Here is a 60948-nt window from a genome sequence, read left to right as displayed (position 1 = left end):
GACATCTACGGACCACCCCAAGTTGCACTAACTTGATTTGCAAAGTTTTTATTCATCATCATGGTTAGGAAGGTCGGTGTGGCACTGGGCTGTCCCGGAGAGCAAGCAGAGGGACCAGGGGTGGGCAGCACGTTCTCTGGTGACTATGTCCTATCTCTGAGCACTTGGGGTGAGAGGACCCCACTGGGAGACACCCATCAACCATCTGGGCCAACTGCTCAAAGTCAGGAGCACCATTGTACTCACATCATCTGGGCAGATTTCACTGCGCTGGTGGGTCCCTCTCTGGTTTGTCCCACCTGTTAGTCATGGAAGGACCCACTCTGCCCATTTTCAAAGCCCTGCTCCCCCCCTCCACTTGACCAAAGAGATAGTTGAGAAGCTAAAAAAAGACTTCCATCAAGCGGGGTTCCGGGGTATCTCCAATCCTTACACCTGCCATAGCAGCCCCGATGTGTTGGGGTGTGGTGTGTGCTCAAGAGTGGCCCAGAGACATCCACACTCTCGTCCCCACACCTGTGCTTATGTTCCTGTACAAGGCAAAGGGGCCTTTGCAGGTGGGATTAAGTTAAGGATCTTGAAATGGGGAGATTATCCTGGATTATCTGGTGGACCCAATGTCATCACCAGAGACCTATCAAAGCGAGATGGAGGGTCAGAAGCAGGTGACACCTCTGCCTTTGGAGCTAGAGGCAGGTGCTATGGGGTAAGGACTGGGGGCAAGGGCTAGGGGTTTCATACCTCTAAAAGCTGGAGGAGGCAATGAAATGAATTCTCCCCCAGTGCATCCAGAAGGAATGTAGCCTGCTGACCTATTTTAGAATTTGTGACCTCCAGGACTGCAACAGAATGAAGTGTGTGTGTGTGTGTGTGTGTGTGTGTGTGTGTACACATTAAAATTAATTTGTGTGTTTTCACCACTTTGTTGTGCTGATTTGTTATAGCAGCAACAGGAAACTAATACCTGGGGTGGGGTGGACACCAAGCAGCAGTTTCCTGGTTTTGATCTGGCAGATGGGTTCTCATCCCGTTTTTGTGAATATTCTACTTTCTGTTCATGTGGATATAGCCGAAGAGTGATTGAAGTAGAAAAGGGAAAAATGGAAAATTGACGAATAAGAACTTATAAAATAAAGTGGATAGATCCTTTTGGTGTGTGTGTGGTGGGTCTTTAATTCCTGGAAATTAGAGTCACGGTTCTCATTTGCCTCCAAGCCACGTGGCAGACACACGTTACAGGGCGGCATCTGCAGCTGAGCCTGCAGGGTCATAGACCCGCAGGTGGCCGTCACAAACGTGAGAGCGATGGCAGTCTTCCTGGAACGTGAAAGTGCGTGTCGTGCTTCTACAAGTCACAGTAGGCGAGACCGAGAGCCCTTCAAATCACAGCGTTGCGCGGCCTCTGAACGAGTGTCACCTCCTCGCGTGAAGCTGCACAAATGTGATGGTGGCCCTCAGTTGCCCAGGATCCAGTTCCTCCAGTTAAACGCGGAGTTGGAGCTGTGGGTCAGCGTCTTCACGGGAGGGGCCACCAACTCCCACTTTCCCTCCTCTTTGTTCTCCTCGCAGAAGCACATTCCCAGAGAAGGGATCTAGAACAAAGGTAAATCACTCACTTATTAATATTTTATACCAGGATGCATGCTAAAGCCAACTGACAGGTATGCCGTGGATGCTGGCATGATGTGTCCAGACCGGCATTGCTTGCTTGACCCCTGACACTGCAGTTCTCAGTGGGGAATGACCCCAGGACATGGGAAATGCCTGCACATGTTATCTTTTGCCACAACTGGGGATGCTCTCCAGCGGGGAGAACCCAGGGGTGCTGCTAACATCCCGCCATGCACGGGATGCCCCCAAACACAGAGGTATCCTGCTCACATGTCTGCAGTGCCAAGGCGGAGAGCCCTGTCTTACTGTCTGAAGAGGGGTTACGTTTTCAAAGTTAGCATCACACAAAGATACAGGTGTTGAGTTTTCAGATCTTTGTTTTTAAGGCCTTTTCTGTTTATGTGTTTGGCTTTCCTTTTCTTCCTCTTTTTAATGTCCAGAAATTCCTTGGTCAGAAAAAAACTGGCAAAAATTCCACCACGGGGTGGGGGGTGGGGAGGAAGGATGTGGAGGCTAGTGTTGACTCAGGGATGCTGCCCTCCTTCTGCTTAGAGCAGCGGCTCTCAACCTGTGGGTCGTGACCTTTTTGAGGGTCGAACGACCCTTTCGCAGGGGTCGCCTAAGACCATCGAAAAACACATATATAATTACATATTGTTTTTGTGATTAATCACTGTGCTTAAGTTATGGTTGGGGGTCACCACAGCAGGAGGAACTGTATTAAAGGGTCGCGGCATGAGGAAGGTTGAGAACCACTGGCTTAGAGAGACTGGGGGAGGGTGTGATGGGGCGGGCAAGTGGGGGCGTGAATGGTCTGTTCCCAGGGGCCCTGTCTGGGAGGCCGGTGGTTGGGCAGAGCCCCCTGATGAGTTTTTGACATGCAGGGGCAGGTGCAGCCTATTTAGGGGTGGGGTGGGTGGACACCAACTCATCCGCATAGGAAAGTTGAGGGAGTTTGGAAATTCAAGGCTGGCATGCGGAGAGGGGAGGCCACAGGTCAGGGGTGTGGGTGGGAATTCGGTTACAGAAACGAATGGGTTTTTAGAACAGCAAGCACAGGCCATGCTCAGTCAGCACCAGCGTGTGTGGGGGCGGGGACTGAGGGACGGGGTGCAGGACACACGCGGGCAGCAGAGGCGCGCACGGAGGAGGACAGGGATGTTTGCAGGAGCCAGAGCCACACCCAGGGAGCAGGAGGCACTGTGGCCGGCCAGGAGAACCCCAAGAAAAGTCCATAGAGAAGTCTCCCAGTGTGGCCTGAGGGGTCTTGAGCCATGTTTTGGACAGTGGTCAGCTGGTGGCCCTGGAACCTGGAGGGCATGGGCATATCTGGGTTATAACTGGGACACGCCCGCTGGAGACACTTTGGAGGGGACAAGTTTCTACTCAGGTCCAGAGGAAACTGGAACAGAAGACAGAGGGCACACGTGGCACCTGGTGGTCTAGCATCTCACATGCAGGAACTCTCTCATTCTCTCCAGCAAGGAGGGAGCATGCTCCTTCTGGCAGGGCAGGAAGGGACTCAGAAAGCCAAGGGACTTGCATGGGCCCAGAGCCAACATTGGCTGGACTTTTCTGCAGCCCCCAGACCCCTCAGGGGCTGGGCGGCACCTTGCTGCCCATACCTGCAGCAAACAAGCTGTGGCTGGCGGTGGCCATCTTGTGTGATGGGACCGTGTTGAGGACCTATCTCCTATCACAGGTATTGTCTATAACATCGGTCAATTAACTGGTCAATTTGATAAAAAGACAAGGGTAGAGGGCACGTCCAGCCCTGAGCAGACTTTCTGGGCCGGGGCAGGAGGTGGGTCTCAGTTTCTGAGTCTGCCTGCCTCCATTCATCACACTGACTAGATAAAAGCAACCTCAGCTTTGCCGGTAACATTCCACAAGTTGGCCCAAGTACCCATTATCCTTCTCGACACGTCTGTCACCTGTTTGTTTTTCCCGTGCTTACACAGCCGGGCCCAGCACCGAGCACTCTGGCAGCTACAACAAACTCTTGTGTGTTGCCCGGCTGGATGGGTGGGAGTTCCTTTCTTTCCCCAGAGCAAGCCAGCCCAGCCCAGCCATTGTCCTTTCTCTTTTTATCCAAACCATTGACTCCTTACCGGACCATCTGCTCAACTCCTGGAGTTGCAAGGAATTATCACGTGACCTGATCTTTAAAAAGTTCTGTGTCTTGTTTTTTATATTATCTTGGCAGCACATGGCCCAGACGGCTCTTTGCAGGAGAGCAGGGGGCACATTCTCAAGGACAGGTGGGTCCTTGCTGCCCCGGGCTGTCAGGACTCTTGTTTTGGTTCTGAGAAGGCAGTGTGATGGCCCCGCGTCCTTGGGCTGCCTGATTCTGTCATCCAAAGAGGAAAGGGCAGGCACGTACCTTTCGTACCAGCTGGGCGAAGTCTGCGCAGTCCCGGGGCGGCAGCCCCAGGAGCGGGCGAGTGCAGGAGTCCAGCGCTGAGCCATGGCCCACGATCAGGATGACGCCTGCTATAGAACAGAGAACAGCTCAGGGCCCAAGCAGACACAGGGAGCATCTTTTATTAGACTGGGGGGGTCCCCCAAATTCTTGGGGTGAAACTACCTCACGGTGCTTGGTCGTTTCTCAGTCATGCTCATAGTCCCGCCTCTCACTGTATTTGGTTGGTTCTTCAGAGCGCATAACACCCTTGGCAGGGTCTGTGGTGGCAGCTCCCGCCCGTGAGCCTCAGGGATGGGACCTTGCCTTGATCCGAGCCACCAGCTGTGATCTGAGCCGACACCTCTCATGGGATGAAGTGATGGCTGCCACCCAGGCCTGATCTGATTAGCATGGGAATTATCAGCTGGTTGATCACAATGAGCTTGCTGATGACTCACTTTGGATAAGGACTTCCAGAGTCCACTGGCTGAGTGAGTCTCCCTCCCGTGACAGGACATGGGAGCCAAAGCCAGGACAAAGCAGAGCTGGGGAGGTTCGAGGGCGGGGGAGTCAGGGAGAAGTCTTGGCCAGACTCACTGGCTCCACCTAGAGGATGAAGTCAGACCGAGCTTTTCCTTGGAAGGCCAGGCTGACACAGAGCAGTCTGTTCATGTCACCTATTAATGTGACCGTGAGACTTTCAATGTGACACCTAGGTGGAAGCTCCTGTGATGTTTCCTGTTAATTTCACACTCATATCTTTGGTCTCCAAACTCGGGTTGTCAGAATGCTGTTCTGGGAGGTGGAGACCCAGGTTTAACTCCTGGCCTGTGCTCTCTGGCCGTCTGGGTGATATGGGCACCCAAGCCTCTCAGCCCCTCTGAGCTTCAAAGTCACACAGTATAAATGGAGGGGGTATTTCAGACTCTACAGGAAGGCGAGGAGTTAACAGGTAATGTCCATGAAGGGCGCACCAGAGCCAGGGGATCGCTAGGTATTAGCTTTTACCCTCTGGCCCAGAGGGACTTTTGCTGCTCTGCCCACTGCTGCACACCCCTCTCACCCTTTGGCCTTGCCCACATGCTTCTCCTTCTCCTCTGGGGCACATGTGCCTCCAATCCTCCTTGTTCTGCTACTTGGTGCTGCGTCCTCAGAGCCTTGGCCACTTGCCACAAGCTTGGACGGATGAGCTGGGCTCCCTGCACACACACGGTGGTCAGTAGACACCAGGGTTGACAGAGCAATGCTTCTGCATCTATGTTTCCAAAGGGCTGCTGGGGCTCCTTGAAGGGAGGATCATCCCTACTCTGACCTTCAGCTGGTGGTGGAGGCTTGAAATGGGACAACCAGAGAGGGATGGGCCATGGAGGGGCCCCAGAAAGCTCAGTGGAAGGCTCAGATGTCACTTTCCCTCCTCTGATGTCCTGTGGCAATGGCTGTAACAACAGGTGTTTGAGAATCAGTCCAATGTCACTGAGGCAAGGTTTCCGAAAACATGTTCCCAGGTTCAGATCAGTCAAAACCAGCAATGTAATCATCCTCAGGGCCAGGTGTGTTTGGGCGGCTGGATTCCGCAAGGTCTGGGGTCTCTTCCTATAGGGTGTTTCAGTGCATGCACCCCACGTGCACTGAGGACTCGCCAGGAGGGGGTCAGGCGCTCAGCTCCTTCCTGTGTTCCTTGTCCATAGAGTTCTTCATCCTTGGAGGGAGCATGTTTGGGACGAGGGACAGGGAGGGAAAGAGCACAGGTGGGAAAGCAGGCTGGGTGGTCTCTTCCTGACTGTCTGAGACTCTTCTTCTTGGTGTGATTAATATTCCTGATGTTTCAGATGTTTGTGCCCCTTTCCCCAGCAATATTCGAATTCCTTGAGAGTGCATCTCCTTCACTGAGACTCCCCATGAGTTTTGTTTAATGTCCGATACATTGCCGGTGTTCAATACACAGCTGCTGACTTAAGGTTTTACAAAACTGACTTCTAACTTTTTACTATGGACACGTCCAATATCACCAAAGAAGGGTCTGATGACCCTCTGCACACCCATCACGGCGCTCCAGCAGTTGTCCACATTTAGCCCATTTTGTATCATCTGTTCTCTGCCCCTCGTATTATTTTAGAGCATATTGCGAACGTCACGCCATCCCACAGAGTACACCCCAGTTTGCGCCTCCCAATGAGGACTTCGCATTCGTACACCACCACCCCCACTGTCATCACACCTAACAAAACCGACAAAATGTCTTTAATAGTTCCATATTCCAATTCCATATTCGAATTTCTCTAATGACCTCAAAATCTACTGTACTTATACAGATGCCTCTTTTCCATTGTCATTCAAACATGTCCTGACATTTGTGGTTTTGGCTGCTGCTCTCTTTGTTTCCGAAGAATCCGGCCCAGGTGGTTTGGGCTGGCCCTGCTGTCCCGGGGCCCCTGAGCTCTCAGTCCCAGAACTGGGGTCCCAGGGTCTGAGTGGCGGGGAGTATGTGTCTGTGGGCTCGGTTCCTGCAGAGGCAGCGATGGAACACTGTTGCTGGGGCGTGGGGAGGAAGAGGGTGGGGAATTATTAAGTTCAAAAAGTGGTCCAGTTTCTATCCCAGAGGTAAGAGTGCAACCCCCAGGGGCTGCTCACACTGAGCACTGTGGGGGAACTCACCGTCCTGTGGGCAGCTGCTGACCATGCAGTCCACGCTCACCGCGCACCTGTGCACGTACTCGGCGTAGCTCTCAGCGGGCAGGAGGGAGGCGAAGGGGAACGCAGGCCTAAGGGGGACGAGGGAGAGGGACCTAAATGGCCTGCCTGGTGGGGATCAGACTGCACTGTGGCCAGGATGAATGCTCTCCAGGATGGCTCTACCTGAGGCAGGGAGCACTGTCGGCAACAAGGCTCCAGTTTTGTGCTCAAAACTGGCCGAGGGCTGCTGTTCAGTCCCGCTGGGGTCTGTGATGGCCAAGAGTCAGACACCGGCCCAGAACGACAAAGATGCTCGCTTTGGCCAAACTCTAGTCAGGCTCTTCTGAGCCCTCGTCTCAATAGGCCTAATCTTTGGGCTTCAGTGCTTGTCCTTGTAGAGTCCATTTTAGCAAGAATCCTGCTAAGTCAGTTTAGTAAGGATCCCCCACCCTGGATATCTGATTCCTTTTCCTGATATCTGAGCAAACTCTGCCCCCCACGCCCCACGTCTGATCATCCTGGTCTGCCTTTAGCAAGAATCCTGTTAGGTCAGTTTAATAAGAATCACACTACCCTTAGAAATCTTTTCCATCTGCCCACCCCACACCCTGCCCCTCAGCGGCCAATCCCTCCTTGTCCTTATGACATTCAGAGCTGAGTCCAATCTCTCTCCCATGGGCAGCTTCCCACTGCAGTGGTCCCTCCTTACTGCCTTTAATAAGAACTGGAAACCCCAGCCACAGACGCTGTGAGAACAGCCTACCTGTACTCGGTGCTGACATTGAAATTCGCCTCTTTCAGCTCTTCCAGGGTCATGGGGGTTGGGGCAGTTTTGCCGGCCTCCCACTTGGTCCACTCAAAGATGCCGGGCTCCACTCTTATCTTCATTTTTTTCTCCAGTTTGAGCTCTGTGTTGAACAAAATACAAATATTTATCATCTTCATGTTTCCATTTAGGCTTTATGTAAATAAGTCTCTTCCTAGGTCTAAATAATACCTTTCAAAAATGTGATTTTTTTTTTTTTTTTTGGTATGGCCAATATTGCTTTGTGACCACATTTGGCTGTGCCATTTCTGAGACAAAACCCACAAGAGTTGGAAGGTCTCAGAGGAGCGATGACCCTCTGTCCACGAGGCAAGGACAGTCTCCCGGTCTCCCTGCACCACCAGCAGGAGGCCCAGGCCAGTGCTCGTCTTGGTTGGCCAATGCAACGCTACAGACAGACCAGCGCCAGGCCTCGCCCGTGGGTCAAGGATGAGAGTGCCAACAAGGACTCGGCCAAGCCAACGATTCATGCAGAGGATGCAACTGATCTTGGAGGGTGTCAGCCACATGGGGTGCCACTCTGACAAACACACCATCTTCTGGAACATTCTGATTCCTCCCAACTCACCCTGCCCTAGTATTTTTTTACCTTGACCCAAAGACCTATAAAGCAAGGCCGTTTCTCTCTCTCTTTTTTTAAGGCCATCTCTTTTTGTGTGGAAGAAAAACAGACCTTAATGTTTTTATTTGCAATGGAGAAAATGGCATTAAACTTAAAAGTTGGCAATAAAATCAGTTCTCAAATGTGTCCCTGGTCCATGAAATGGGGTCCTTTGCAAGTATGTTTAGAAAAGAGTGAAGCAAGGCTAACGGGGCTCCTGAGCAGTCCCCAGCCTGTGGAGTGCTCATGGCCACTGTGAATACATCACACAGAGGAATAGTTTAAAGTTTGCCATATGGGGCTGGCCACTCTTCCTCTTGAGGACATCATAGGCCACAGTTCTGTGGTCACACTTGGGGAAACGGTCCATGTGGCCGTTCACTGACATGGTATTGAAATCAAGTTCAGCATGTAGTGTTTCAGATGTCAGTTGAAAACCGAGTTGGCCATGTGTGAAGACCCATGAAGAAGGCTCAGTACCCTCGTTTTTCTGAATTAATATAGGATATCAACTTGTGCCCTTTAACAGGCATATCAATAATAATGATAATAGTTATCTACATATAGAGTAAGTCAGTGATGGGTCATGTTAAAGACATTGACATTATCATTGTCAGAAAACCCTTTTGAGAAATTTTTATTTTAGATGCAAGAGACCCAAATCATAGAAAAATATTCACAGAAATTGGAACAAAAATGTCAATAACCAAGAACCATAAATGATGACATAAAGGGGTAAAGTTATGAAAAATACTTTTGAAGTTCTCAGTCCTTCTCTCAATAGGGAGCCTGGTCAAAAAAATATCCTTATCCTCTTATTCAGATGTTGTCACCATGGTGAGAGGTTGGATAGGGAAATGAAGATTAAGATCATCCTGGAAAAGGACCCTAAGATTCAAGAGGAAACTATTGTAGTGACGTCAGCAGGTGACCTGACTGACCCTCTGTGTCTCTGAGAAAGTAGAGGCGAGCCCCTCCTCCACATTGGCCCGTCTGTATCCACACACTATCCTTATGTGCCATCACTGTGGGTGGCGGCCCGCGCTCCTACATCATGGTCTTCTGCCCCACACAAGGAGGGCAGGGAGGGTCCAGAGGGAAGAGCAGTACCGAGGCCCCCAGGCCAGGCTGCCTACTTCCCTGGCAGGTACATTCTTCCTCCTGCAATGGAAGCCCCAGAAGCTCTCAGCCAGTGGCTTCTGAAACACACCAGCCTTCGATGGAGCTGGACAGCTCCCGGGAGCTGATTCCTTTGCCCTGGGGGTCATGCATTTTGGACTTCAAAGGACCACAGCAGTTCTCAGCTCTCTGGCTTTCTGAATGCCCCTCCCCAGAATTAAAAACAAACAAACAAACAAACACATAGCAGAAGTCGCTGAAGGTGGGCAGTGCGATGACGGGCCCCAGCACTCAGTTACAACCCTGCCTGCTAACGGTTCTGAGAGGGCGGTCCCTAACTGTCTACGACTCATAGGGCCGTCCATTGCCAGTCCTCTGGTTCTCACCTTCTCTCACTTCCCTCTCCCCTCGGACAACAACTATGAGGTCAAGGCCACCTGAGCAGCTCACTGCGTTCTCACTGACCTTCCAGGATGTGTTTGGCTGTCTGCATACAGCGGAGGGCTGGGGAGGTGTAGACGGAGGTGATTTGGATGCCGCTGTCCAGTAGTGCTTCTCCTGAAAAAAAGCAGGTGGAGAATGCCTCTGTTTAATCGCAGCCTCCTGTGGTGGCAGCTCTGATGGGGGGCTTGCCACCTGAGGTGGGCAGGACCTTACGTGGCTTCAAAATTCCCACACCCTGCTGTACACATGCTGTGCAATCCCCTGGGGTGTGTGGAACCTGCGAATAGGGTGAGGTGGCACTCTTGGGACTGTGTTATGTTCTATGGAGGAGAGAGATCACCACAGGGGGCCTGACCCATTCAGGCCAGCCCGGTAAAAGCAGAGATTTTCTCCAGCTGTTACAGAACTCAGAGAGTCAAAGGCAGAGGGATTCAACATGTAATAAACTTGACTGCTGGGTTTCAAGATGGAGGAGCCATGTAGCAAGAAATGTGGGTGGTCTCTTGTAATGAAGTATGACCCGTGCTGACAGTGGCAAGAGAAGGAGGACTTCAGTCCAACAGCCACAAGGAACTGACTTCTTCCACCGCCTGATGAGACAGAAGCTGCTTCCAGGAGCCTTGAGATGGGAACTCAGCGCAGCAACACCTTGATCTCAGGCTTCAAGGCCCTGAACAGAGAACCCATCCATGCTGTGTCTGCGTTTCTGATCTGCAGACTGTGAGCCAACTGGTGGGTGCTGCGTTATGTTCCCGGGAGTTTGTTCCCAAGTGACAGAGAGCTCGAAACTGCCCGAGGCTCATGGCTGCACAAGCCCGGGAACCATGCTTCTTCTGGCAACACTAGAGGACCTCATCTTTGGTAAAAAAGGGGACATCTTCAGTGGAACAACTACAGCACCACAGTCAGGAGGTTTTAGTGGATGCTGTCACGGGCTGCATTGTGTCCCCCCCCAATTCATATGTTGGAGTCCTAACCCCTAGTGCCTCAGACTGCGACTTGCTTTGGAGATGGGGTCTTTGGAGGTAAGCAAGTGAGATGAAGTTATGAGGTGGCTCTAATTCAACCTGATGGCTGCCCTTATAAAAAGGGGAAAATTGGACACAGAGACAGACACCGAGAGGAGGGAGACAATGTGAAGACACAGGGAGAGGACAGCCGCCTACAAGCCAAGAAGAGAGGCCTGGAGCAGAGCCTTCCCTCGCAGCCTCAGGAAAAACAACCGTGCCCACATCTGCATCTCCCCAGAGCTGCCAGACCATACATTTTTGTCAGTTAAGCCACTCGATCTGTGGTACTCCATTGTGGCTGTCCCAGGAAACTAATAACAAGGGTGACAATTACTCACATATACACCCATTCACAGAAGCTCCCAACCACACATGTGGAGGTCATGCAAACATCCAGGTGAGGATTTAGGCACGAAACACACAACTGCATGGGTACTTTACAGGAAGGACATACACCAGCACACACATGTGCACACACACACCACAGCGGGCCACAGGAGAAGGAGCCCAGGCAGGGTTGTGGGGAGGAGGTCACACTGACCCGTGGCGGTCCCAGTTGTGTCATGTCTCCTAAATGCACGTTAAGTGACCTCACGTCAGTGGCCTTGACACTAGCCTGGGTGTGAGCATACTATTTGCACCACCGAATTCAGGAGGTGCGACAAATCAGAGCTGCCCTGCCTGCCCAGACCACTGGTGAGGAACCAGGAATGCCAGGTTCTAGTGCGTTCCTTCTGTTAACCAGCCGTGTGACTCAGGAAGCCACATGCCTTCCCGATTCTAGATTTCAGTTTCTTAATTCATAAAATGAAGACCAGATGAACTCAATAGCCTCTGCTGTTCCCAAAAGCCAATCACGTGGAACCAGAACCCCATACATAAAACAAAGGGCTGAAATGACAGATTTTGAAATAAAATCAAAGAGGGGATGTATTAAAAAAAATTTTTTTTTAAATGATCTCTTTAGTGCACACAGTGGTCGTTAATTTTTTTCTGGGCCTCTCTGTTCTTTCCATACCTTTCATTCCTCTCAACGTCCCTACCCATCTGTTATTGGGTCAAATCTCTGAACTTCAACTTACTAGCTGTGCGAGCTTCGGTGACCGACTTCACCTCTCTGTGTCCTAGCTTCCTCATCAGCGGAATGAGGGAAATGCCAATACTGACCTCAAAGGACATGCAGCAAGGGCTCAGTACACATCAGTGATATCACTGGCAACAATTATCATTACTATTTCTCCTAGAAAGGTGCTCCAGCATACCTGCCATTCTGGATTGGAAAATTCCACAAGACGATAATGGTGGATCATTTTCAAAGCCTCGGATGCCGTTGCTTCGTCGGGGCAGGCTGCGAGGGAAGTTCAGGTCTGGCCGGTAGTATTTCCCTAAAGCAGAAATACACGCCACGCATTTAGTTCCCTCGCGTTGGTGTGTATTTGTTTCACAACCCTCCCGAGATCAAGAACCCCGTTAGGGGCGTGGTTAGCATTTAAACTGTTGTCAACTGTGTTTTTTCTCGAAAGTGCTCTGTGATGTGCGTGCAATTCCAGGAGAAAATGCTGCTTTACTGTGCATACATTTTCTCGAATACAGAAAACTTAGGCTCCGGCCCCAGGAATCCTGAGACCCTCTCTGTCCTCTCCTGACACCTCCTGAAGATTCACTCATACAGTTTTCCTTATTCAGATCCAAGTGTCTCCAGGACCCACAGAGTTTAACCGGATAAGAATCTCAAGTTGGCATTAATTAATTAGATGAAATTTGACCCATTCCCATAGCTTAAGTGTGTCAAATGACTGCCTATAGGGACAGAATCCATATGGCTGGAGATACCCCCGCATTGTGTACTATTCAGTCAATAGCTTGAGGTGGTACTGGAATCTGGAGGATTCCCTGGACCCTCTCAGCCACCCCCCCGTCCCATCCAGAGGCTGCAAAGCACCATGGTTCACGTGGAGTTCGACCCCTGAACTTTAACCTGACAGTCTGGTGCGAACCCTGGCACCGCCAGTTACTGGTTGTGTGATGAGAAGCAAATGACTTCATCTTCCTTATCAGTAAAAGGGGAAACATTGTTTTGATGAATCATTGACATAATGGCCAGAACTGGCTTCCGAAAGAGGTCAGTAAGTGGCAGGTCTGATCTCATTATCATATTATCAATTACCCTACAGAGGACACCGCTCCACACCAAGGCCTCACATTCACCCAGGTCACCCAAACCTCCTGGTACAACAGGTTCTAGCAGGCCAGCTGCCTCTCCTGTGACCTCCTCACAGCACAGGGCAGGCCCTGAATACCCCACACCCGCACCCGGGCAGCCCCCTCGCCCTTCACGCCTTGTTTTTTAGTTTGCGTACGTGCCTTCTCTGAAAGTTCCCTCCTTGGAATTCCATTGGCAAAGACTTGAAGAGAAAGGAGTCTGTGTCTTTTTTGGCTACTTGATATGGGTGAAGCAGGGGAGTGGGCGGTCTTGATGCCAGTCTGGCAGTGCCTCCTGGGGCCTGTAGGTGATGGAGAAGTCGCCCATGTAGTGACCAATCGTCTCAGGCTTGATTTCCACCTGGTTGAAGGACTTGCCACTGCTCTCCCCCACCACGCTGCTCACCAGCTCCGGCAGGATGGTCATGTCTTCACCGCCACAGGCCTCTGCATGGGCAGGGCCTCCTTCAAGGTCTTGAGCAGGTGCTTAGGTGGTGAGTGCTGCTTTCTCACTCCACCTGGTTCAGTTGCCACTGCCAGCCTGTTCAGTGGCATCAGCTGCTCATAGCACGTGCCCAGCCGCTCATCAAGATCCACACGCGGTAGGTGAACTTGTGGAAGTTCCGCTTCTACTTCTGCTCCACTTCCACCATCTTGTTGATTCTTTGGGAAGGACCACCCACTCACTCTTAAAGGCCTTTATTAAATGTCAAAGCAGTAGCTGTGTTTGCTGGGAAAGAGGCTTTTTTTTTTCTTTCCCAAGAGAAGGTCCATCAGTTGTATCATATTCTCAATAGCATCTGTGATTCAGAAGATGTCAACCCACTCCACTTCCCTTCAGTGACACTTTGTGGTCGCTGCAAGAGGCAGAGAGCCCAGCTCAGAAGACCAGGCTATGGGGCAAAGGGTAGGTTCTGATGGAAGTGGAGTCTACAGAATAGGGGCTGCCCTGGGTCAGCACCACTGGGAACTGAGGGGCATATAAGGGGGTGGCTGCTTGGGCCAGAAGTGAGCGGAAATCAGAAGGAAAACTGGAATCAGAGGAGAGGACAGCAGTGTCCCCAAATGCCTTACTGTAATTCAGTAAACTGTACAGTCTGTGGAATGCACATGAATTAGACAGTCAGTACTCACTTTATCAAGGGATTGCTTACCCTGTAAAGACCCACCAGCAGTTTCCTTTAACCTGGTGATTTCCAGTGCCTTGAAGTATTTTCCCTAATAAGTGACTCAATCTTTTTTCTAGATGACCAAATGTTGTTCTCATACCCACTTACTGTCCTGTTGTTTCTTTTCCAACACTTTGTGTCTCTACTTGGCCATGTTTTGTAGAGACAACCATAGCACTGCCTCTGTGAGGTCTTGGAGATATATTCAGTCGTGACGTGATCTGCTCAGAATTTTTCTGGTATGTACTGGTCATCTACCATTAGGTTTCCCTATTCATTTCCCCCCTTCCTGGCCCTCTGGGCTTCTGGAGGAATCCCAAAGGGCTCAACTAGCTCAGCTACTGTGATGGATTTTATCAGTGTGTTCATTCAATACCTTCATGTACACAATTAACCTTGGCTTAGACATCGTGGCTGTCCATTAGCAGACAAGCACTGATACAGATGTGGATCCTCAGTACAGAGATTGGCTTGTGGGTATGTGGTATTCCCAAGCACTGTCCTTAGTTCTTGGCATCTAGAGGGGTGAATTGGGGTGAGCAGGAGACATGTTCAGAAATATGTCCTTCGGTTGAGAAAGATAGCCAAACATTTCAGGGAAATGACCACCACAGTGAAGATGAGCTGGGAGAGACACAGCCATGAGATTGTGAGGTAGGGTATGTGCCAGCAGTAAGGGTTCAGAGATGCAGGCCAGGGTGACTTGCTCGGAAGTCAGTGCTGTGCTCCCTAACCAAATACTGTGTGTGCTGCTGGAGTAAGAGGACTGGCCACGTGTCACATCGGCAGACTTGCTTCCTGCTGAAACCATCCCTCCATCTTCCATAAAGCAACTGACCTAAGATACAGACAACATATACATGGGAGTGCTTCCATGCAATGCCTGCAGGGAAAGGTGTGGCATGTATCCATCCCGCACATGCAGTCTATACAGAGTCATTCTAAATGTACCATGGGAAATCTATCTCAGAGACTTGGGAGGTGATCTCGTTTGTTAGACTGATCTTGTGTCTATGTTTCAAGGCGGCCAGGACCTGACCTACCATCAGGCGTGGAGCATTGCTGCAGCCATGACTTCCCGAAGACCTGATCCACTCTCTCCCCGTGGCGCACCACCAGCACGCTTCTCCTCATGATGGTGGCCTGAGGTGGTGGAAGCAAAGAACAGTTAGAGTGAGCAGTAGACACGTTCAAAGATACGTCCATCAGTTGAGTAGCACAGCCAAACATTGTTACAATGTGCAAGTCAACATCTGCATCATTAGACTTCTTCACAAAAGCATCTCTGTCATCCAGCAGCTGGCCTAGAGATGGGTCCCTTCTTTCCTTGTTCTGTAGATACAGCCCATTTTACCAACGTCATTACAATGGGAGAGGACTAGGAAATGCAGCTAGAAATCTCTTTAATCTCCTACAAGTTTTTAGTTCCTGAGCATTATAACCTATAAAAGAAATGAAAAGAAACAGGAATGTCCCAAACCATAGCACATCAACTGCTCTGCTCTTCAGTCTCTCCTAAGTCCTTATCACTTGCCTTAGTTCATTCTGGCTGCTCTAACAGAATACCATACTCTGGATGGCTTATAAACAGCAGGCATTATTTCTCCAAGTTCTGGAGGTTGGGATGGCCACAGATCAGGGGGAAGCCCTTCTTCTTAAGTTACAGACTTCTCGCTGTGTCCTCACGTGGTGGAAAGGGCAAGGGAGATACAGGGTCTGTTTTATAAGGGCACTAATCCCACTCATGAGGGCTCTACTCTCAGGACCGGAGCACCTCTCAAAGTCCCCACCTCCTAATAGCATCACACTGGGCACAGGGACAAGACAAAGCAAGTGCCATGACCATCTCTTATTGGAGTGTGCAGCTGTTCAGTCCCGGGTGCAAACACCCATCTGCTAGGGCAGGGCTCCAGGTGGAAGGTTGTCTTGTTGTCTTACAGGTTTGAAGTATGGTGGCTCAGGGATTGCCTCTACTGACACCAGGCTGCCTTTCCCCTCTAAGAATGAATATTAAAACATCCCATCCCATTCTCTTGTCCCTACTTGATCTGCAACTAGGTTGCAAGGCACACCTGTGCTCCCAACTGCCAGCTGCTTACTGGCCATCTCATAGTGCCACCAGTGCATTGGGCTGAGGTTTTGGATTTGAGGTGTTACCTTCCCTGGAAGACTCTGCAACATTTCAACTTTGAAAAGCAGAGCTTGGCAACAAGAACATTAAGATACACAAAAGGTCCATGGGGAATGGAATGGACTGAACCCCGTGGTCTAGAACAACAGGGCTGCCATGACTCTTTAGTCACGAGGTGCTGTGTCCGTGTCCTGTGGCTGCTGGAACCAAGTACCACCAACTGGGTGGCTTAAGACAAAGTAAATTTAATCCCTCACATTTCTTGATAATAGAAACTCAAAATCAAGGTGTCAGTATGGCCATGCTCCCTCAGAGAGTATAGGGGAGGGTTCTTCCGGCCTCTTCCAGCTCCTGGCGTCCTCAGCAACACTTGGCTTACGGCTATATCACTCCAATCTCTGCCTCATGTTCACATGGCCTCTTCCCTTGGTGTCTGGGTTTTCTCCTCTGTGCACATAAAATCCCCTCTGCTTTCCTCTCATAAGGACAGTTGTGATTAGATTTAGAGCCCACAGAATAATCCAGAATAATTTTCCTAACAAGAGCCTTCACTCTGTCTCATACGCAAAGGTCCCTTTTCTTTATAAAGTAACAGTCACAGTTTCAGGGATTAGGACCTCCTCTCTTTGGGGCCATTATTCAGATACTACATGTCCATTTTACCAAACTTGATGTCACAGTTTTCTTTTTCTCGCTGTTTGGAAGGGGCACACTCAGACCAGGTGAGAGGGTTCCGTCCCCAGGGCGGTGTGTGTTAGGTTTTTGTGCATTTAAAGCACCAGTGAGTTAGACACAGGCTGAGCTATAGGCTAAGCCTTTCATTCCGTTGATCTGAAAGAGGGGTCGCAGCCTTGGGGAGACCTCCATTTATGCCTGCTCTCATACTCTCTCTCCACCTGGTGGGTCCAGACTCAACTGCGCCTTCCAGAGCCTGGGCAGTTTGGGGTGGGAGCCCCTTTATGTCTCCTGTGGCTGGCAGGTCCCTAGCTCCCAGTCAGTGGCTCTTCTTCCCTGGCCCTTTCTCTCCAGCTGAAGACTCGGCTCCGGAGATGCCTGGCTACCTTCCCAGTGTCCAGCATCTTATGCTGAGCTTTTGTCTGGACTGAGCCCATCCCAACCTGGAGGCAGAGTCTGGGGGGTTGAGGAGCTCTTGGGGATGGAGGGTGAGTTTTGGATTTAGGGTGGTTCAGGCTGAAGTCTCAGCAAGGGCCCTTCTTAGGTCCTTCTATGGTGTATCCAATGAGATTGACAGGTGCCCTGAGCCAGGCTCTGGGACACGGGAAGGAGCCAGGTGCTGTGGCCCTGCTCTCTGGGCAGCACCAAGGGCCTGGCCTGCAGTGGACGTGTGACCTCCTGTCTCATGTCATTCTTGAAACAATCCACTGTGGGGGCGCTTAGGTATCTTCGTGCCCCCACAAGCATCCCAGCCTCTGCAAGCCTCAGTCTTCAGGTCCACAAATTGGGGGTGGAGTGCTGGTTGGGGGAGGGGTGGCTGGAATAAAAGCCTTAGTCCTGTGTGTGGTACAGAGCAGGAACGTGCAGGGACGGCCCACACAGGCCACAGAGGCATTTCCACTGTGTGGGAGCCGGCCCTGGGCCCGCTGCAGGTGCTGCCTGCCGTCCGGGGCTCCTTGTAAAGAAAGGATGAGACTTCAGAGCAGGGGGGGCCGGCCTGCCCGCCACTCAGACAGCATCAGGGACGCTGTGCTACCAGCTTGTTTTGAGGGAGGGGCCGCCTGCTCCGTGGGGGCCCTGCCTGCACTCTTCACCCCTGGATGTGCCCCACGTAGGTGGTGGGCTCAGATGCCCCTGCTGGGCCCCTGACCCCAGTTCTGAGGCTGCTGTTGCCCCCTGTTACTGAGCACGAACCTCTTCATCTCTCCCAGCCTGACTTGAAAGCTCAGAAGCTCCATCTTTTGGGGCCCAAGGAGGAGGGGACTCTATCAGGGTCACCCAGCTTGGTAATGAGAGAATTGGGGGGAGAGCTCTGGATTTCTGGCAGGGCTGCGTCCCTGTCCCTTTCCTGCCCTGTGTCCTGGCACCGTGACTGAGTGACAGCCATGTGCTCCCTGTTCTCGCACACTTGACAGGAACCTCTGGGGTGCAGTCTGGTTCCCAGCAGTGGGGGTTCACCCTGCGCCCCGGTGGACGGAGCAGCCTCAGCCCCGTAGGGAAGGGCCGCCTTCTGCACCCCCCGAGTCCGCGCTCCGCTCTGGGGCAGCAAGGGTGTGCGTGTCCACAGAACCGGGGCCGCACCTGTGAGGCTGCGTCTGTGCAGAGTTAACGTAAAGGGTGATGCCGCCGCACCCACTTGGCAAGGAAGGGAGCCCGTCACCTGTAAAGCCTGCGTGCTGCCGGCGCTCCTCGGCCTTGGCGAAGGATGGAGCTCCCCATTCCGCCTGCTGCTGAGGTCGCCGTCCTTCCTGGAGTTCAGGTCCGCGGCGAGGCTGAAGGTGTATGTCCTGTGGGAGAAGAAACAAGATGCTGTGCCGTGACGGACATGGGAAGCCCGGGGTCATGCATGTGCCCAAGATTGCACACGAAGGTAGAAGATCACTGTGAGGATGAAGGAAACCATGAGTTCAAAGGGCTCGGTGCTCAGCACCTACAAATATCCTGACTAAATGGTGGCTGTCACCATATCCCCACCTGTGAAGGGCTGAACTGTGTCCCCGCAAATCCATATGTTGAATTCCTAAATCTTTGGGACCTCAGAAGTTGTTCCAGCGGCCTGAGCAGACTGATGAAACAATCTCTTAGCGCCACATTCTACAGTAGCTGAAAGAGCAAAGGTTGACATGGTTGTGGTGCAGGGGTGGATGAGCTACTGAAACGCACAGGCAAGGAGTGGATGGTCTAGTGGGAGGGGGGTTAAAAACAGCGCCCAGATATTGCAGGCCATGAGGAAATTGCTACCTGTCCTGCCAGTCAAGAAAGGTGCAGGGTGGGTGGGGCTCAGGAGCTCTGGGATGACTGAGAGAAATGACCAGGGCACCCTTCGGATAAGGGGGTGGTGTTGACAGTGGCGTGCCCTACGTGAGAGCATCTGGAAGGAACTGGGAGCGGCCGGAGCAAGCAAATGACCATGTCCCCCGGGGGAAAGTTCATTCTGTAAAAGGAAAGGTCATTATAAACTCAATTTTAAAGTAATCTACAACCAGAGCAGAGACATGGGGCAGTAACTAGAGGGAAAGGGGAAAAAGGATTGTGTTTGATTTTGTTTTTAAGATAACAGCATGTTTGTTTGCTGGTGGGAATGATCGGGGAGGTCTTGGGAGCAGTAGGCTATGCTGGTTCGATGCCCTTGGAGAGATGGGCTTCCCAATAGCGATGGGGCACAGGCACCATGGGCCAATGCCCTGGGCCAGAAGAGTGCACCTCACACCACAGTCTGTTGGGGAGAAGGGCAGCAGGTGCAGAGACTGCAGGCGCGTGGCGTGGTAGCAACAGCTGGTGGATGCTCTTCTGCCTGTTCATCTGTCACGGTGGGTAGGAATGAAGAATGCAGTAGATGGCCTTCTGGTTAAATGAAAATGTGAGACACAGATCAATTGGCGGGCAGGAGTGCCTGAGGGCTAAGTGTTCAGGGCCACCCGGGGCCACAGATGGCGTGATTTACAAAGGAAGAGAGGGAGGCAGGTAATCTGATCACGTGGGTGACTGGTCAGGGGATCATCGCCTTTGTTACTATTTTCTTAAATGCGTTGTTCTCATCTGGCTCTTTGGGCTGTAGTATTCTTTGTGATTTTTAACACAGAGAAACCTTAAACTTCAAGCATTTAATTATCATTATTAGAGACAGATCTGTGTTCTTTAAAATCCTTTCCATTGCTTTTATGCTTTCAAAGCTCTCCCCAGAGTCCAGAAATCAGAAATACATTCATTTAAACTGTCTTCTAGTTTTAAATAATTTTCTTTTTCTGTTTAATTCTCAGCTTTGCCAGGAATCAATTTCAGTGTATGATGTGTGGTCATGCAAAGCCTCCCTTATTCCAAACCCATTGCTTTCCCTCTTCCTGATGCTGCTGTTAGACATGCACTTCCCCATACGCCAGGTCTCCTGCTGTTGGCCGCTCTGTTCCACCGACCTGTTTCTGCTTTTCCCTCAAGCCAAAGCCATACTATAGATTTGTCACACATTTTTAACATCTGGTTGGGTAACTATCTACTCTGATTGTTTTTATTTTCCGAAGTTTTCTCAACTCTTCTCCCGTTTATTCTCCAAGATCAATGTTTCATTCACCAAAGTTCTAGAAAACGACGCCACTGGAATTTTTCCTGGAATTTCTTTAAACCTGGAAATGACTCCAGAAGGCATTGATATATTCACAATCCTTTTTTTTTTTTTCTTTCTTTTTTTGGATCATGAATGTGGTGTGTTTCTAATTATTCACCCATTTGTACAGTTTGCATTTCTCTTACGGAGGATTCAGGACCCCTGATCCTCATTAAACCGAAAGTTCCTCAGCCTCCATCCTGAGACCCTCGGGAGGAACAGCGCTGGGACATCTCAGGGGTATCTTACCCCATCTGGCCATCCAGAGCCTCAGGCCACTGGCTTTCACCACCATGGCCATCCACTCTGGACCATGCACTGCCCTCACTGTGTTTTGCTCTGATTAAAGCACTTCACAGATTGTCTGTAGCACGTACCTTCTCTCCCCACATTGTTGCCTGTCCTGTCTTCAGCTGTAAACTTCTATTGGTGGTGACTGGGTGAAAGAGACTCACTTTGTTCACATGAACTGTGAGCTTTAGTTGATCATAAATAGACCCAGATCACTGATATTATATTCAAACCATTGACATTTCCCTCTTCAAAGGAGCACACTCTCTGTAGCAAGGGTGCTATTCATAGACTCTCATATCAACCCAGGAAATGTTGGTTGGTTTTTTTTTTTTCCTGAATACGAGGTGGGGACACCCACACCCTGCTTGTGGCTCACCCTGTAGACAGCAGAATCTCGTTATCTATCAGTAACATCTGTGAAATTTACAGTTGGAGACCAAATTGACGTGTTTTTTTGCCAGTCTTTCAAATGCAATGCAATCAAAATGACAATGGGACGTTGGCAATGTGAGGAGAAAGGAATTTTAAGTATTTCTGTTTTTCTCTTTAACTTAAAAGGAACACTGGGTGGTTAACATGTACCCTAGACGTGTTCACATCCTCCCTGGCTTCTGAAAGGGGCACAGCTGTAGTCTGTGGGGTGCTGTGGATGACCTTGCTGTGTTAGTTGCTAAAGCCACCATAATGAAGTGCCACACACCGGGTGGCGTAAACAACAGACATTGATTGTTTCACAGCCTAGGCGCTGAAAGTCCCAGACCCAGAGGCCAGCAGGGTTGGTTTCTTCTGCAGCCTCTCCTGGGCTTGTAAGTGGCCGTCTTCTCCCTGTGTCCTCACGTGGTTGTCCCTTTGTGTGTCTGCATCCTGATCTCCTCTTCTAAGAAGGACACCAGTCATATGGGATTAAGGTCTGCCCCCCAACAGCCTCATTTGAACCAAATCCCTATAACGATCTGATATCCAAAAACAGCCGCGTCCTGAGGTGCTGGGAGCCAGGGCTTCACCGTATGAATTTTAGGAGGATACAGTTCAGCCCAGAACAATACCATGATCACACTGGACCTACTTGCCACCGGCTCATTCTGTGGTTTTGCAAAGCTCCAGGTCTGGATGGCTCTGGGGTTGGAAACCTCATGTTGACTAGATGACAAGATGTTCTCTGAGGCCACTCAGGCCTCTCTGCTCTTGGTCCTATGCACATTCTTCTACATGGAGAGTTGAAAAGTGCTGCGGCTCAGGAAAACACTCCTCCGGCATGATCCCTCCGATCACCTCTGACCCTTTTCTTCACAGTGACCCACAGATACTGCCGTGAGAATTGCTGTCGAGGGAATCCAGACTCCCAGAGCCATCGGCCTATAGGCTGAGGTTGTTGTATTGATGATGGGTGGCTGAGGTTTCAATGGCCAACCAATGGGCAAGGTGGCTGCAAACTCATACATGGAAGTGTGTCCTCTCAGGCAGGAGGGGAACCCCTCCCTGTATACTCGTACCGCTGCTGTCAGGTGCTGTCAGGCTGGCAGTTCTTGCGGCCTGGGATGCACAAGCCAAGGATGAGTCCTGCAGCTGATGCCATGGGGGTATTATGGATTTCTACATGTCCTATTACTCAACAGATGAATGATGTTGAGACATTCAAGGACTGTTGTCTAATTTTAAAACTTGAAGTGTTTAATGAAGCACATTTTTGGCAGTTCTGAAAGACTGAGCCAGGATCCCCAAGTCTGATAGCAGGCTGGTTACCTGCCATTCTGGCCAATAATCAAGTCACAACTTGTCCCCAGTGAGGATGGGGGTACTTCTAAAATACGGCCACATGGACACCCCACAGCCTAGCCTAGCTCTTACTTATCTTTCCTTTGGTTGCAGATTTTGTTAATGCTTATTAATTCCTAAGGGGAATGTGTTTCTAAGAAGAATAGTCCCAGAAATGTCAGGCTTAAAGGCTGGAATGATTAGTTTGGTGACAGGTGACCGACAAATTAATTGTGAAGCAAAAAATGTTACAGCCATAAATTTATCTTTTACTGGGTCTTGACTGCTTAGTTCTAAACATCCAGGCTTGCCAGTGGCCTGGTGATAGTGAAGCTCCTGTCCTGAGCAGGGATCGGAGGACCAGCTAAAGGACAGGGGCCGTAGAGATGCCCCACGCCTCCTGGAACGCAGACGGTCTGTTAGGGTGGAACCAGCACCTCTCTCCTGCTTTCCTTCAACCGTATATTGGGTCGGATGAAGACAGAGTTGGTACCGAAAGGAAACGGGTGTGTTACATCATCCAGTCTCTCCACTCCGTGAGTCTGCTCAGCCCTCTAGAGCAGTGGTTCTCAACCTTCCTAATGCCGTGACTTTTTAATACAGTTCCTCATGTTGTGGTGACCCCCAACCATAACTAAAGCATAGTGATTAATCACAAAAACAATATGTAATTATATATGTGTTTTCCGATGGTCTTAGGCGACCCCTGTGAAAGGGTCGTTCAACCCCCAAAGGGGTCACGACCCACAGGTTGAGAACCGCTGCTTTAGACGGAGGGAGGTAATTGATAATCTCTGTAGTCTCGGGTGGCACCAACACCCTGTGATTTTGTGGTGGCCCATGAGACCCATGACCCTGTCTACATCTGCAAAACTGTGCTTCCCCCGAACAACTGGTCTACCCGCATGTGGGATGGCGGAGGTGGTTGGGTAGAAGCCGCAGCCCCGCTCGCATAGGGTGTGGGAAAGCTTGGAACTGGGACCTCACAGCACGCACGGGGTGTATCAGCCTCAGCCCTGGGTCGTCTCGCTTGTTTCCCGTTGACCCAATTTCCTTATATGCTTTTCTTCACATTTAAAATTGATTAATTTATATTTTGTCTAAGTAGTATACTTACATGGTTCAAATTAAAAAAATTATGGAATGGAACTGAAAGTCTTCCTCCCATTCCTGCTCATTCTTCCAGCTTCAACCCCCAACCCCCTACTTGGTAACTACTGTTAGAAGTTTCTAGAGATTCTCCTTTCCAGGGAACTTTTAAGCACAAACTTGCATCTAAATACATTCATGCATATATATGCCAGACAAGTATGTTTAACTTCATCCTTTCCTCACAAATAGTACTATATCCACTGTTCTGCAACTTACCTAGGGTTTTTTCATGTCAATGCATAAGATACTTCCTCATGACCATTTCAAAAAATTGCAATTATTCTGTTGTGTGGATATACCACAATTTATTTCACTGGTTTATTTTTAAATTTAGTCATCTCTTCTATAGGCATTTAGGTCATGGCTGAAAGCGCACACACACACCTTTTTTCCAGTTATCCAATCAAAGCCATCTAGGTGCTGCTGTGAAGAGATTTTGCAGATATGATTCAAGTCCTTAATCAGCTGACTTTAAGTTAATCAAAGGGGAGAGTATCCTGGCTGGGTGTGACTTATGCAGTTTGAAGTTCTTTTAAAAAGGCCTAGGCAAACACATAAGGGAGGAAGTGAAGGTTATGCTAAATGAAATGAAGGAAAATCCACAGAAAACCAATGGTAAAGGGAAGGAAACCGGGATTTAAATCAATGATTTGGAACATAAGGAAGAAAAAAACAGTCAACCAGTACAGAATTAGGAAACAAGAATTGAAAAAAATGAGCAGAGGTTTAGGAACCTCTGGGAAAACTTTAAACATGCCAAGACCCAAATAATAGGGGTGCCAGAAGGAGAAGAGGAAGAACAAGAAATCAAAAGCTTATGTGAAAAAATAATGAAGGAAAACTCCCCAAATTTGGCGAAGGAAATATACATACAAGTCCAGGAAGCACAGAGTGTCCCAAACAAGCTAGACCCAAAGAGGACCACACAGAGACACATCATAATTAAAATGCCAAAGATTCAAGATGAAGAGAGAATCTTTAAAGCAGCAAGAGAAAAGCAACGAGTTACCTACAAAGGGGAGCCTATAAGACTGTCAGCTTATTTCTCAAAAGAAAGTTTGCAGGCAAGAAGAGACTGGCAAGAAGTATTCAATGTGAAGAAAAGGAAGGACCTACAGCCAAGATTACTCTATCCAGCAAAGCTATCATTTAGAATGGAAGGGCAGAGGTAGTACTTCCCAGACAAGGTAAAGCTAAAGGAGTTCATCATCACCAAGCCATTATTATATGAAATGCCAAAGGGACTTGCTTAAGAAAAAGAAGATCAAAATTATGAACATTAAAATGACAACAAACTCACAACTATCAACAACTGAATCTAAAAAATAAAAACAAAATCCAACTAAGCAAACCAGAACAGGAACAGAATCATAGGAATGGCAATCATTCGGAGGGTTATCAGTTAAGAGGTGGGGAGGGGGAGAAATGGGGAAATGGTGCCGGGATTAAGAGGCATAATTGGTTGATACAAAATAGACAGGAGGAAGTTAAGAATAACACAGGAAAGAGTGACGCCAAAGAACTTATATGCATGACTCATGGACATGAACTAAAGGGGGTGGGATTGCTAGAGGGAAGGTGGATACTGGGCAAAGAGGAGCAAAGGGGAAAAAATTGGGTCTACTGTAACAACATAATCAATAAAATATACTTAAAAGAAAGATTAAAAGGCCTAGGGCTTCCCTGAGTTCAGAGATTCAAGTAGCAGCCGAGTCTGCAATTATTCATTCATCTGCCAGGTGGGTGGTCCTTCCTGACTGTCAGACCTAGACCAGGGGCTTCTGCTCGCCATGGTTGCCAGGCTGCTTTGGGCTCCTTCCCTTCCTTCTTGCCTGCCCTTGCTTAGCTGGCCCCAACAGCAGTGCCAGGCAACCCCCTGTAATAAATCCATGCATGTATATGTAGATATATGGCATGCAATGCATGCATGTGTTATAATACAAATATCACAAAATAATATAACTAAATATAGATTAGTTATATTATAAATAACTATATTTGTATAGAATACTACATAATATACTGAAATGTATTTGTATTATAAATATGTATGTGTATATATAAAAATTACTGGTTCTGTTTCTCTGGTTAGACTTTAACTGATACTAAATTTGGTATCAGGAGTGGGCTGTTGCTGTAACAAATACCCGAGAATGAGCAATGGGTAGAGGCTGAGAATTTTGAGCAGCATGATAAAGTCTAAATGCCTTTGGACAGACTGTTGATAGAAACGTGGATGTTAAAGGCATTGCTGGTGACAACTCAGAAGGAATGAGATGCACATTATAGGAAACTGGAGGAAGACGAGTCCTTACTAAGCAGTGGGGAAAAGTTTAGTGGAATTGTCGGTGGAAAGCAGAACTTGGAAGAGAGGATGTTGGTTACGTAGCTAAGTGCATTGCTGTGCAAGTGTTAAAGGAGTGAGGAGAGAGGGAAATTAAGGGATGGATTGTTAAATAAGACGAACCAATACTTGGTGATTTTGAAAATCCTCAGCCTGTTCAGGTGATGCAAAAGATGCTAAAATTAAGACCTTCCAGCTGAATATGAAACCGCCAGGAGCCCTAGAGCTTTGAGAAAATGCATTCTGCCAAGCCCTGTGTGCTAGCTGGAGGACTCCCAGCCGCAGAAAAGCTTCCAGCCCCAGCCCCAGCCCAAACCTGACCGCAGCCTTGCGAGCCCCTGAGCTAAGCCACGCCCAGACTCCTGACCTGTGGACACTGTGAGATAATGACTGTATATGGTTTTAGCCACTACGTTAAGGACAGCTGTTATATAACATTATAACACCAATAATGTGCCGTAGGACTCTCTAGAGTTTAGCCCCCGGGCAGAAAGAGAAGTAAAACCAAGCACAGGATCTCTGATTGTAATTTATGCCCAGAATAAGACAGAGGTATTTTGTAGTCCTTTGAGATTAAGATCTCAGAAGCTATATATAATAATTCAAATTTTCTGAATGTTATCAGCAGAAAACCACTAGTCAGCCAAGATCCCTCCTGTGTCCCTGCAGGGGTAATGTTGCAATTTGTACCAATGATGGAATGGTCTAGAAGCGCGCAAACACTGTGACCACTCTTTTTAGGCGGACGCTCTCAGACACTGACGGAGAGGTCTTTGGGCTGCCACTGGAGGCGACACTCACCTGTGCTTCACCCAGGTGTCACACTCGCTGGCCCGCTCCGTGTAGTTCTCCGGCAGGAAGCCCTGGTGGCCGGTCCGCTGTGAGATCCCAATGACCCAGCCCTCGCTGGCTTCCTCCTGCTGAGTGGGGTCCACAAAGATGTAGTCGCCAGGATTTAGTGTCAGCTCGTCCACGTTCTGGGGTTTGTACTGAAATATGGCCCTCAGGGTCTGGAAAACAGGCAAGTGTTTCCATGTCTCAAGAAAGGATTTGTGCTGGGAGAGATGAAGGGAGGGGGCTTATGTCTGCCTCTGGCTTTCAGGTTCCCTGGTGGGCTAGAGGTCTCCAACGTGCTCCCCAAGCCTTTGTCTGATGACAGATGGCATAGAATATAATAAAAGGCAGCACAGAAGTCTCTGGATAGATTTAGAAATAAATTTTGGTGTCTATCATCTGTCTAGGTATATACGCACAATATGCATGCATGTATATATGTATGTATGTGTGTATTTATCATCAACCTGTCATCTATCTATCTATCTTTCTATCATGTTTATAGTCCCTCTGTTTTGTATCATTCACCTATCATCTATCTCTCTTTGTACTTATTTCTTATATGAAATATCTCAAAGCATAACCAGACTTTCACATCTACCTTCCCTGCTGTGAAGTCTTTTTATAGCTCCTTTCACAACATGGAACGTGGTCGATGTTTTCAGACTTATTCAGTGGGTCTGTACGGAGCACTGCATGGTTTCTACTTGAACGAATCAGTTTAGTGGGAGAAAGTCTTGGAATGAGGCTTCACCCAAATCATTACCTAAACAAATTAATAAACAACACAACATATTGATAGATCTTTGCAATAGTTCATTTTTTATTACCTGAAATGCTTTTGTTTCTTTTATCCCCAAATCTGTGTGTCTGCAACTTATACAGGGTGGGGCAAAAGGAGGTTTAGAGTTGTTCATATGAAAAATAATACAATAATTAATAAATAATAACGCAGAATAAACTCTGTTTCATGTACTCACAACTGTAAGCTTATTTCGCTTCGCCCTATATAAAAGAATGCTCGTTGCAAATTACACACACGAGAAAGAACTTTAGAGAAAGAATAAAAGTGCTTCCTCCTACTAAGATATGGGCTTCCTCAGGGGAGGTCACTCACGCGTTCGTTTCCGCAGGAGCACCCAGTCCGCCTGCCCAGCCTGGGCTTCTCACCTGGTAGTGCACAAAGCGCATGTCCCGCGAGTACAGGGCCGCGGTCCAGTGGCAGCTGTGGCCCGGGTGCACGGCTCTGGCCAGCTGCTCCAGCGTCCTCTGGTGGTGGGGGTAGAACTTGTGGGCCAGTGTCAGGTGCAGCTGCTTGCTGCAGGGCTTTACCGTGCAGTCTGCGAAACCGGGTAAACACAGGGATGCCCGCCGTCAGCCCCGCACCCAGGATGGCGGTGCGCCCAGGATGGCTACACTCCCAGGCTCAGCAGCACGAGCCTTTATACATGGCCGCCCTGCCTCTGCACTGGGCCTTCCTTGGCCAGGCAAGGACTCCACCCAGACTATGCCATCTCACAGAGTTCATCTTATAAAGGAGATGGTTGGGTGCCTGTAGATTCTACAAGGAAGCATAAAAGAGGTGGGTGTAGAGATGGGGATTTTCGGGGGGTGTTTGGGGCCTATCAGTTTGTAAGCTAGTTGCTCCAACAATTGATGAACATGTACCAAGCAGATGCCCCATTCCCTGGGGTGTGCACGTTACTCAGTGACCTGGCCTGATTGGCTCCCTCTCCAGGCCAATGGCTTCTTGCTCAGCTGCAGAATCTCAGGGAGCAAATGCCAGAGGCAACACAACTCTGTCACTCATGACAGCCTCTGACATTCGGCTCGCTTTGGCTGGCCCTGGTCTTCCTGGGAGTCTCGGCTCTCGGTCCTCACTCCAGGGCTCTCAGGTCAGCCAGGGTCTGATTTCATCTCCTTATGTCCTGGGGAGGTGGTGACCGACGGAAATAACTCGAGTTTGGTATCAGATAGACCTGGCGTTAGACCCATCCTGCCCCTTCTGGCGGGGCCACCTTAGCCTGACTCAGCTTCCGTTTCGACAGTGACAATAAGAGGATGGGGAGGGCTGCCTGCTGGAGCTGCCGTGGAAACCAGTCTCTGAACTCACAGTTTCTAGGAGTCTTTTTGTAACTATCAGTTACCTGCCTCCTCTCCCGCAGGCCACGCACAGCAACAGACAGGCTCTGTTCTCTGAAAAGTGTCAGGGGTGCTGCGAACACTTCCTGGAGCTCAGACTTGGCGGCTCCATCCATGTCTCACCCACCTTTAGTGGCAAACATGACATCACCGTGGAGGTGAGAAGCCTGAGCAAGAGAGTGAGTGGGTGTCGGGGAAATTCCTTCTTTTGGCAGTGGGGGCAGGGCAACCTCTCCATGTGAGTCAGTGTGGCCTGAGACCCACCGCTGTTGTCATCAGAGCCATCAGTGAGTCACCCCGACTTCTGAATGGGCCCTTGTCTTTTCTTCTCTCTGTGGCCCCATGCCCGTGGGGAGGTGTCATTGGGGAGGGACCTGGGAGATGATGGAGCTGTGGCTGGCCCTTCTTAAGCCCTCTGGGTCAGGCGTAGGGCACAGGCAGCGGAAGGGCAGGGCGGAACCTGCTCAGGGTCGGGCAATGAATATGAGGTCACAGCCAGTCTCTCAGGACCTGTGGCTGCTCCGTATAAAACGCAGCTGGCGTGGAGTGAGACAGAGCTGGACTCCACCTACTAGGTCTACCACCTACTGGTTAGGGGGCTCTGTTGGTTTACTGGTGTCATTGTCATAAACTGCTCCAGACTGGGCGGCTCAAAACAGAAATTTGTTCCCTCACAGTTCTGAAGAACAGAAGTGTCAAATCAAGGTGCTGACAGAGTCTTCTCTCTCTGCACCTCTAGAGGAGGGTCCTTCCTGCCTCTTCCAGCTTCTGGGGGCTCCAGGTGTTCCTTGGCTAGTGGCCGCATCACTCAGTCCCTGCCTGTCTTCATGTGGCCTCCTTCCCATGTCCCTGTGTCCTCTTCTCTTCTTATAAAAACACCAGTCATTGGATTTAGGGCTCACCCTACTCCAGCATGATCTCATTTTAACTAATTATATCTGCCAAGACCCTATTTCCAAATAGGGTCCTTTTCTGAGGTTGTGGGTAGACAAGAATTTTAGGGGACACTATTCAACTGATGATAGTAGCCTTGCACAGACATATTGCCCTTCAGAGCCTTAGTCTCTTCGTTTGTAAAATGGGCCATGAGACTCACTCTTCGGGGAGAAGTGGAGGAGGGGTGAAGTGCCATGCCAGCTCAGAGGTAAATGGCTGGCCCGTTACTCCAGGACAAGAACCACATTGTCTCTTCAGAGGCAGGAGAGTAAAGAGCCATCCTTTGAGCTCATATGTATAAAAAGGAGACTAATCCACAGAGACGGGGTAACTTCATGATTATCCGGTGACTACGATCCCCAGGCTCAACAAGGCAGCCTCCAAGTGGAAATCTGGGGTTCGTGGATCTGGGTTCATACAGTCTGAGGACAGGGCAAGCAGGACGCCTGTGGAGGGATGGGGAGGGGTCTTCCCACTAGGGCTGTGGCCTCGGAGTTTCAGATTTAGCAAATCAGAACAATACTGAGAAGCACCAGGAACAATAGGAAGTTTCCACGAAAACAGTCTACATTGTGCCAAGAGTGAGCGAGAAACATGTAGAGAAAGAAAAATGACTCCGGAAGTTGAGGTGACTTGATTAAGGCACACCAGTGATCAGAGATGCAGGAGCAACTTACATCTTTGAAGGTCAAGTCCAGAATTCTCCCTACTAATGCCAGCCAGAGCTCCAGTTTCCAGACCTGGCTGGCATTTGGAGAAAAGGCAATTTTGTTGAGTCTCAGAGTGAATCTAGATAATCTTTCCCCAAAAGGCCAAGGAGAGAGGACTAAGCTCAAACCTAAAAATTAAAGTAAATCAGCTAGGACTTTTATACATAGTGCTGACGTGTTTAAGAGAGAAGCCCAAGGCAGGGACGGGGCTGGGAAGTAGCCCTGTACCTCTGTGTGTGCACCAGCCTACAATCCCTGTCATTACCTAGCCATGCAGTGTCCCCACCCGGGACAGTTTCTCTGGCAGCTGGAATATGGCAAGTGTTTGGAAAATCACTTTGAAATCAATGCATACAACCCTCTTCCCATTTAGAAACAAGGCCACTTCTTGTTCTCAGAATCTGTTTGCTCACCTTATAAGGCCACCTGACTCATTAGGGAGGATCTAGTGAAATTATTCAGCCTTGGGCTAAGGCCATATCAAAGAAGCTGCTCGGCAAGGGGGAGGTGGGAACGGATGTGACCTGGGCAAGGGCAGGTGCACCCCTGGGCCCGGCCCAGCCAGCCCAGCCAGCTGTGACCATCGCTGTGTTAAGGACCAGCCTGCGTGCTTCCTGCCCTTGGGATTCACCCACTGCGCCCAAGTGTGGTGAGCACAGCCCCAGATACAAAGGGGACACGTTCTATTAATCGGGCCCCGTGGGTGCAACTGGCCGGGGCTGCCTACCTGCTAAGAGAGCTGCTTCCGTGGCGAAGATCGTGGCAAATTCCTGGATGATATCTGCGGGGCTGTCATTCACGAAGAAGCCAAGGTAGCTGACGGAAGAATGGAGAACCAGGGGGACCACCGAGGGGAAGGAGCCCAGCATCTTGTCTCCAGCTCTCTTGAGAGCCTCATACAGATGCTCCACCTTCTGGTCTTCACACTAAGGGAAGAGACAGCCATGTGCTTTCTCAGCTCTTGTTACAAGGCCTCCATGTTAACCTAAAATAAAAGGCCTATCAAAGTGGGAGGCAATAAGCGTTTGTTCAAGGTCAAAGAAAAGAATAACTATTTGGGAAGCACTGATGCAGGCAGAACCCCAAATATTACTCCAGTTTGAAGACAAAGACGAGGGATATCGATGAGAAAGGGAACAGTTACATCAATAGGAAGAAGGCATTGCTATTGGTGCAGATAACATACCATAGTCATGGTAATTCGAAATAATTTTAAACATTTTAAGCTGGTAGTCATCATAGCTGCTTGCTTCTTATCCTTGTAAATAGTTCTTTGGAACACACAGTTGCTTTAGGCCCAAAGGTAATTTTGTCCTGTTCCAATGTTCTAAGGTTTGCGGTATCAGACGTGCAGGGCAGCTCCCCCAGGATGGCAGCTCTGGCTCCGTGTTAAAGTGGCTTGCTTTTTATTTTTAAACACCTATTAATGTAATTAATAAAATGATGCAGTCTAACAAGCCTCTTTTCTGTCTACAACGCTGTAACTGTAACATAATTTATTTGGTTCCTGTGTTTGGGGTTATGGATTTGTTCTGTACCCGGTCCTCAGTTTCTTAGAGATTTCAGGTAAGAGTCTTTGTGGAATGGAATATTCTTTCCACGCCCAGGTTGGAAATCCCTTGTGCCTTACACTACCGCCCCTCGCAGCCTGTCCCATCGACGCAGCCTCCGCCTCACATCCTGAGCGAGCTCCCTTTCTGGTCTGTGGCCCAGAGCTGTGCTCAGCACGGCGTCGTTCAGCTTCTGGAGGCTTCCTCAGACTCCGAGGCCCTTCTCAGAGCCAACAGCAGCGAGGGTAGGTGTCTGTGCCTCCAGCGGATGACCCGCAGACGGGGCCGATGGCCACACTCGCTCTCAGCTCTCAGGCTCCCCGTCTTTATGGGAGCAGCAAACGCAGGCACTGGTGTCAGACCTGCGAGGCTCGCCCTGCCAATCCTGTCTTCTCCTTTATCCTTCAGGGGCGTTTCTCCTGCAGGGAACTCTGGCACAGACTCTGACCCTGTCTCCCTGCTGCCCCCCGCCCCAGGTTCTGTCTGAACACTTTTTCTGGTGTCATGATGCAACTCTGCACCCCAAAGCGGCAGTCGCTCCCCCACCAGTCACCTGGAGAGTCTTGTCTAAAGGGCTGGGCCTGACCGCTGGGTGGAGCCCACAGAGTTGGCTGGCATCAGGGCTGGGCCAGGGTGTGCCCTCTCCAGAGTTTTCTGATGGGAACCACAGAGGAAGTGGTGTTTGTCCCTCCCTCATTCTCACACCTCCTTCGGTTTTGAGCGGCCTAGGTCCTTCTCACCTTCCCAGAACCCCTGTGTCTATTTGACCATTTTCTAAACCAGGGCTGGTCCCCTAGGCAGGGAACTGTCCTGCATTTGTGACTGGCCCAAACTCACCCAGTCCTCAATTGATCCATCACACATTTCTGAAGCACCTCCTCTGTTTCAGGCACCGTGCTAATCTCTGGGGGGTGGGGGTGGGGAACGTTTGCCCGAGGGATTCATTCTGGTGAGGGATGCAGAGATGTCCCAGACACATTGTCATACAGCACAGAAAGTGCCACTTAGAGACATAAAGAAAAGGAAGGTGGGAGCACAAAGAGCCGACATTCCTTCAGTCTAGGAAGCTGGGAAAGACTTAAAAAAAGGGAGGGGATAAATGAATTGGGTTCTGAAGGATGAATAGGAGTTGACCAGCTGAAGATGAGGCGGAAACTAAAGGATACCCCACACAAAGAAGTCAGCTAACACTACAGTTGTGGCCACCCCATAAAAATAAACCATGTAGCTGCCCTCAATTTTATCCCACCACTGCCTAGGTTTTGCAGAAAATGGCCGGCCACTGGGTTAATGTACATTAAAGGCACGTTGGGGATGACTCACCGTGAAGAAGTCACACAGCGTGATGTGAGGGAAGACCTCATGAGCTCTGTTCTTTGTGCACTGACGCTTGCTCTCTCTCCAGAACTCTTGAAGCTTTTCCAGCAGGGTCCCCGTGGGACAGAGGAAAAGGGCATACTCCTGGGGGATGGGGTCATCTAGAGAAGGGTCATTGCAATGACAGCGCAGCCTGCAACAGAGAACATGCCACTGTCACCTGGTATTGTGACAAAAAGATTCTCTCCCCTTGGCCGACAGATGCCTCAGCAGTAACAGGTCACGCTGAGCACAGGAGGTATACACACTGCGTACACTAGTCTTCAGGCCCCTCAGGGTGAGATGCACCCTGCCCCCCCCCCCCCCATGGTGCTCTGTGTGGTCATTCAGGTCGCAGACCCAGGTACGTCTGATTCCTAGGTCAAAGGCCAAGAAAATGAGAGGAAGGTGACAGAGAAACTCAGAACCTGGTCTTCAAATGACCTCTGTGGTCCAGCCATCTCCCTAGTGTAAAATTTTTGTGGGAAAATAATGCACATTTTAATGTTATCTCACACTTTAAATGAAATGTAAACATCAAAACCACAAAGAACTAGACAAAATTTAAGGGGCTATCATATTTTCTTCCAACTTACAAAGAATTATTTCAGGTACAGAGGAAAATAATATACAACCCATAGTTCAAGTTCATTCTCACTAATAATAGAAATGAGAATTAAAACAACCATTTTTCTCACCTGTCAAAGGAATGAGATGGCTTTCAGAGGATGAAAGTTATGCTCTATTGTGTCAAAGGTGCAGTGAGATTCGAGGATGAATCTGTGCAATCTCTATGTATGGCAATTTTCCGGTATGTATCAAAAGCCTTAAAATACCCAGACCATTTGAACTAATAATTCTACCAAATTTTGTTTTTAACCAAAGGAAAAAACAAAAAGTATACAAGAAAACTGCATGTAGAAAATATTTACTGTAGAGTTATTTATAATAGGAAAAAAGGAAAAACTAGGTGACTGAGAATAAATTTACTTATCTGTTCATTAGAAACTGTGGTCTTGCCCTGGCTGGTGTGGCCTGGTGGATTACGTGCCGGCCTGCGAACCAGAGGGTCGCTGGTTCGATTCCCAGTCAGGGCTCGTGCCTGGGTTGTGGGCCAGGTTCCCACTTGGGGGTATGGGAGAGGCAACCACACATTAATGTTTTTCTCCCTCTCTTCCCTTCTCCCTAAAAAAAATCTTAAAAAAAGAAAAAAAAATTGTGGTCTTGAAGCATTGCTAATGACCCAGGGAAGTGCTTGTGAGATAATATTAAGTTTAGAAAGCAATATGCAACCACTTGGGAAAGCATTAGTTCACATGCAAATACAGTTCCTTAATAATAATAATAAAAAATACCAATAGAGGCACCCATTCCCCTTCATCCTGGCTCCCTTTCCCCTTCTAGAGGCAGCGTCAATGGTTAAGCTGCTTTGTTTTCTTCTAAAGATTTAAGTAATAAATTCATAGATAGCACTTGTGTGTGTCTTATATAAATCATAAGCCATTATTCAAATTGTTCTGCAACTTGCTTTTTAAAAGATTTTATTTATTTATTTTTAGAGAGAGGGGGAAGGGAAGGAGAAGGAGAAAGAGAGAGAAAAAAAAACCCATCAATGTAAGAGAGAAACATCCATCAGTTGTCTTTCATACATGCCCGGACCAGGGACTGAACCCGAAGCCCAGGCACGTGCCCTCACCGGGAATCAAACCGGCAAAGTTCTGCTTTGTGGAACAACACCCAACCAACGGAGCCGCACCAATCAGGGCAGTAACTTGCCTTTTTATACTAAACAATATTTTCCTGATTCCCCATGTTAATAAATATACACCCCTTTAAGCAGGAACTTTCTGGGGCTGTATAACATCCCATTATGCCCATATATAACCTCCTTGGCTGGTTTGGCTCAGTGGATTGAGCGTCGGCCTGCGAGCTAAGTGTCGCTGGTTCGATCTTCCAGTCAGGGCACATCAGAGAAGGAAAACTCTGACTCCAAAAACCTCCGCTGCCTTGCGGCATACCTCTTCAGGGGAAAGGCTAAGGGAGTAAACCCCGACAGAAAATCCGGAGCCGGAGTCCCTAAGGCGGTTTGACGTTGTAGTCAACACCGGCAACTCCTGCGGCGCACCTGAAGCCAAGCTGTATTGACTCCGTCTTTCCCTTGGATCCTTCAGCTGCGAAGAGAGGGGGGGTTTGCTGCATGGGCAACAGCAGACCCTCCATATCACCCTGCCCAGGCTCTGTAGCTTCAGCTTCACTGGAGAGGACACTCCAGCGTCATCACAAGATGTCGATTCAACACGGGAGGAGACAGATACCGTGTCACTCCCGAGTCGGACTGCACAGCCATTCTCGGCAGTGCAGATAGACTCTTAAGAAGCTACACCATCATCTCTCGAGACGGACGGCTGCCGACGGAACCTCCGGTGCATTCATTCCATTGGTGTGCATTTAAACTGTTTTCTTTTTAACACTGTAATTAAGGTTTTTGTACGTGTGTCTTTTTAGGTCCTTTGTATTTCTCCACAGGATGGCCTTAGACTTGGAACTGCTTGTCTGGGTGGCTACACACACTTTCAGTGTTGGTAGACACCCCAGATGGCAGCCAGACACCCCAAATTACAACCAGAAAAGGAAGAGGCCACCCTCCGCTTCCTCTCACCGACACTTGAAGATGCTGGTTGTTTTCAATGGTATATTAATTTGCACCTCCCTGGTTATACGTGAGGTTGGACCCACTCTAGGCAGAGACTAGGGGATCCCACAGTCTCCCTGTTCCTTGGTAGGACTTCTAGTCTTACTGGCTGAGGGCTGAGGGACCAACCAGGGCCCTCAGAGCAGTGAGCTTGGGTTCTAATTCAAATCTGGCAGCCGACCAGAGCTAGCCTAGCCTGGAGTCTTGGTGTTTCTCTGTCCTGGGGCAGGGCCGCCTGCTTTGCCCCTGGCCTAGAGTTTCTGGAGGAGGAAGGGCGTTCCCGCTGAGGTCAAGCTGGACACTCAGAGACCCACTGTCCGTGTCTGCCATCCTGCTCTGCGAGGGCACCCCAGCCTTGCGGGACCTGGTTTTAATTGTTTGAATTTCATTACGGCCGTTTTGGGGCAGAGTGAGAGGGGACTTCCCGCCTAGGGGCAGAATGATGGCATCATGGCACATTTGAGCAGGATTGGGTTTCAGAGAGTAGAATGCCCTCTCCAGATTCCCAGATAAGACAACTGAGGCCCATAGCTGGGGCCGGTGTGCAGAGTCACGGAGCTGGTGGGTGGTGGAGCTGCCTGGAACCGAAGCTCCTCACCCCGCCCCCCAACCACATGACACCTCTTAAGATGCAACGTGCCAATCAATGCCTTAGGGGACATTTATGACCCCAGTACATTCTCTCCCCATCAGAGGCAGCCCAAGAGAGTGACAGCCTCTACTTTATATCAGCAAAAGGGCTCTTCCCTTGTTCAACAAACCATGTGAATTTTTTTCTTCTTGGACAGCCGTATTTGGAGTAAATCAGACTTTTAAGTGAAGGAAACCTTGTCTGAAGTTCTCTCTCTTTTGTTTTTGATTTCAAAGTGGACTCTTTATTCCTTTCCTTCCCTCGGTGCCAGGCAGGTGGGCATGGAGGGGGCCCCGCCCCTCCAGACAGCACTGAGTGATTCTCAGGGTTCAGTGTGCAAGGACAGCCCCACTCACCAGTCTGCTGCCTCTTCCGCTGTCTTTCTCCCCGTAGCTGCCAATGCCTTCAGCCTACAGGAAGGCAGAACACAAGGAGCATTTAGAACCCTGTCTTCCATTTTGGGGGAAAGGGTGAGGGGCAGCGGCAGCCCTGCCACACATGAGGCCTTCAGGCAGACCCCCTGCGAGGAGCTGGACTGCTCACTTCACAGCCAGATGCAGTGCCCAGGCCTCTGTCCCCTGCATGGCCTCGCTGTGGTTTTGGAAAATGCAGACCTGCTCCTTTTCCTGTTGGGGCTCCCACCTCCAATCCCTGGCATGGCGTCTGAGAGTTCATGCCCTGAGGTGCACCCATGTCTGCCTTCACGTCTCCCCTGTCCCTGCCCCAGGCACCCTAGAGCAGGGCCAGGTGCACCCACTCTCGGATCCTGCAGTCGGGTGCAAAGGGCCCTAGCCCTGGCTTGCATGTGTCTCCCTGCCAAACGTGGCCCTGAGCCAACATGCCCATGATTCTCCCAGGCTTGGCTTGAATGCCCCTCTTCCAGGAAGCCCTCCCCAAACCGCCCAGCAGGGTGAATATGCAGCCCCTCTGTTTCCCCACCACGTACACGTACACAGTCACCACGCTTATCATCTCAATGAGCTCATGACCGTTTGCACCCCCCACCCCCCTGCCCCTGTGGCCTGTGTCTCACTCAGCATTGGAACCAGGATAGACACACGTGGTTTGAATTTAACTGAACCGGGCCAAATTGAACAGCATGGAGTATAGCTAAGGGCATTCGTTTGGGGGTTCAGCCTGAAGTAGCTGAGGGTGATGAGGAGCCCGGGAGGGTGCGGCCTGGTGCTGCTCTGTGGTCAGTACCTACGGGATGCTCCCCGCTGGTGAGGTTCCAACAGAGAGGCCTTGGTGCGGAGCCTTACTTGGGGTGCTTCAGGCTAATGAGAAGCTTAACACATGTTTCCGACCCCCAGCATGTGGCTGATGTTTAAATTAGGAGGGATTTGGAACATGCCCGTCAGGAGTGTGACAAAGCATGGGCTTTATTGGTGCTTTAGAGAGTGGGGTTGGGGTTCAGGTCACCTGCCCTCTCTGGCCTCAGTGTCCCCACCTGCACCTGGTGGAAGGGGCTCAGGACGGGGTCTGGCACACAGCACCCCTGTTGCTCATGCTGGCTTCACCTCCCCGTTTCACAGGCCCCAGGTTTACTGTGAACGTAACGTGAGGACCAACTCCTGTCCGGGTTGCAGAAGGAAGGGCTCCAGCTTCAACATCGTTCATCCAGTTTGGCTGGGATTTTGTTACAATGTTTAAGGAAAGTTTGCCCCCCTTCTAAATCCAGGGTTACCTAAGGGGGCTTCTGACGGATTTCCCACGTGGGGAAGCATTTGAAGGGACCAGCTCTGAGAAATCGGTTTTCTATGGAAGCTGTAGCCCAGAGTCACTATCATAGCTCATCACGTTGGGGATTTCTTCCCTCTCAGAGAGCGGTAACTCCCACAGTTACATTTTTCTACACGTGGACTTCCTCCTTGGGCAAGTAGGATCGAGCTGACCCAGTAGTTTCCTGACCATTTTGTTTCATTGTTGGACAGTCAAGAGATTTTTCCTAAGGACGAATGATCTCCCTGCACCATTTGGAGACATGCTCATCTCAACAGAATTAGAGACTCACTGGGCTTTGGGGCCTTTCAAATAGGAGTCACTGAGTTGCCTTTACAAAGAGGGTACAACCAGGCCCCAAGCTCCTCTAAACCCTGAGAAACAGGGCACTGTTGTGACTTCTAATTTCCACAAATCCAGGCCCCCCCGCCCCAACCAGCCAGCAGAATTTGTCCCAATCATATCATGTATAAAAAGCAGAAAAGGGCCTGATTTAGAGACAGTATCTCGCCCTGCAAGTGGCACCCCTTTGGCAGGAAGTAGGTGCTCTGAGCGGCCTGCAGGCTGGCAGCAGGGACTGCAGAAGGGCCAAGCTTGCCATCAGGGGCAGGAGCCCAGCGGGCCGTACTCACGCGGTGTGTGCCGGGAAGCCCATCCTCAGGAGAGGGTCCAGGAGGGAGGCAGCGCTGCGACCCTTGAGCTTGCTGTTGACCTTTGCGTAGACCTGTGTCTCCCCGGCTGCCATCTCTTCCTGCCTGCACGCTGAAATGAGCAGATGAAGCCAGAGAGGGAGAGGCTGAGGCTGAGGCGGCGGAGAAAAACCTCAAGCCTTTTTTGATCTGACAAAAGCTAATATCCTGTTTGCATGAGATACTGGTTTTCAGAGTTCTCTTTGCAGGTGCTGGAGGACAGCATCCATCAACCCTGTTTCCGCAGTGGGGTTTGGGTTCCAGAGGTCCTTGTGTAGACCCAGCCCTTGCCCTGATGTGGGCTGCATTGGGAGTGAGTCTACAGAGAAGGGACAAGGGGGAGGGGCGCGGGAGCGGGCACTGGGGGCCAGAGTTCTCTACTGCGGCCCATGGCTTGCAGAATCCTCATACACCCTGGGTCTTAGTCTCCTTATGTGCAGATAAGACATTATACTGCACTGTACCTGTTTTCCATACTCACTCTAAAATTTTTGGTTTTTTTAGTTATTTATTGACTTCTTTTTTCAATTTAAAAATCTTTTTAAAAAAGTTTTTATGCATGCAGGGAAGTTGCTGAATTGTATGTGTGTAGCTCCATGAATTCTCATGAAGTGAGCACAGACACCTAACTCCCCAGGACCAGCAATAAAACAGTGGTCCTCAACTGGGAGCATTCTGGTCCCACTCACCCAGGGCCCTCAGAGATGTCTGGGGACATTTTTTTGTTGTCCCAGTGAGCAGGGGGTGTTTGTTACTGGCATCTAGCAGTTGAGGCCAGGGATCCTGCCGTGCAGATGAGAGCAAAGAAGGATCCCACCCAACATGCTAATAGTGTCACGGCTGATTAACTGCTCTAGAACTTTACCAGGACTTCAGGAGCTACCCTGCCCCTAGTCCCCATCCAGCCTCCTCGTTATCGCTCCCTCCCCTAAAAAGGTAACCATTCTACTAATTCATACATCAAGTTAGTCTACTTTTGAATCTTATACAAATACAACCATACGGCATATATTCTTTTGTGTCTGGTGTGTGCAAAATTACATGATGCAATTAATCCACATTATTGCTTCTGGCCATAGTTAGTGCACTGCATTGCTGGGTAGTGTTCTGTGAGAATGCACCATAATTCACTTCTCTATGTACATTTGTGTGGTCTCCAGTTGTTTTGATGCTGAGGTCATTCTTGCACATACCTGTTGGTGCCCGGTGTGTGTTTCTGTTAGGCGTCTATCCAGAGGTGAGATTTTTGGCTCCCGGGATATGTTCGCACTGCATTAGAAACTGCTGAATGGTTTTACAGAACAGTTGCTCATTTGCCCTCTCACTAGCCATGGGTGAACATTCTGGTTGCTCTCCATCCTTGCCCACATTTGAGACTGTCGGCCTTTTTAGTTTTAGCCGGTCCATGGGTATGTAGCGGTATCTCACTGTGGTTCTAATTTCTATTTCCCTAAATGGCAGTGACACTGAGCACTATGAGACAGACTATTGGCTGCTTAAACAACCTCTCTGAGGAAGATCCTGTTCAAATTGGCAGCCTTGTAAAAATTGGGTCATTTGGTTTTTATTATTAATTTGTGGGAACTCCAAATATAAGTCTTTTGTTGAATGCATTTAATGGTAATAACTTTGTCCAGGTTGTGATTTGCCTTTTTAATCTCTGAATGTCTTTGGGTGAAACAGAAGTTCTCAATTTGAATGAAAATTTAGTTATCAATCTTTTTCTTTTGTGGTTAGAACTTTCTGTATCCTGTTCAAAAAAATCATCGTTAATCCAGCACTAATGAAGACGGTCTCCCAGGTTTTCTCCTGGAAGCTTTACCACTTTTATTGTTCACATTTATCTCTGTGATCCATTTGAATTAATTTGCTGTATGGTGTGAGGTAGGGGTAAGGTTCATGTATTTCCCCACAACTTTATTCATTGCAAAGACCATCATCTGCCCAATGAATCACAGCAGAAGGTTTACTTAATTCATGTGACTATACATACAGGGGTGGACAAAAGTAGGTTTCTAGTTGTCAGCACATGAAACACAGAGTAGAGTCTTGTATTATTATTTATTAATTATTGTATTATTTTCCACATGTACAACTATAAACTCACTTTTGCCCTATCCAGTATATTAGTCTGTTTCTGACTCTCTTATATCTTCTTGTTTGATTTGCTTACTTTTATGTCCATACTATACTGCTTTAATTACTATAGGGATAAGCTCTCTGATTTTGTCTCCTTCAAGGTTGTCTTAGCTCCTCTGGGCCTCCTGCATTTTCATATAGATAGAAAAATCAGGTTTCCGTAGAGTGCCATTGGAGAGTGCAGAAAGATTCACGTATGTGGTCAGCTGATGCCCAACAAAAGGGTCACTGTAATTCAGTAGGAGAAAGGTTAATATATTTAACAAATGATGCTGGAAAAGTCCATACTAATATGGGAAAAGTGTGACCCTCAACTCTTACTTCACATCATGTACAAAAATTAACTCAAAATGTGTGGGGGACCTAAATATAAAAGCTAAAACTCCTAAAAGAAAAACTCTTTGCTGTTTTGGTGTTTGCAAAGCTTTCTTAGGTTGTAAAAAGCATAAATCATAAAAAACTTAATTGGATTTCATCAAAATAGAAAACTTTTACTCTTTAAAAGACATCCCCTAAAAAATGCAGCCACTGGGAGAAAACATCACCACATATACACTTGATAAAAGACTGCATTCCAGCATATTTAGAATATAATACAACATAATGTATATATGTATTTATTGTGTGTGTATGTGTTCTTATAATCAGTAATAAGAAAAAATTCAGTTTAAAAATGGGAAAAAGATTTAAATGGACACTTGACAAAATAAGATGCATGTATGGCTAATGAGAATGTGAAGATATTTAATATTATTAGTCATAGGAAAATGTCAATTAAAACAAAAATGTGATACCACAACACAGTTATTAGGAGAGCTAAAATTGAAAAGACTGACAACACCAAGTGTTGACAAGGCCGTGGAGTAGTTGAAACACTCATATATTGTTGGGGGAAATGCCAAATTGTCTAACAACTTTAGAAAACATTTTGACAGTTTCTTTTGAAGTTAAATATACATTTTCTATAAGACTAATTCACTCTTAGCTTCTTACCAAGGAGAAATGAAGATGTATGTTCATAAAAGGACTCATATGAATGTCCACAGTGGTGTTATTCACAGTAGAGCCAAACTGGAAAGGATCATTAACTGGTGAACAGATACATCAATTAAGCATTTCAATCAATGGCTGACATTCATCAGTAAAAAGGAACACACCTCTGGTTCATGCAAAACATGGGTGAATTTAAAATAAAACTATGTTGATTGAAAGAAGCCAGATACAAGATAATACATACTGTATAATTTTATTGAACTAAAATTATACAGAAGTAAACATTCATTTATATAAACAGAAAGGAGATAATGGTTGTCTAAGGCTAGGGCCTGAGAGCGTTTTGGGGGTGATGAAAATGCTCCATTACCTGATTTTATGGCGACTATATGGGTGCATATATCTTTAAGTCAGATTGAACTGATGGGTGCATTTTATAGTGTGAAAATTAAACCTCAGGAAAATTCATTTTAAAAGAGGAAATGGGAGAAATACTAGGACAATAAAAAGCAGTATGCTAACTTCCACCAAAAAAAAGTCCTGCTGTTATTTTATTTGAGCTTATGTTGAATATATAGATTTAATTAACAATATTGAGTCTTTCAATCCGTGAATATGAAGTATCTTTCTATTTAATTTCTCTTAAAAATGCTTTGTAGTTTCCAGTGCCTTGTACTCCTGTTGCTAAGTTTACTCCTATGTGTTTATTCCTGTTTTTGGTGCTATTGTTTAATAATATTTTCTATTTCTATTAGTTTGCTGCCAGTGTGTACAAACACATTTTTTATATATTGATGGCCATATAATAATCTGGCTCAGACCACTTATTAATTCTAATATTTTTTAGATTCTTTTGGATTTTCTATGTACACAATTATGTAATCTTCAAATAATGACAATTTTTCCTTCCCTTTCTACTATTTACAAACTTTATTTTCCCTTCTTGCCATATTGTTCTGGCAAAGACCTCCAGTACAATGTTGAATAAAAGTGTGTTTTTGGTAGCTATCCTCAAACAGATTAAGGAAATTCCTTTTCATTCCTAATTTGCTGAGGTGTTTCTTTCAAAGATTCATTAGTGGGTACTGAATTTAACAAAGGCCTTTTCTGCATCTATTGGGATGATTATATTGGTTTCCTTTATTCATTGAATGAGGTAACGTACACCCATTAACTTTTGAATGTTAAATCAGTCTTGCTCTCCTAAGATAAAACCTGCTTGGTCATAGTATGTTATCCTTGTCATGTATGGCTGGATTCAATTAGTTAATACTTTGTTTAGAATTTTTGCATTGATGTTTGTGAATTAGCTTGGCCTGTTGTTTTCCTTTCTTGTAATTTCCTTGTTAGGTTTTAGTGTCAGTAGAATGAAATTTTATGAATATGTAATTTACAGTGGCAACAAAAATGACCCAACACCTAAGAATAATCCAATCAATACTGTAAGACCTATTCACAGAAATTTAGGTAATAGAATTGAAAGAAAATAAAGAAGACCTGGCAAATCTGTGCTAGGGAATTTGACAACTTAGATAAATTGGTCAAATTCTTTGAAAAACGATATAATAAAACAGATACAAGAAGAATACTATTTTATCTGTTAAATAAATTAAATTTATTATTTAAAACATCCAAACAAAGAAAATTCTAGGCCCAGATGACTTCAATCATAAATCTTTTCAAACATTTAAGAAAGAAATTATACCAATCTTACAAATACTCAGAGAATTAGGAAATACTTCCCAGCTCATTTATGAAGCCAAAATAATTCTGACACAGGGGACCAACTGTCCTCAAGTACCTGAGGCTGAGAGAGTTCCTGGGATGGGAATGTGCAGTGCTAAGACCAGGAAAAGTCACAGAAAAATCAGATGAGCTTGATGAAATTGACTTGTAGGTAAACAACCTGAGAGGCTACTTTACGGTGGTGGAAGTTTAAGCACCTGCGGGGGTACTCTCCCTGTACGCGCTCTACCTTTGACCTCATATGACACTCATCCCAACATGTTAACAAATGTTAACACATGTTCATGTGATCTCATGACGGCTTTTGGCTTTCCGCATGTCTACACAGTGTTGTGAGTCCACCTTGGTTTACGATCAGCTGGCTGATGGACGTGGAAACCAGGTCTCACACTCATTACTGCTCCAGTACCTTCCGCTCAGGTAAAAGCAATGAAAGATGAAGTGCTAATGTTCCTGTCGCTGTCTTTGAGGGTAAATGTTTATTCAGGGAATGGAGAGAGTAGTTAGGGAAGATGTGAAGAAAAACTATGAGCTTGAAATTCAAGCTGTGTTAAATCCAAAAGGCATGGATAGGAGCCTGGGCAGGTGTTGGAGGCAGGCAAATGAGACTAAATTTAAACAGAATTGGCTAAGTCTTTTGGCTGTTGTTGCCATTGGCAAATTCTGTGAAATCTACCTTCAAAACAATCCCAAATCCAACTTCTGGCTAAGATGAAGGCCTAGACAGACACACTGCATCTCCCCCCACAACTAGGAAGGAATACAACTACCGCAAAACCAGAAATAACCAGAAGTCCAGAAAACTGAGCTTCATGGAAGTCCAGCAAACAAAGATATAAAGAAGAAATACTCATCCAGACAGGTAGGAGGGCGGAGCCGGGGCGGAGAGGACGCGGTGTGGTGGCGGCAACAGTGGCGGCAACAGTGGCAGCAGCAGCAGGCCAGCAGAAAGCGCAGTCACATGTTTTAAAAACTTAGGAGGGACACCTGGGGAGCTCTCCCAGCACCAGACCAGACTGCACAGCTCACAATCCCAGCGCTGGGGTCAATAAAGCCTCATTGTTTCTGACTGTGCAAACAGTGGGGGTTGGGGTAGAGAAAGAAACTGCCAGTCTCTCAGCAGAGTCCACTTGTTCAAAGGGCCCCCACAGTCCTAGAATGTCCACAGACCCACCCACTCTGGGAACAATGACCAGAGAAACAGCTAGAGAGGCGCCAGTTCCATATGGAAATGGGAGAGGTGCCTGGAAAAAGGGCGAGTGCTGAGCAAGCGGTATTGTTCCCTCTCAGACCCCTCCCCGACGTGCAGCACCACGACGTGGTAAAATGGGTCACCCTGTACCGACAAATACCTAAGACTCCACCCCTTACAATATAACAGGTGTGACAGCTCTACCTAAGACACAGAGGCAAACAAACACAGGAGCCTGTCAAGATGAGGAGACAGAGAAGTATGGCCCAAAAGAGGGAATGAATCAAGGTTCCAGTGGAAGAACTAAGTGACAAGGAGATAGCCAAACTAACAGATGCAGAGTTCAAAACACTGGTGATAAAGATGCTCACAGGCTTGACAGATATGCTTGAGTACGGCAAATGCATAAGGGAAGAAGTGAAGGCTATGCTAAATGAAATGAAGGAAAAGCCACACAAAACGAATGGTGAAGGAAAGGAAACTGGGGTTCAAATCAATGATTTGGAACATAAGGAAGAAAAAACAGTCAACTAGTACAGACTGAGGAAACAAGAATTGAAAAAAATGAGAAGAGGCTTAGAAACCTCTGGGACAACTTTAAACCTACCAATATCCAAATCATAGGTGTGTCAGAAAGAGAAGAGGAAGAAATAGAAAGCTTATGTGAAAAAATAATGAAGGAAAACTTCCCAAATTTGGCGAAGGAAATAGACATACAAGTCCAGGAAGCACAGAGAGTCCCAAACAAGCTAGACCCAAGGAGGACCACACCAAGACACATCATCATTAAAATGCCAAAGGTTCAAGATAAAGAGCGAATCTTAAAAACAGCAAGAGAAAAGCAGAGACTTACCTACAAAGGGGTGCCTATGAGACTATCAGCTGATTTCTCAAAAGAAACTTTGCAGACAAGAAGGGGCTGGCAAGAAGTATTCAATGTGATGAAAAGCAAGGACTTACAACTAAGATTACTCTGTCCAGGCAAGCTATCATTTAGAATGGAAGGGCAGATAAAGTGCTTCCCAGACAAGGTAAAGCTAAAGAAGCTCATCATCACCAAGCCATTATTATGTGAAATGTCAAAGGGACTTACTTAAGAAAAAGAAGATCAAAATTATGAACATTAAAATGACAACAAACTCACAACTATCAACAACTGAATCTAAAAAGCAAAAACAAAATCCAACTAAGCAAACCAGAACAGGAACAGAATCATAGGTATGAGGATCATTTGGAGGGTTATTAGCTGGGAGGTGGAAGGGGGAGAAATGAGGAAATGGTGCAGGGATTAAGAAGTATAATTTGTTGGTACAAAATAGACAGGGGGAGGTTAATAATAATATAGGAAATGGTGAAGCCAAAGAACTTATGTGCACGACCCATGGACATGAACTAAAGGGCGTGGGATTGCTGGAGGGAAGTGGGGTACTGGGGGAGAGGAGCAAAGGGAAAAAAATTTGGACAACTTTAACAAGATAATCAATAAAGTATACTAAAAAAAAATAAACATAAAGAAAAAGATATCTCTTAGAGAATAAAAACAGAATTTTTTTGTTCTGGAAAAAAAAAATCCCAAATCTAGCGCTTGTCCTCAGCTGCACCACTAGCACCTGTGGCCAAGTCCCAGCCATGGTGGCCAAGGTTTTCAGCCTCCTCTTCTGGACTCTGTGCGTCCACTCCCTGCCCGCCTCACCCCTACACTTACAGCACATGCGCAGATGTGGACTTTGTCCTGCTCAGCTTCTTTGTGGCTTTTCACCACAGAGAAATCAACCAGAGTCCTTCCTTCCAGTGTTCTGGGCCCTCCCTGGTCTGCCCATCAGCCTCTCTAGACACATAGTCTTTCGCACCCCAGCTCATCTTCCCAGGGTCTTTGGTGTTGATGGTCCCATGCTTGGAACAACCTTCCCTCTTAGCTTACAAGACCCACGTTAGCCCACGGCCGAGGCCTTGCCCAAAACATCACTTCTTCCAGAGGCCTTCCTCCATGACTCTGAGCCATCCTCATTAAGCCTCTCCCAGCCTCATCTCTTCCTTGTGTTTATCACCACCTGAGACCACAGGTGAATGCTTTGATCCCTCGGCCACCTGCTTTGAGTCTGGATGCCTGGGTCATGGGCAGATGGCCCATGAATATGTGCTGAGTAAATGAAAGCCTGGTTCACACCCGCCTGCCTTCCAAAGGGGCTCTTAGTCCCCTGGCCCACAGCGCAGGGTTTCTTCTCGCCTGATAAACCATCTTTTAGTTGAATTGTGTGCAGAACCCACCCCTGGGACACAGAGGCCCCAGGAGAATGGAGCGTGCAGTGCCTCTGTAGAGTGCTGGCTGCAAGAACATGTCAGCTTCCCTGCCTTTTGTCTTTAGAGAAGCTGCAAGTCTGCACTTGGGCTCAGTCACATGGAGGGACAGAGCCCCCCCCCCCCCCCCTCCAGCCGCTAACCCCGCAGGAGCATCCTCCCTACCCTCTTCGTGTGGTTGTTGAGCCCTGGGTAGGACCTACTTGTTCTTTTAAATACAAGGAGTGCCCGTGTTCCAAAGACTGTCTTCTGTGAAGTTTCTGCAAAGGTTTGCTTACCTTACTTACTAATTAAAGGGAAGTCACATTTTCCCCTCCCTGGTGCCCACGGTCCTACCCCCGATGGCTACCTGATACCGCATACCACATGCAGGTTGGGTTACACAGTCGCCCACGCTCATGCCATTTGCTGTGATGACTGAGTCGACAAGGCTGAGTGACTTGGTGGAAACATTTCCCAATTGGACGGAACCGTTGGCAGCCTGCTTACCATCCCACTTGCTTTTATAATGAAAAAGGAAATTATTTCTGCTTTTAACAATGGCGGCTCCACAAACGGTGAGTGAAGTGGGGGGCAGGGAGAGAAGATTCAACTAATGGATGACCCCTCCACATTCCTCAGTGTGTGAGAGCTGCCAACCATGGCCTGTGCAGGGAGGGACTTCCTCCCGTAGCCTCCACGTTTCAGGAGTCAGTTTATCATTTAGTCTTATTTTTATTATGACGTTAAGCTGTCTAATTGGCTTCATGGCGATAGTCAGCCAGAATCAGCAAGAATCAAAGTAAAAAATGCTGACTGTGAATTGAGTAGCTTTCTAAGATGCTCCTCAAAGCTACCCTTACGTCGAGAATGAAACAAACGTTTTCATGGCACGACTCTTGCTTAGATTTTCCAATGACCACGTGAAGCAGCATGAAGACAAGCTTTGTTTTAAATGGCTTGATACTTGCCTTTTTCATTTCAAACGTTACAACAGGTAAATAAAAAGAAAATAAAAAAGGCACTCTCAGGGTCTGCATTTCTGGGCCTGTTGGAACCTCGGGTTTTAGTACGAGGAAGCGGGGTCCTAGAGAAGTCACGCCTGCTGCCCAGGAGAGTGACCTGGGATGCAGCTGGGACATCTGGCTGTCCTCTCGCTCCCTCCGCCCCTCTTAGAGTTACAGGAATGACTTCCAAAGGCTCTGGCCTCCGGGGCCTTGCGATAGGAGGAATTCTCCTGGAGGAAACAGAGCCCCAGTGTAGCTCTGGCCAGCGGTCCCCAGCCACTCCTCCCTTTGCTGCGGGTGTGGGGCGGGGACCAGGCACCCCAAGGGCCCGGATACTTTCATCCTTAACTAGGTCATGGCTGTGCGAGCCAGGAAAGCTACAAACACTGTGGGTGAGCTTCCCCTCCCTGGTGCCGTTGACATTTGAGGGGCGCAGACACTATGTGAGTATCAAACTTATTATGTTTATGGCAGGTGTATCGCAGGACAGGTAAAGGGTCAAGTTTATGTGAGACAAATAGTAATGACAAAAAAGAGAAAGAATGTGCTTTGAACGCCATTTATCTTCTGTAAAATCATCATACAGTGACTTCTAACTGGCAAAGGGTGTATTTCTAAAGATGTGTACTCAGTTGATTTTAAGACTGGTCGAACAAATGTTGGGAAAGTGATGATTTTAGCAGAATTAAGTTCATTGTTTTTCGCTAACTCTAGAAGTTTCTCTGTTATCTGCTGTGGCTTAGAAAAAAATGCGTTTTCACCAGGCAAATAGTTTTGATTAATCGGTACTGAATTTGCTTAATGCGGATTGTCAGATTTCAAAGACTTAACACAACAAAGATGCATCTGATGCTAAAACTATAAATAAGGAAGCAAACACTTTTTGTTTTTCCTGGTGAAGGAGGTGGAGGTGGAGGGAGATCCGAACCTCAGAGGCCCTGAAATAGTCACCATGGGGGAAAACGACCCGCCCGCGGCTGAAGCCCCCTTCTCCTTCAGGTCCCTTTTTGGCCTTGATGATCTGAAAATAAGTCCTCCTACACCAGGTAGGTGGAACCAAGTATGATTTCTGCATGCCATTCCCCCCCATCTAGATGACAGGTGTGGCTGAGGGCTGAGTCTCCCTCTGAGGAAATATCTGACCAGAAGTCCTTACCCCTCACACGCTGACCACATGCCATTCTTTGGTTTGTAGAGAAGGGGCATCAGCGGGGGATGTTTGTTCAGTCCCTGGCTAACTCCTTGGACACAGGCGTTTGTATTCCCTGGAAGAAGAGCTTCAGAAATGGAGGCTCCAACTGCCCCTGGGAGCTAGGGGTCAGGTCCCGGCCAGAATCCCTGAACCCTCCAGGGAGTCCTGAGAACCCGTGGCTCACCAGCCCTTCCAGAAAACCTACAATAAGGTGGACTTGACTGAAAGGATTAGATGCCTAGATTAATACCCAAGAGCAGGTGACAGAGTTGGTTTTGCAAACAGGTTACAAATATTGGGAGAAACGGTGGCCTCCGTAATGCCTATCCAGCTAGGATGTTTTTGGTAGGAGTCTATGAGGACTTGTCCCAGTGAACTGGGGCTTGCTGGTCCTGGACGCAGTCAGGAATGCTGGCCCCTGGGGCCTGGAAGAGGGACCCCTGGGGCTCTGGCTGAGGTTCTAGGAAGCATGAGAAGGCGGTTACCCTAACAATTCCTTTTAAACCACAATTGATGTTGGGTCGGGACAGGGGGGTGGGGAAGGAGAGGAGAGGATGGGAAATGGGAGGAGATATTTCTAGTAAAAAATATGCAATTTAAAAATACTTCTGCAAAATTAACATAAATGTAAATTTTAAAAGTACCCTGCAATCCCGACCCCCAAACTTGACCTGGTTTTTATATCTGTATTCATTTTCTTCCTGCCATTGCCTGTAAATGTGCATCTGTTCATGGTGCTGACAGGCATTTTTCCGTCTGCTCTTTGGTTTTTATAAATGTCTTTTTAAAAATAACATTACTCCATCAAGTATATGTAATTTACATAACCATTTTATTACCATTTGACATATAATTCTAATATTTTTATACTATAAATAATGTGAACATGAATGGCATTATACATTTTTCTCTATGCTAATTTTTATTATTTTTTCATGATTAATTCCTAGTAGTGGGAAGGAACAAAAGCTGTTTAAACCTTTTCTTTTTAAATAAAGCAATATATTGTTCATTATAGAAATTTGGAAACTACAGTTAATCAAAAGTATGTATTTTTGAATTACCCACAATTGTACCATTACTCAGTGATAACTATTAGCACTTTATGTGGGATTTCTGGCCTTTTTTCCTATCAACATATCTTTATTTCCCTTTGGAAGTGACATATACTACTTGTATCATTTTGAAGCTTAAAAAATACCAACTAAACAGTATCATGTTAATTTTTCCATGGCATTTAATAATTAAATATTCCTCAGGGTTTGGCAAACTATGGCTCATGGGCAGACTCTGGCTCACTGCCTGTTTTTATAACTAAAGTTTTATTGGAACTCATCCGTTTATTCACATATTGTCTGTGGCTGCTTTCATGCCGCAGTAGAGTTGAGTCGTTGTGACAGAGGCCATATGGCCCATACATTTTTAAATAGTTATGCTCTTGTCCTTTGCATAAAAGCTTTGCTGACCCCCCCCCCCATTCTATCATGTAGTGTCTCTATACTGATTGTTATTTCACCAGTTTCTCCTGTTGGGCATGTAGGCTGTTTCCCGTGCATCAATATTATCAATGTCACTTCTCTAAGCATCCTTGTAGGTCGACATCTGTGTCTATCCATGATGACACCCAAGGATAAATTCCTGGAAGTGGACTTACTAGGTCAAAAATTCCATCCATTTGTAAAATGTTGGTACAGATTTCAAATGTGACTGTCAAAACGTTTACACAATGCAAACTCCTATTGACCGTAAGTGGAGGTCCATTGCCTTTCACTTGGGACTGTAGTGAGTATAATAACAATGACATCACTATGTTGGGAAATTGATAGAGTGTTATGCCTAATTTGTATTTTTTTGATCTCTAGAGAGGTTGAAAGTCTTTTTAATGCTTGTTTATCATTTGCATTCCTCTTTGGAGAGATGCTCTGCATCTTGCTTTTTATTCTAAGCACACCCTCAAAGACAGAATAAGGGCGGTGGGGCCGTGGGAGCTCCCACAGGGCACCAGGGCAGAGCGGTGAAGGGACCAATGTGAACTGATGCAGAGGTTCTAACTGAACAACAATCTTTGACTCCACAAGCTGGATTGTTCCCTAAATTAACTCTTAGAGAACAATTGGGAGGATACGAGGTCATTTTGGGGGTTCCTGCTGATTTTTAAATTGTAAATGGAGAGAACACATCTCAATGGGGGAGACTTATTAACTTGGTGCAGGCTTCTGAGGGGTAGGGGGAGGGTGGGCAAGAGGCATCTGCTCTGCTTACTCAAGACTATGCACTCCTTGCCTTGAAAGGAATTGGTCTCTAACCCTGAGATAAACAACCTTTGTTATCATGATGTCGTCCATCCATCCATCCATTCATCCAACCAATGTACTAACATTTATCAAGAACTCCCGGGTGCCAGGCTGCTGTTCGAGGTGCTGAGAATGCACCTGCGAGCAAACTGCTCATCCAGGCCAAAGCAGAGAGTTGACTGCTCTCCATCTCTCTGACTGGCCTTTCTTGCTCTGTATCCCTCATTATCACTGAGGATTATATGTTGCCTGTGTTACCTTATTTCCCTTGGCTTCTTTCCTTTCTCCTTTTCCCCTTTTCTTCTGCTTACTCTTTCCTCCTTTCCCTCCTATTCCACCTCCCCCCCCCAATATATTTATATTTAAATTCTCTTCTTTTTTAAGGCAGCCTTGAATGATATTGACCTTTTTATAATCACACTATTACCGGAAGGTGAAGTCGTGTGTAGAGACAAGCAGGGAGAGATCTTTTCGATTCTTCCCTGGGAGACCTCTCGGCTCAACATCTTCAAGACCAAGAGAAGAGAGGCAGAGACAGTCTCTGTCCTGAGCAATGGCATGACCCTTGGAAAGCTTTCTGCCCTTCCTCCATTCCAACGTTTCTAACTTAAGGGAAGATAGCTTGGGTGTGGATGTATTTTCAGGATTGATGAGATAATTTGCACAAAATGGCCTGTTCTTCAGAGAGGAAAGGGTGCTGGTGGAAATTCTCCTGGTTGCGCAGAGGGACTTGTACGTCTGGGCGTTTTAATGCTCTTCACATTCCCTTTATGCCTAAGCTGCCTGATACTTTAGGCAAGAACAGGGGAGGGTCTGGTGCAAGCTAACAGGGCAGCCTATCATAGTTCCACGGATTCTGGCAGAAGACACGGGACTCCTGGTCAGACACAAAGGACTTTATTACTCACAGCACAAGTGGCACATGCATCCTGTTTGAGTTGTTGCTCTTGCCCACCAAGTCCCATGGGGGCAACGTGGAGCAGCCCAGGTGTACGTTGCACACACAGTGGGTCTGCATTACAGTTGAGGAACCCATCGTGAAGGGAACCCGAATCTTTATAACGGACTACAAGCAGATCTGCACAAACCCTGCTCTATCTCTGTCTTCGAAGGCTTTTTGCTTTGCCAACTCCTTGGAAAGATATTCTGGAACCAAGGCCATTGGTGCCTCTGTGCACGAGACCCATGAAGAACGGTCTGCTGTGTCATCTGGTGACCCTCTCAGAGATCCCAGCCCTCCCTCTCCTGAAAGTACCTTGTTCGGACTTTACATGTCACCCTCCTCTGTGAGAAAATGTCCTTGAAAGTTGATGTGCTACTTTCCCTTTGTTTTAATTTCCTAGGGCCACTGAAATGAAGTGCCACACACTAGGTGGCTTAAAACAACAGAACTATTGTTTCGCCATTCTGGTGGCCAGGAACCTGAAATCAAGGCATTGATAGGGCTACAACCCCTCTGGTACCTGCAGGAGAATCCTTCTTGCCCCTTCCTGGTTTCCGATGTTCCCTGCCTTGTAGATGCATCACTTCGATTTCTTCCTTTACTTTCACATGGCCACTCCCTGTGTCTCTTCATGTCATCATCTCTCTGTGTGGTCTGCCTCTGTTTTCAAATTCCTCCTTTCTGCAAGGACACCAGACAGATCAGGGCCCACACTAACAATGACCTCATTTGAACTTCATTACCCTTTTAAAGCCTCTGTCTCCAAATAAGATGACATTCTGGGCTGCTAGGGGCTAGATCTTCAACCTATCTTTTGGGGGGACACACAATTCAACCCACAACACCATTCCTTAACCCAGGGTGAACAGAATGGGGTCAGAGTCTGTAAGTGTGGGGCTGGACTGCTAGGGACTGTGCCCCTGGCCGGTGGGCCTTTACCCATATGGGGGCTACTTTCTCTGAGCTGGAAACATTCTCTGCATTAGAGATGGGGAAAATGAATACCTATATTGTATGTTTTCTTTGATTCGAATTTGTTGCTCTGTGGCTTTTTGCTCCCCTCACTCCTTATTCTTTGGGTTTCAGATACGGATGCGGTGGCCGCCCAGCTCCTATCACTGCTGCCATTGAAGTTCTTCCCGATCATCGTCATTGGGGTCATCGCACTGATATTAGCTCTGGCCATTGGTCTGGGCTGTGAGTACCATTTATTATTTAGTAAGCTCTCAACTACCTCTTCAGGCACTTAAACTTTCATGAGCCCCGCCGCACCAGCGTGGTGCCACCGCCCAGCCTTAATTACCGGAGGCAAACACCCCTTGGGTTTGCTGGCTTTGACTTTTATTTGCCTGTGTGAATGTAAAGCCAACCTGGGGCCCTGCAGGGGCTGTTGGCCATGCTCAGGGCTTTGTCACCATGAAACCCGCCCAGTTAGAAGTGTCCAAACGCAGCTGATGAAATAGAATCCGCAGCAGAGGCGGGTACGCGGCTGGGTGGAGAAGACAAGGCGGCCATTCAGGCCAGGCCAAGAACGCCTGCTATTTTTAAAAGAAGGTGCATGTGGCCTTTGAGAAATTGAGTCATTTGGATGGTCTCTAATGAAGAACAATTTCTCATTTTCTCTTTCAAATAACTGGAATACAGCTCAGTGTAATTCTCCACCTGCCGGGTGTGTGGTCCACAGCTCCTGCACTTGCGGCCCCGAGTCAGAGACAGCAGGAGGTAGACAGACAGATGGGGGTGGGGGGTGAGAGTCTTCACTCAGGGCTCCTTACTCAGCTGGCTCAGCCGGTCAGTTTGCGGCCATACATTCTCTCTCTTGACCTGCAGCCCTGCAGGGTCTAAATTCACCTCCCGTTGTGTCTTGAGACCACTTAGTGAGACAAAGTGGGTGCATCAGCCCCACCCCCTGGAATCTGGAACAGAAACTGGGCTGCCGACGCAGGGGTAGTTCCAATGCAGCCTCATCACTAAAGGGCAAGCTCACGGCCACGGGGCGGGCGGACAGTTGGTAGTGCTGCCTGCTGAAGGAGCCCTCCGTTAGCACTCCTGTCTTCTCCCGTCCTCAGTCCACTTCGACTGCTCTGGGAAGTACAGGTGCCGGTCGTCTTTTAAGTGTATTGAACTGACTGCTCGATGTGACGGTGTCTCAGACTGCAAAGCCGGGGAGGATGAGTTCCGATGCGGTAAGCTCATGCCTCCTCACTGGAGACAGGAGGAAGTCAGCACGACCCAGTCTGGGCCTTTCCCATCTGGGAAATGGGTCCAAGTCAATGCCAGAGTCAAAAAAAAGTTATATCCTCAAGAGTGGTCCGGCCGGTCCCCAGGAGACCCTGGGCTGGGTGTTAGGGGAGGGGCATTCCATGAGGCTGCAATTGGGCTGGGGAGACTCCCTGAGCAATAAGAGATCTCTGAGAGAGCTCAGGGGGCCCCGGCAGTAGGCGGGTCCTGTGATGATGGGACCCTGTGAGCAAGGAGCAGGTCAGATTCAGCAGAGGCGGGGGTCTGAGCCGGCTGCGGAGGAAGCTCTGCCCCGGCCTCGGCCCTGCGGGCCACTCACGGATTGTTGCACCCATGCGTTGGCCAGTCCGCGTGAGCGGTCGGAATGGCGTGCTCCAGGTGTTCACGGCGGCTTCCTGGAGGACCGTGTGCTCTGACGACTGGAGAAGTCACCACGCCAGTGTCGCCTGCGCCCAGCTGGGGTTCCCAAGGTAAGTTAAAGAGCAATTGCAGGTGACGGTGAAAAGACAGCTACTGTCCGGTTGGGTGCTTGCACGGTGCTCTACCTCCTATCACAGCGCGTCCTCATGGCAACCCCACGAGGCTTGACACCACACTCACTTGAAGTCACATGAGAAATGGCATTTTGGGAATGTCTCAGGGCCAGAACAGACCTACATGCACACAGGAGATAAGGAGCTTCCGGGACCAGGAGCCCCTGGGCTCCGCAGGCCACCGCTGTAGAGTAACCTCCCAATAGCACCCCGCGTGGTCCCGGTGGTCACGTGTCCATCTGTGCACACACTTCCCGAGGAGCCCCAGAGAACCAGGTGCCAACAGTTAGCAATTTGGTGAAAGCACAATTATTCAAACACAGTTGCTTAGCAACACGTAGGGACAAGAACTGCTGCAGTGGCATCTTCACTTTTCAGTGTTTGCTCTTGTCCCTGTGACTTTCTGCACTGGGATGGCCCGTTTTCTCCTTGCTGTGGGGGCCGCCTCCTCTCTCCTGTCCCCTCCTTGGTTCGCGACAGCTGCCGTCTTCCATGCCACCTTCCCTCTTGGCTCCTGATTCGGAGTTCAAAGCACGTAGGCTCCCGTATTACATGCATCTCCCAGGAAGGGAGCACGGTGACCAGGGTGAGCTTGAAAACGCAATTCTGTTTGTTTCCAAGGAAATGAGCTGGGTGGTTTAGAGTCCCACTGCCTCAGTCCTCCAGGGGCCTCCCGCTTCAAATTTGATGTGTCATGTTCTTCTCCTCTTTCTTGGAAGCCAGCGAAACCCCAACGGGCCTCCAGCCAGCACCCCTGAGACTTGCCTCCACCTCCCCCAGTGACTCAGAAGCCAGCTGCAGTTTCAACAGCAAAACCACCACTCAAGTGCTTGGGAGGATCCTATAGACCTTCCTCCTGAAGACAAACACAGACATGAGCCACACGCACACACGGCACACTCTCACACCACATGCACTATACGCATGCATACAGACACACATCACCCACACATGACCCATACGCATGCACCCACTCACACACCACATCCATCACATCATGCACACTGCACACATATCACGCACATGTTTTGGGTGCACATGTGCACACACATGCATACAAACAATGACATATCTCACACACCACACACATGCATAAACCACACACACTACCCACATGCTACAGACACCTGTGTGTGCATACGCACAGACACTTCACTCCATCGCCACAAACAGCATTTCTGTTCTCTGTGGAGGCCCTTTTTCGGGATCCCCAGGGGACATCTCCCATCTTGTCTCCCCTCCTCTCCCTCTTGGAGCACCGCCCCAGTCCGCAGTCCCCAGTCCCCCAGCCTCTCCTCTGTTCTGCACAAGGACTCAGTCACCCCTTCCCTCTCCACCTGCTCTTCATGGGCAGCCCTTGTGTCCCTGTGCACCCCAGCCACCTGGTGGGGTGGTTCTTCATACCCTGAACTGCTCCCTCTGAAGGGAGGTTCTCGTTCTCCCTCAGCGTTGCCCGATTTCTTCACTATGAGCTTGTCCTTTTCTTCCTTGTCTGTTGCTTCAATTCTGGGATTTCCTTTGTGTTCTTTTCTGATTATTCCTCTTACTTTTTTCTTTGGAGCCCTCCTTTGATCGTCTCTGCTCTGCTGCGTTCCATGTCAGATACCTGTGATGAACAAAGAAGACAGGCTGTCACGTTGGACTTCCCAGGTTCAAATCCCAGGGCATACTCAGGCTCCTTACGTAACTCATTCCTCACAAAAAAGGGACAGTAATAATACCAGTCTAAAGGGCCATCTGAGGGTCAAGTGACCTTGGAGTGTGTAGAAGTGAGCCTGGCACACAGACACCCTGTGGGGTCTGTGGTTGTGGTTGTGACTGCACTTGGAGACTTCAATGCTTTACGAGGCTCCAGTTATGTCATTTGGGGTCCCTTCATATGTCACAGCCTGCAGGTAGCCTAGCCCACTGCAGCAGGATCTCCTTCTCAGTAATAGTGGGCTTTTCCATGGGGTCCCTGCCCTGTCAACTCTTGAGCAACACCTGGGAGGGCTGGGCAGGCCATTGCCACAACCCTGACGGGACTTCGTGTCCCACGCAGCTGGTGTATTAGCGAGTGAAGCAGCCGGCTGCTTTGTGGTTTGTTCGTCCCACAGAGGAAGGGGGAAATGGCCCTCCTTTCCCACCTCGCATCTCGTAACTCTCGAAACACTTGATTTTTAAACAATTGGGCCTTCGTCACCATTGTTCTCCAGGAGACCTGTTTCCTGACACTGTCACCATTTGCTTGCTCCTGGTATCTCCTGACTCTCTTCCTTTTGCATGTTTATCTCTCTAATGAGGACCCCCGCTCACTCTGGGCACACTGGGAAATTATTTTACCTAGCCTATTGTTCCTGGGGTGCTCAGCATCCCTACTTCAGTACCCACCTGAAAACACCCACCTAGTTCTGAGTTCCATTCCTTCTGGGGCTTGCTTCAGGCCAAGCAGAGGTCAGTTCAGCTGACTGTGTAAGGGGGTCTCACCCAGCTGCATCAGGAATGGTCCTCCTGCCTGGGTGCCCAGAACCTGTGCTCATGGATGGAGCCCTGGGGTGGGGGCCAGAAGGCACCACCATTCCAGACTCCACCAGGTTTGGAACGCCTTGACGCACTGGCAAGAGCAAACTGTTGATGGTTTGGGGGAACACAGTGACATCCTCCTGGTATACCTGTAATAGTGTGACTTGGGCACACTGATGAGTTGGGAGGACACAGTGACATGTCCCTCAGTAGGATACCTATAATGCTGTGACCGGGGCACAGGTTGATGTGAAGCACAGAGTAAATCTCGCGCCGTATCTGCGTTTCCATGGGTTACAGCTACGTCAGTTCCAACACCCTCGGAGTGAACTTGCTGGAGGAAGAGTTCCAAGAGGAATTTGTCTCCATCAATCACCTCTTGTCAGATGACAAAGTGACTGCTCTGCACCACTCGGTGTACTTGAGGTAAGCGCCAGGCAGTCTGCACTGTCGTTGCTGCCTGTGTAAGGCTGTGCACAGCGCCACCAGGACATGACAGTGCAAGGCGGGGCTTGGCCACAGTGGTTAGACTGGGCGGGCACACCAGCTGGCTGCGAGAACCTGGCCCCAAACCAGCCAATGTGGCCAACAGAGAAAGGCAGGAGGGTGGGTAAAAGAGCAAAAGTGGGGTACACGTCATAAACGCATCCTAGACCTCACAGAATAGGCGCTCCAGTGTGTTTGCAAGAAAGGAAGCAGGGAGGGAAAAATGAGAAAGATTCAGAAAGAAACGTATCTGTCTTTGTTCACAAAATCCTGTAATGGTTTCCCCAACAACTCATGAGGAAGGTAAAATGAGGTGTCCTTAAACGACAGTCAGGTACCTGAGGCTTAGAGGGCTCACCTGCCTGGGGAGTGGAGAGACAGTCAGGTGTTCTGAGCCCAGGTTCCAGGTGCTCTTCCTGGCACCTTGACCAAACCCCAAGAGGAGTGTGTTCTCAGCTCTGGGGAACAACAGTTCGTCAGCTTGTCCATCTCGTCATGGACAGCGACCCCCAGACACACATACGATCCATAGACAGCTCGTCTCATGACGGGACTGGGGCTCTGAAGGCAGAAAGTTGCAAAGGGGTCTGGGTGGATTATGAGAAAGGCAGGTGCTCTGGGAGGTGTCCTCTCCCAGGTGTGTGTGTCCCAGGTTACAAGGACTTCATGCCTGGAGAGCCTGCTGTCCTTCCAGTGGGTGCTCCATGTCCCCAGGGACAGATAAGAACACTGGGGTAAAACAGACACACAAATACCCCAGGGCACATGGCAGAGCTCAGTATCCATCTCTGATCACCAGCTCTGCAAAGCTGAGAATTGCTCCATGCCTGCCACTTGTATAGTACCGCATGGTTGTCGAGGGTTTTCTTTTTTTAAAAGCAAATTCTGTGATATAGACTAAAATGGTAGTCTGTATTCAAGAACAGGGGAATGGTTTGGTTTTCTTTTACCCCAAGATTAAGTTGAAAAACGTTCACGTCACAGGCCTTGGGTATTTGTCATGAAGCCCACTCTTCTTCCACTTTAGGGAAGAATGTGCCTCAGGTCGTGTGGTCACCTTAAAGTGCACAGGTAAGAGTTTTAGAAACACAGACAAATGGAAGCGAGAGCTCACTCTCAGTCTCCTGCCCCCTCCCCTCCTCTGACTGCCGGGAGCCCCTTCCTCCTAGGTGCCAGGTGGATGCTCCGTGGACTCTCCCTCGGAGGAGGGTCAGCCCTGTTAGGCAGGGGAGATGACTCAGAGTGGCTTCCCAGCAGCAGACAGGACCATGGTACATGATGTCCTGTCACTGTAGTGGCTCCAGGGGCTTGACTTTCTCCCCCCCGAACCCCTCAAGGGAAAGTTGTTCACAGGCTACTGAGCAACCCCACCCCCCACCCCCCAGCAGGCGGTCCTTATTCCTGCTGGGGGGAGCACACGTGCTGCAAGGCTGGGTCTGGAGGAGTCAGGCAGGTGCACGCCAGCCCCTGTGTTAGTGAGGAGGGGGCCATGGGAGGTTCCCCTTACTCCTGGGATGCTGTCCTCATCCTGGCATCATGGGCATCTAGGGGATGGGCCCTGACAGCATCAGGCTCTTTGTTCTGATGGACTCCTCCCTCTGCACCCCCAAAACACCCCCAGTCCCACGTCTCAGGTGAGCTACCCCCACCCCCACCCTGGGCTTCCCCTCCCAGCACTGTTCCTGGGATCTGAGCTCTGTGCGGGAGGCAGGGTGTCGGGAAAAGGAAAGGTCTATGGGATGGACCCCAACCCTGTTCCCCCGGCAGTCTGCGGTCTGCGGATGGGCTACACCTCGCGCATCGTGGGTGGAAACATGTCTTCGCCTGCACAGTGGCCCTGGCAGGCCAGCCTTCAGTTCCAGGGCTACCACTTATGTGGGGGCTCCGTCATCACCCCAGTGTGGATTCTCACCGCTGCCCACTGTGTCTATGAGTGAGTGATCCTGACCTCCTGGGTGTGGTCCTCATCTCCTGTAGACCCCGTCCAGTCTGGGCCCCTTTGGGACAGGGTGGATTTGGGTGGTCAGCAGCAGGTCCAGAAAGCAGGCAACAGACCACATCATCACAAGTAATATCCGCGGGGAGGGACCCTGAACTCATCACCATCAGCTGCATAGATGTTAGACCGCA

General features: G+C 48.6%; 2 protein-coding genes across 3 annotated transcripts in view; one reads left to right on the top strand and one right to left on the bottom strand.

The window, feature by feature from the left end:
* Positions 1 to 1156: 1156 nt before the first annotated feature.
* UBASH3A (ubiquitin associated and SH3 domain containing A) lies at positions 1157 to 42505 on the bottom strand. The gene is made up of 15 exons (XM_090274085.1): positions 42406 to 42505; positions 39217 to 39346; positions 37219 to 37272; positions 33507 to 33693; positions 31361 to 31559; positions 28016 to 28185; positions 26813 to 27021; positions 18526 to 18652; positions 15103 to 15202; positions 11951 to 12073; positions 9700 to 9792; positions 7452 to 7596; positions 6671 to 6777; positions 3995 to 4104; positions 1157 to 1592 (listed from the first exon to the last, which is right to left on the bottom strand). Exons 2-15 carry the CDS (start codon positions 39327 to 39329, stop codon positions 1455 to 1457), a joined length of 1875 nt encoding a protein of 624 aa, XP_090130211.1. The 5' UTR covers positions 39330 to 39346; positions 42406 to 42505; the 3' UTR covers positions 1157 to 1454.
* A 7074-nt stretch (positions 42506 to 49579) lies between these two features.
* TMPRSS3 (transmembrane serine protease 3) overlaps positions 49580 to 60948 on the top strand; it is a 19813-nt gene continuing 8444 nt past the window's right edge. For both annotated transcript variants that reach the window (XM_090272156.1, XM_090272821.1), the window contains exons 1-7: positions 49580 to 49673; positions 54143 to 54253; positions 55126 to 55242; positions 55644 to 55767; positions 58633 to 58758; positions 59846 to 59889; positions 60586 to 60751. In XM_090272156.1, the coding sequence (XP_090128282.1) occupies positions 49580 to 49673; positions 54143 to 54253; positions 55126 to 55242; positions 55644 to 55767; positions 58633 to 58758; positions 59846 to 59889; positions 60586 to 60751 (782 nt within the window). The remainder of the gene's footprint in view (positions 49674 to 54142; positions 54254 to 55125; positions 55243 to 55643; positions 55768 to 58632; positions 58759 to 59845; positions 59890 to 60585; positions 60752 to 60948) is intronic.

This window comes from Furipterus horrens, unplaced genomic scaffold, assembly GCF_987537825.1.
Source record: "Furipterus horrens unplaced genomic scaffold, mFurHor1.1.pri manual_scaffold_1, whole genome shotgun sequence".
NCBI classification, from domain to species: Eukaryota; Metazoa; Chordata; class Mammalia; order Chiroptera; family Furipteridae; genus Furipterus; species Furipterus horrens.
Note: the sequence above shows the minus strand (reverse complement) of the source record. Positions and strands in the feature narration are given on the sequence as shown.

What these genes read in the sequence shown, in the direction of transcription:
- UBASH3A (XM_090274085.1), bottom strand. Translation starts at nt 39,329, where the DNA reads ATGGCAGCCGGGGAGACACAGGTCTACGCAAAGGTCAACAGCAAGCTC. An exon ending in GCGGAAGAGGCAGCAGACTG is followed by an intron (nt 33,694 to 37,218) that starts GTGAGTGGGGCT and finishes TCTCTGTTGCAG; the next exon opens with GCTGCGCTGTCATTGCAATG. An exon ending in TGCGCTTTGTGCACTACCAG is followed by an intron (nt 27,022 to 28,015) that starts GTGAGAAGCCCA and finishes CCTGTTTTCCAG; the next exon opens with ACCCTGAGGGCCATATTTCA.